The sequence below is a fragment of the Mixophyes fleayi genome, chromosome 4, assembly GCF_038048845.1.
Source record: "Mixophyes fleayi isolate aMixFle1 chromosome 4, aMixFle1.hap1, whole genome shotgun sequence".
In the NCBI taxonomy this organism is placed as follows: Eukaryota; Metazoa; Chordata; class Amphibia; order Anura; family Limnodynastidae; genus Mixophyes; species Mixophyes fleayi.
Window position 1 is genome coordinate 32,585,605 of NC_134405.1, and position 72,089 is coordinate 32,657,693.

The following is a 72,089-nucleotide window of genomic DNA, read 5'->3' on the forward strand; positions in this document are numbered from 1 at the left end:
ATGGAAGGAATAGGAATTTTCTCACTCATAAAACCAAGCCACTCTATAATTGTGACTCAGTAGATAAGTACACAACTTGTTTGAATAAAGTGATTGTGTGGAAGTTCCGTTTACATTAGGCATAGTAAGCAAAATGTATTTGTTTGGCCAGCACATTAGTTACCTTCTGCATCAATGTTCTTATTGATGGTCCTGTCATAAATGTCCGGTTCCCACCCATCCTCATGCCATTGGTCTTCTGGCTCCATCAAACTGTGTGAGGAAGAGATAGCGATATTGTAAAATATAGATAATTGGATATATTTATTTATGTAGATAAATACATTTTGTATGTTATAGGAAAAACACACATATTTATAATCTGAAATATATGGAATTTAAGCATACCTCTTAACCTATTAAAGCTCATTGGTGGTTCAGATAGTGGTCTGTGCACTGAAAGGGGCATGACTATATGGCATGGATTTGTGGTCACATGATATGGGGCAGAAGAGTCAAGTGTCACTGGGGCATGGTCAGGTGTCATAGGAGTCATGGGGCACCCCTAGCTTCCTTCCCCTCATTTAAAGACAGCCCTTTAAAGCTGTGCACAAATGCCACTGGCTACTCAAGTCATAGCTGTCCCTCAAAAATCGGCACAGTTGGAAGGCAGGATTTAAGTGACCATAATTTCATGCCCCAGGAGTTGCAGGGGTGCTATATCATAGATGTTATATCACTTCTGTCAGATATAATTATACATGACTAGCAGCACTGTAGAAAATGTTAATTGAATTACATCAGTCCCTGTCCCAGTGGAGCTTACAATCTAATTTCCCTAGCATAGGACACAACCATGCACACACATGAAGGTCAATTTACAGAAAGCACAGGGAGAACATACAAACACCATGCAAAGAGCATCCATGTATGCAAACAAGCCAATACTATTCAGGAGAATAGACTTTATAGAAATGTAATTTCTGTATTTTATTTTTACTTTTACATTTTGTTAAATTCGTGTTAACCGCGTATATATTTGTTATATGTGCATTAGCTGGGTATGTAGATATGTGTATGAGTTGTGGCTTTTGTTTTCTACACCCTAATTCAAATAAAGTTGTTGTAGCAATGGATCTTAAAATGTACAACTCTTACACTGAGTGGGGGGATGAATTATTTTATACTATGTTCAATTCAAAGGATTTGCGCTTAAATGTAAGTGAATTTGGAGAGCCATTTATAAAGTAAGTATGACAGCAATTTTTCTGTTAATAATTAATAACATAAGAATAAAGCTAAAGAACTAAAATCTTGCCTTACTGATAAACAAGTAAATTTTCACAAAACCTTGCTGTAAATCAAGGCAGCTACAATTGCTTCATTCTGGGTGAGCCCCATACTCTCAAAGCACAAAAAATATTTTTAAGATCGAGAAATGGTCAAAGAGGCATTTTTAGTGACCATTAAAAAATAGTTTCAAGATTTTAAAACTGATATAATATCTGCTGTTATTGTTTCCGGATATTCAGCTATCTACACACACTTTGATTTGATGGTGTGAAGTCATAGCTGAAGATTTACAACTGAAATGTGACCAAGTCTGTCAATTCCATGAGTCAACAGCCTTGACTGACACATCACAGCTTTGCATTATGCGATAGAATATATATCTGCTGAAGTGAAAATGGTACAAAATCCTACCACTAAGGGGGTTCACTAGAGGGGAGACATTCGATAGGCGTTCAAACACTACATGAACAAAAGAAAGTCACCACTTTACAAAATTGCATACATAAACCCTCATGGAGCACTTGCTATATCTGGCAGATCCAGTCAGGTTACAGCCGGATTCAACAAGCACTTCCAAGACTTTATAGTACTCAAACCTGTAATAAAATTTTTCTTCTTCCCCTGTGGTGTAGACTATGATATTGATGATATTTCATTATTGGACACACCTTACGACACAAATTATGCTTTTGAAAAATGACATCTATATTAAAGTCTGGGCCTCTGGGGGAAACTATTGAAACCTACTGGTTGAGGACAAATATTAAAATATAAGAAATGGTGCTATATACTTGACCTTGTGAGTCATCATTCTCCTAAATGAATATAATGAAATCAAAATACTGGCCATCTTTTACTAGTAACCACCTAGATTCCGGCTTATGGTTAAGAAACAGCACCTATTTGCATGATTATACAATGATTAAACCATGCAGGGCAAGTCCTCAAATTAATAAACTTACTGTCAAGTGTCTTGGACACATATTATCACTAATAAAAGTACTAAGAGTATTATATGTATATTAACATCAAAGGATGATAAAAGTTATTCTTTGAAGTTTTATGTTAATGAAAATGTCATAATGTTTTCTTAATAAGCTGTGGCTAGTTTAGCAAGAGTCTGTGTACTTTTTGGATTATTGTGGTTCCAAGCGGCTCACGGAGCACTGAAGTAAGAGGGTGATGGATCAACGTACAGTGAGCGAACCACTAGTAGATTCCAATGTTAGTATAAGTACAAGAATGAGTGACACATGAGGAATCAGGCTTCTGTTGACTTTGCCACTGTGCTCTTAAACAAGCTGCATCTTATCTGCTTTACTCAATCTGAGCATTGTGCAAAGTACCTAACAAAGGTGTTTTTTCTGCTCAGTGTCTGACAATGGGGAGGTCTCTGCAAAGTGTGTGCGACTAAGAGGCCAACTGCAGTATGTCTGCTAATGGGGGCAGGGGGGATGTGCAATGTGTCTTATTATCAAGATCCTGTGAATGGCAAATAAAAGAAGTTTGACATTTGTCGAAGTCAGCAAATTGGACAAAGTAATTTCAATTAATATTGAGCAAACTTGGTTGTCTTTGTCTGAAAATATGCGTAGAGAACACTACGGCGTGGCAATAACAATTTTTACACTTTTGTATACATTCGCACAAACACACACATTTGTAAATAGTACACATTAATAGTAGTTGCAACACATAGTTATTTATGTCGAAATATAGTAGCGTTTATGTGTAATATTATAAGTTATATGCATATTAGTAATACACATGGTACAGGTTAAAGAAAATGTGTCATGTCTGGAATCATATTAATCCCCTTTACATCAGCAGCTGTCCGGTTCATTAGGCGAAGAGATTGCACATTGCATACTCTAGTTATTAATGTTAGGGAATAAACCTTTAGTTTGATGTTGAATATAAAATGCTAATGGAATAGTTGAAACTGGAGTCTTGGCGGGAAAAACAGAGCACATCCCCTGGAGAGATGACCCCTACCTTTGCATTCTTTAGTTTGAACTAGCCTATGATCTGCAACCCCCTGGACCTTCCTGAAGCCTGGACCAATAGAAGCAAGCCACACCATCTGCATTGTTTTACTGTATTTCTGATAGCATATAGGCAGGAGCTTTTCATCTAGTGTTCAGTCATCTTGACCACAGACTTCAGACCTGAATGACTGTTCACTGGATCCAGAGCGCCTGCGATAAATAACGGCTGTACTTATTATTATTTTGCTTGAATTATTCTGCTACCTTTTGAGAATAAATATTTGTGCGTTGGAAACACAAATCGAGATTCGACAATCGTTATTGGATAGCGACAAAACGTGCATAACACATTTCAACTAGATATTTAGTTGTAAGTGCTAAAATATACATATCTAAGAATTCTTAGCTCACTTAGCATTAGTGTCACTCACCGGACTGTGAGTGCTACTTCTCGTGTGTTCAGGAACCGTGGCCGTCCGCCATCCTGAGGGTCTGCGCATGTGCAGCCCTTTCAAACCTTCAGTACATGTTCCTTTTAGTTAATTGGTTGATCAGGCAACACTCCCTATTTAAAGCACCTGTGGTCAATACCTCATTGTCTGATCTTGGAGTCTCATTCCCCATGAGCCTCTGAAGGTGTTCCTGTGTTTCCTCGTGTATTCAGCTCCTGCTGATTCCTGTTGTTCGTTTGTGGTTTCCAGACCACTTCAACTCTCCTGTGTTTCATCGTGACTGCACCAGCTGATTCCTATCCGCTGCCTCCGTGCTTCTACAGTTTCCAGACCACTTCAACTCTCCTGTGTTTCATCATGACTGCACCAGCTGATTCCTATCCGCTGCCTCCGTGCTTCTACGGTTTCCAAACCACTTCAACTCTCCTGTGTTTCATCGTGACTGCACCAGCTGATTCCTATCCGCTGCCTCCGTGCTTCTATAGTATCTTGCTCACCTCAACTCTCCTGTGTTTCATCGTGACTACACCAGCTGATTCCTATCCACTGCCTCCGTGCTTCTACAGTTTCCAGACCACTTCAACTCTCCTGTTTCATCGTGACTGCACCAGCTGATTCCTATCCGCTGCCTCCGTGCTTCTACGGTTTCCAAACCACTTCAACTCTCCTGTGTTTCATCGTGACTGCACCAGCTGATTCCTATCCGCTGCCTCCGTGCTTCTATAGTATCTTGCTCACCTCAACTCTCCTGTGTTTCATCGTGACTACACCAGCTGATTCCTATCCACTGCCTCCGTGCTTCTACAGTTTCCAGACCACTTCAACTCTCCTGTTTCATCGTGACTTCACCAGCTGATTCCTATCCGCTGCCTCCGTGCTTCTACGGTTTCCAAACCACTTCAACTCTCCTGTGTTTCATCGTGACTACACCAGCTGATTCCTATCCGCTGCCTCCGTGTATCTGCAGTGTCCTGCTCATCGCAACCCTCCAGTACTCATCGTGTCTGCAGCCAGCCGATCCGCTGTCTCCGTGCTTCTACAGTGTTCCTGCTTGTGTCTACTCGCCTGTCTGCATCGGATTAACGCTCCGCTGCTTTCATCTCAGCTAGACCGCCTCAACTCTCCCGTGTTCTCCAGGTGTCCAGTTCTATATACTACTGCTTCCTGAGTATTGTTTTCATCCTTGCTGGTCTACCTACCGTGCGCTGCACCTACTTGGTTACCGCTTTCACCCTCCTGGGACTTCGCATCCTGCCGGTCTCCAGCCGTTCAGGTATCCATGCACCTCTCTCTGACAGCCTGCTCTCCTGAACCACGGTATGCATACTTCTCATTGACTGTGCTGGTGTATTGCATATCTAGCTGGACTGAGTTGTTCTCCTCTGGAGTTTCCTATCCACTGAGACTATGGCTATCATTTGACTGTGTTACCTTTTAGCCTGGATAGTTCTTATGACTTTGTATATTTGTGCAGTGCTGCTCAGTTATTATTATTTTGTGCATATCATCGTGGGATCAAGTTCAGTGTGCCCGTGTATACTCTGCATTGCATTTATCTCCCCGTGCTCCTCCTCACTTATATATTTCAGTGGTACAACTTGCTAGAGGCAGACCACTGTTCCCTGTTTCCTGAGTCACCAGTTTCCAGTATCCTTTCACATAGCAGTGGTACAACTTGCTAACGCAGACCACTGACTCCCCGGATACCTTCACCTGGATTCCATTCCTTCACCCAGACAGCGGTACAACTTGCTATACACAGACCGCTGACTCTCATCACCTCCTCGTTACTCCTGGACATTCCTCCTCACTATAGCAGTGGTACAACTTGATATACGCAGACCACTGACTACCCTCACGTTTCCTTGTCCATCCAGTTCCTCGTGTACAGTTATCTACCTATTACCAGTGCTGCTAGTCATAGACTTTCCTCGAGCATTCTCTTACCATCTGCTGTCTCCTGTTCTGTGATCACCCCGCTACCAGAGTACCATATTACCAACTATACTGCTCTGGTAAGTCCATCATCTGGTGATACCTGGGTAAAGACTCCTAGTGCCCGTAAGAATTAGTCAGTAAAACATGGATACTTACTTGATTTTGTCTGAGTGATTTCGACGTCTACAGAAGCAAAAAGCCAAAGTCAATAGTATAATGAGAAGGACGGCCAGGCCTACAGTCACTCCGGCAATGACTCCGGCTTTACTGATAGCCGACTGGCACCGATCTCCCGTGTACCAGTACTGGTCTGAAATCTTACAGCTGATGAGATAAAAGATGGAAAGTTTAAGGTGAATGAATAAACAATATAAATATAGTAATATGTGAGCATTGAGGACTATTATGCCTTATCGTGGAACCTATCCAACCCATTTTTAAATCGTCCAAGGTCCAACTGCTGTTAAAAGATGTAAGAGAAGTTGAAAAACTTTTAAATTCATGTTAAGTATGAAGAAGTTGCTGTAAATGTAGTAGATACAAGACAATCTATGAAGGTGTGAAAAGAAGACATGTAAGACTGAGTAAATTAAATATTACATGGAGAATGAAAAGTACATGTTGGAGGCTGTGAGTGTTGAGCAGGAGGATGAGAAGAGGATAGAAGGCAAGAAGATGTAGGTGTTAAGGAGAGATGATGTTGGAGATTGGACTAGAGGACACATGAGAATACCTAATTATGGCCTTCTTTGACCTACTTGTTTGAACCTTGCTTATGTTGCTATGTTTAGAAGATCTTGCATGCACTGAATATATTTGTGAGACTGAATTAAGGCAACATATGAGCCAAAGAAAATGAGCTTTGAAACACTTTGGAGAAAGGCTATGAGGGATGGAAGAAGGATGTCAGGAACATGCTGTAGGTAGGTGAACATGTGGGATGATGAAAATATATGAAGTGATGGGCACAAAGAGGAGAAGATAATGTGACAATGGTGTCTGAGACTGTATGATACAGGAAGCTGTGAAGAGTTGATAAGGAGGGCACTTACTAGCATTGGGGTCCCTTATTTGTGACTGAACATTGTCCATTGTTACAATCTATGGTATAATTGTTCTCCGAACTGCAATTTGTCACACATTTGACACCGGCAGTTTTATTAACAAAATAATAATATTGACCAATATCTGGAAGCAAGCCATAGGAATCTGAACACAAATCTAGTAAAGAAAAAAACAAGATAGCAAAAAATATTCAGTTACTTTTCTACGGAGCCAATAAAAGGTAAGACTATAGTATAATTGGTTAAGAGACACACTTGATGGAGGGACACCTGCAGAAGGCAGCAATAGGGCTTTCCACCCAGTGATAAATTATAGTCATATATCTTCCATGTGCAGAAATGGAGTTCCCAGTATTCAGTTAGCCTTTAATGAAGGAGTTGTTTATTTTTGCATTGTTACTATGGAGTAGATGAAGAGGTTCCCTAGCCCATATATACATACTGTATACTGCTTTATTTATATATATATATATATATATATATATATATATATATAAATATATATATATATATATATATATTTATTTATTTTTTATATATTTTTTTTAAATGAGCTCTTAAGAAAAGAGTAGACAGAACTGTTGAATAATATTATGTGTAAGTTAAAATCCCATTAGCATTCAAAATATGTCTATCCTTATTATGCTCATAGATTGTTAGTTTGCGAGCAGGACCCTCTCTGTCTATATGTATTACCCCGTATTGTTTTATTACTGTTTGTTCCCAATTTAAAAGCACTATAGAATCTGCTGGCGCTATATAAAAAAAATGTTGATGATAATGATGATGATGCTTTGTTCTTTAGATGTATGATTTAACCATAAAATGTTGCTAGACTTTTTTACTCAGATATGATGATTATTATTTCATTATGTTTCAAAATACACATAATGGTGATTGAGATATAATTACCTGGTGACATGATATCTATGGGAACAGCTCTGGCTGAGTTTGGTTCAAAGCACAATGCATCTGCAAACAGAAAACAGACCAACATTATACTAGATAGTTACATGCAGACAGATTCTCACTGACACCGTGTGGCAGAATACAATTTAGGGTCATGTCTAGAGAGAGGAAAAGATTACAGAAAAATCTTGAACATTTTGGGATCTCGAATCAACTTTTCAAACAAACGGAAGGAGCTTTAGACATATAGGAATATTATCTTTGAGCAAAGGTACAAATTAATAACAAATTAAGCAGCTTTAAATTATAAACAAACGTTCTTCCTCTCCAAAAAAAAATTTTTTTATTTTTTTTTTAAGCAAGTATCAATTCTAATTTATAATATCAAACTACCAGCACAAGATGTTTGAACCATCTATTGGATTAAAAGCCAATGGCCATATGAAGCTTAGCATTGGTGATTCAAAACTCTGCAGTTATGGGTTTGCTTCCTCCCTTGGCCCTGTATGTGTGGAGTTTACTAACACAATAAAACAAACATACTGGTAGGTTAATTGGCTGCTGACTAAAATGGACGTGTGTGTGTGTGTGTGTATGCTTTTGTGTTAATGACTTTGACCTGTAAGCTCCAATGGCGCAGGGATTTATGTGACTGACAAATATTCTCTGTAATAAACTGCGTAATAAGGTGCTATATGACCACTACAGAAGACTTATACTTGCTATTTCTTCAATTCAGCGCATTAATATTTTATATCAAATAAATAGAATAGTACATACATGCGGCGCTCCCTTAGCACAATGCCCCTTAGCTTCAGATGTTATATGGCTTTTTCTTCAATAAATGGTATATGAGGAAAGACACCTTGAATAAATACAAAACATGCCTAACATAGTGAAATACTGCGGATATGAGAAAATGAGGATTAAAGTCTCTTAAATTCCCGTGCAGTTTCAAGAATGTATTCCACCAAACCACTCATGTGTCCATTCCCCCACCACACCCCTCAGGATGTATGCGTACAAGATCGATGAATATAACACGCCCCAAACATGGAGATGGTCTCCGAAATTCCTTTACGTTCACTTATGACTCCTTTTAATAATTTCTCCCAAAAATAAGCAGAAAATAGAAAGAATCTAGTGCATTAACATTTAATGGCACAAAGTACAGAATAAAAAACATTGGACCCGTACCGGGGAATGAGTAATAAACACTTTCTGACACGTAGTGTGTTCTAAAGATGTAATACAGCTCACCACTACTCTGTCAGATGCTCGCCCTCGGTCTGTCCTTAATCAAATAAAATAAATGATAAAACCAATGTGTTTCAACCCTATAAGGGGTCTTTATCAAGGTGTTTAACATAGTAAAACAAAAACCACCCGGCAGGATCGAATTTCTTCAATCAATATCCAAAACGAGGCTTGGTTGTGATTTGAAACCCGAAAGTGTTGTCTTCTCATCTTGAGGCTTGAATATGCTGGCTGAGTTCTCATAGACTCAATATTAAGTAACACACAATCTAACTAATACATATGTCGAAGTCAGCATATTGGATAAAGTCATTTCAATTAAAATCGAGCAAACTTGGTTGTCTTTGTTTGAAAAGATGCGTACGGTACGCTATGGCGTGAAAGGGCACGCTACGGCGTGGAAGGGCGTACGCAGCTGCAACACATGGCAACAACAGTATTTAGTCTTTTACATACATTCGCACAAACACGCACACTTGTAAAATAGTACACATTAATGATAGTTGCAACACATAGTCATTTATGTAGAAATATAGTAGTATTTATATGTAATATTATTAGTTATATGCATATCAGTAAAACATATGGTACACATTGAAGGAATCTAGTCATGTGTGGTATCATACTAATCCTCTTCGCATTTACAACTGTCCGGTTCACTTTGCGAAGGAATCGCAAAGTGCATACGCAAGTTATTGATGTTAATGAATTATGGACTATTATGATGAGTAATCTTGGCGGGAAGATCAGAGCTCATCCACTAGAGAGATGACCCCCTCCTTTGGATTCCTGAGCTTAAACTAGCCTATGATCTGCAACCCCCTGGACCCTCCTGATGCCTGGACCAATAGAAGCAAGCCACACCTTTGCATTGTTTTACTGTATCTCTGTTTGCATATAAGCAGCAGCTCCTCATCCAGAGTTCAGTCACCTAGACCACAGACTTCAGGACTGAATGACTGTTCACTGGATCCAGAGCGCCTGCGATAAGTAACGGCTGTACTTACTATTATTTCGCTAAGATATATATACTGCTACTTTTTGAGAATAAATCTTTGTGCATTGGAAACACAAATCGAGATTCGACAATCGTTATTGGATAGTGACAAAACGCTCATAACACATATTACGTGACTTAGCTACATATGCAAGTAGATGTTGATCTCCTCATTCATATGGTATTCCTCCGACGTAAAGATATAAACAAAAATACACAGTTAAAATCCGGATTCAATATACAAATAATTCTGACATGAAGTCACATGTATATACATAACAACTCAGTCATATTCATAACTAACACATATATTGTATATTTGTGATGATGACAGTCCGTTCTAAACAGGACTGATCTAGCAAGGATTGAACCATAAGTATCTGCTTACAGGGAAGACTCAATATAAAATTAAAGCATTTGATAATTATAAAGTGGATCATGGCAGCCTAATGATATATCTCCTAAATGATCCTATGATGGAATTAAGACTAACACTTGTAGTTATATTTCCAATATGTCATCTTATGGTCTTATGGCTTCCACTAACAGAACCTCACTTTCTCATAGAAACCACTTGAGTTCAAACTCTGCGTTAAGACCCTTGGAAGTGTATCAACATTATAAATCCACTTCATTTCAAGTTGGGACAGAGAAGTTAAAATATCTCTGTTTTTCCATCCTTCTTCTATTTTTTGCAAACCCCAGAAACCTTTAATTTGCTCTCCTGAGCAGGAATGTGTGGTTTTGAAGTGATGTGAAAGAGTATGAGCTTCAAATCCCCTTTTAATGTTATATAAGTGTTCCCGTAATCTTATTTTTAGTGGTCTCGTGGTACGCCCTATGTATACCTTTCCACAATCGCATGCAATAGCATACACTACATTCTTTGTATGGCATGTAATGAACTGATTGAGCTTGTACTCATGCCCATTAAGTTCTACAGAAGTATATTTACTTTGTCCGGTTCTACATACTTTGCATGCCATGCAAAGTCCACATTTTTGAAAGCCCTTTGTTCTGTTGGATCATTTTATTTCTTCCGGAAGGTGGCTCCTCACCAACTTATCCTTTAAGTTGGGGGCCTTCATATAAATGAAGGTGGGTTTATTTGGGATGATATCACTTATTATGGTATCACCCTTCAAAATTCCCCAATGTTTGTGAAACACTTTCTCTATCAGTTTATGGTTCTTGCTATAATTGAAATAAAGGCCCATTCATATTTTTTGTTTTTATCAGGTTTCTTTCTGGGGGTTAAAAGATCCTCTCTTTTTATCTCCTCTAATTTCACCTCAGCCTTATTTAGAAGTTCCTCATCATAACCCTTAGTAATGAAGGCAGATCTCATCTCCTTTACTTGTTCCTTCAACACATAGCCCTCCGTACAATTTCTCTTAACCCTTTTCATCTGGCCTAGGGGTATGTTCGTAAGCCAGTTTATATGGTGGTTGCTGTTGAATTCTATAGAGTTGATAGTATCAGTAGGTTTTTGAAAAGTTTTGGTCTGAATCCCCTCATCATTAACGTATACTGTAATGTCTAAAAATTTAACTTTCGATCTGCTCCATTCGAAAGACAGGTCAATATTATACTCATTGGAATTGAGATGATTTCAAAACAATTGCAAATCCTGTTCAGACCCCTCCACACAAAAAAAACAAAACATTGTCTATGTAGCGATGCCAAGACACCAGGCTCTCCCCAAATTCATGGCCTGACCAAACCTTCTCGGCCTCCCAGTGGGCCATGAAAATGTTTGCATAACTTGGGGCGAACCTGGTGCCCATAGCTGCTCCAACACATTGTAGGAAATACTCTCCTTGAAACCTAAAATAGTTGTGGAGTAGGAAAAATTCAATTCCATCTAATATAAAAGTTTTTAGTTCCTCCGTATATGATGTAGAAAGAAGGCTAGATTTGACGGCTTCTATGCCCAGATCATGTTCAATTATAGAATACAATGATCAGACATCAGCCGTTACTAAAATCCAATTCGAATCCCATGTTATATTAGACAAATTTCTTAAAAAATCTGCTGTATCTTTTATATATGATTGCGACTGTTTGGCTATAGGTTGTAGATATTGATCTAAGATTTCGGAAAGATTGATGGTAACGGAGCCTGTCCCGGACACATTGGGCCTGCCTGGGGGATTAGTACTATTTTTATAGATTTTTGGCAGTATGCATATTACCGGAATCCTGGGATGGTCTATGTGTATATACTTAGCTGTTTTCTCATCAATAGCTCCCTTATCTTTGTGTTTTTCCACTAATGTTTCAAGGTCTTTCCTTATCTTTTTTGTGGGATCCTTTTTGAGCTTTTTATACGTTCCCTCTGAGCTAAATTGAGACTTAATCTCATTTACATATTTATCTACATCCGACAGGACCACTCCGCCACCCTTATCCGGGGGTTTAATTACTATATCTTTGTTATCCATTAATATTTTAATGGCCCTTCTCTCTTTCAAAGTTAAATTTGAATACGGTTTCTTCTTAGATTTTTCTTTTTTGGCCACCTTTTTAATGTCCTCTGATACCATTTTAATAAATGTATCTATAAAATTCCCCTGTACGTGTGTTGGGAAAAAAATGGACTTGTTTCTAATCTTCAAGATGTTTTTCTCAGATTCATCTTCATTATTCTTTTCATCATTGTTTCCCTTCATTTGAAAGAATTTTCTCACAAACTTTTGCACATCCACAAATGTCTCAAACAGATTGATGTTATTGGTCGGTGCAAACTTAAGTCCCTTCTTTAAAAGTGATTCCTCCCCTTTCGTTAACATATGTGTACTCAAATTGAAAATACTCGTTTTGTTCTCTACATTTTCATTAATTTCGTTAGATTCTGGGGATTTATCAGTTGTTATATTCTTTCTTTTGCGTCTCGACTTTTTATGTCCCCCTTTTTTGCCCCTTTTAGTTTGTTTGGTTTTGTGGATGTTATACTTTCTGATTATCTTTCTCTTCTTCTTTCTCTGCGCCAATCAAAAAAAGAAGAGGAAGAGGCCTGTGGAGAATGGTTCCCATCGACCGATCTTTCTCTTAGGGTGTGATATCTATTCTATAAAGGTACTGTCTGTTTCGGTGTTCTCCACTGGGGTATGTTCTGTTGTCTCCCTTTTATCTGTTTATCCCAAGGTTTATGCCTGACGTGATTCCAACCCTCCCTGTTATCCATATTATCCTCTATCCTTCTCATTCTTTCATTCCTTTTGGGGGTATTTGAATGTTCTAATAGAGTTTTTCTCTCATGTGATCTTTTGTTGACCTCCCCTTTCCTAAATGAAAATTGATGTTTGAATGAATTTTGATTCCTATGCAGAGTGGAATTTTGATGAGGAATTTTCCTTTCTAATTGATCTTTTTCCTTGGACTTCAAATCAGATGTTAATATATTAATATCTCTCTTATATTTACGTTTTTTTTCCTATTGATTGTCTCTCTATTATCTTTTTCTAATCTCCTCTTAATAATATCTTTAACTCTAGTCTAATCTAGTTTATCCTTAAAAGGATGAATCATAGTATTCAGATTATCAATCTCTTCTTCTAATATGGATAATTCCCTTCTCCCATCTTTCAAGATTAAATTCATTAAGGAAAAAGAACACGTTCTAAGAATGGTGTTCCATTCATCCCTGAAGGAGGTTGTGGCTGTATCAAATGATGGCTGTTTGTCTATCACCAAGCCTTTGGGAATCATTTGTTGGGCCACATATTTTTCCAGGCTCACCACCTCCCACTAAATCCTATTCTCTTTCATTAACACTTTTTCCATTTTGCACATAACGTTGATGTAGTTGTCATCACTCACATTTTTGCTGGACAACTCAGTATCAAAAGTGTCGGCAATCAGACTGGGACGAAGGTCCCTATGTGCAAACATGATGCTGCCAAGTCAATGCAGATATAGTGGAAAAAACAATAATATAAAACAGTTTTTTATATCAATGTTTTTTCCAGAAATTTGTCTAATATAACATGGGATTCAAATTGGATTTTAGTAACGGCTGATGTCCGATCATTGTATACTATAATTGAGCATGATCTGGGCATAGAAGCCGTCAAATCCAGCCTTCTTTCTACATCATATATATGGAGGAACTAAAAACTTTTATATTAGATGGAATTTGTCCTACTCCACACCTATTCTGGGTTTCAAGGAGAGTATTTCCTACAATGTGTTGGAACAGCTATGGGCACCAGGTTCGCCCCAAGTTATGCAAACATTTTCATGGCCCACTGGGAAGCCGAGAAGGTTTGGTCAGGCCATGAATTTGGGGCGAGCCTGGTGTCTTGGCATCGCTACATAGACAATGTTTTGTTTTTTTTGTGTGGAGGGGATCTGAACAGGATTTGCAATTGTTTTGCAATCATCTCAATTACAATGAGTATAATATTGACCTGTCTTTCGAATGGAGCAGATCGAAAGTTAAATTTTTAGACATTACAGTATACGTTAATGATGAGGAGATTCAGACCAAAACTTTTCAAAAACCTACTGATACTATCAGCTATACAGAGTTCAACAGCAACCACCATATAAACTGGCTTACGAACATACCCCTAGGCCAGATGAAAAGGGTTAAGAGAAATTGTACGGAGGGCTATGTGTTGAAGGAACAAGTAAAGGAGATGAGATCTGCCTTCATTACTAAGGGTTATGATAAGGAACTTCTAAATAAGGCTGAGGTGAAATTAGATGAGATAAAAAGAGAGGATCTTTTAACCCCCAGAAAGAAACCTGATAAAAACAAAAAATATGAATGGGCCTTTATTTCCAATTATAGCAAGAACCATAAACTGATAGAGAAAGTGTTTCACAAACATTGGGGAATTTTGAAGGGTGATACCATAATAAGTGATATCATCCCAAATAAACCCACCTTCATTTATATGAAGGCCCCCAACTTAAAGGATAAGTTGGTGAGGAGCCACCTTCCGGAAGAAATAAAATGATCCAACAGAACAAAGGGCTTTCAAAAATGTGGACTTTGCATGGCATGCAAAGTATGTAGAACCGGACAAAGCAAATATACTTGTGTAGAACTTAATGGACAGGGGTACAAGCTCAATCAGTTCATTACATGCCTCACAAAGAATGTAATGTACGCTATTGCATGCGATTGTGGAAAGGTATACATAGGGCGTACCACGAGACCACTAAAAATAAGATTACGGGAACACTTATATAACATTAAAAGGGGATTTGAAGCTCATACTCTTTCACATCACTTCAAAACCACACATTCCTGCTCAGGAGAGCAAATTAAAGGTTTCTGGGGTTTGCAAAAAATAGAAGAAGGATGGAAAAACAGAGATATTTTAACTTCTCTGTCCCAACTTGAAATGAAGTGGATTTATAATGTTGATACACTTCCAAGGGTCTTAACGCAGAGTTTGAACTCAAGTGGTTTCTATGAGAAAGTGAGGTTCTGTTAGTGGAAGCCATAAGATGACATATTGGAAATATAACTACAAGTGTTAGTCTTAATTCCATCATAGGATCATTTAGGAGATATATCATTAGGTTCCCATGATCCACTTTATAATTATCAAATGCTTTAATTTTATATTGAGTCTTCCCTGTAAGCAAATACTTACGGTTCTATCCTTGCTAGATCAGTCCTGGTTAGAACGGACTGTCATCATCACAAAGATACAATATATGTATTAGTTATGAATATGACTGAGTTGTTATGTATATATATGTGACTTCATGTCAGAATTATTTGTATATTGAATCCGGATTTTAACTGTGTATTTTTGTTTATATCTTTACGTCGGAGGAATACCATATGAATGAGGAGATCAACATCTACTTGCATATGTAGCTAGGTCACGTAATATGTATTAGTTAGATTGTGTGTTACTTAATAATGAGTCTATGAGAACTCAGCCAGCATATTCAAGTCTCAAGATGAGAAGACAACACTTCCGGCTTTCAAATCACAACCAAGCCTCGTTTTGGATATTGATTGAAGAAATTTGATCCTGCCGGGTGGAACTGCTATAAATAGCGTTTTTGTTTTACTATGTTAAACACCTTGATAAAGACCCCTTATAGGGTTGAAACACATTGGTTTTATCATTTATTTTATTTGATTAAGGACAGACCGAGGGCGAGCATCTGACAGAGTAGTGGTGAGCTGTATTACATCTTTAGAACACACTACGTGTCAGAAAGTGTTTATTACTCATTCCCCGGTACGGGTCCAATGTTTTTTATTCTGTACTTTGTGCCATTAAATGTTAATGCACTAGATTCTTTCTATTTTCTGCTTATTTTTGGGAGAAATTATTACAAGGAGTCATAAGTGAACGTAAAGGAATTTCGGAGACCATCTCCATGTTTGGGGCGTGTTATATTCATCGATCTTGTACGCATACATCCTGAGGGGTGTGGTGGGGGAGTGGACACATGAGTGGTTTGGTGGAATACATTCTTGAAACTGCACGGGAATTTAAGAGACTTTAATCCTCATTTTCTCATATCCACAGTATTTCACTATGTTAGGCATGTTTTGTATTTATTCAAGGTATCCTTCCTCATATACCATTTATTGAAGAAAAAGCCATATAACATCTGAAGCTAAGGGGCATTGTGCTAAGGGAGCGCCGCATGTATGTACTATTCTATTTGTTTGATATATGATTTAAGGTTGTGGTGGAACCTGGGTACATAGTGGGCAGCATACCTAGTGAAGCGCCAGAGGCACACAGGAATACATTGTTTTATAGCATTAATATTTTATAGAATTGTTTTACTTACTACAAATTACACAAATTCTACATACTGTACTTACCAGTCTCTTCTGATGTGCAATCTTTATTATTTAAAGCCTCTACAATGATCATTGCAGCTCCTTGCTGTTGTTCTGCGGCGTTGTGAACATCAATCTCTAATAGCACATCATGGTCTACAATAATACTGCCAGGGCTAGAGATAGAAGGTACAAGTTACTACAGAGATAGGTAACTGGATCATTTACCAAGGACTAAATGTTATTGTGAAGAACAATATGTGTCCCTATGTGTTCAAGAGAAACTGCATCCATTCATGTACAAGTATTATTATCCATCTGAAGCTCATATGTCTATGATGACATAGCTACGGCCTCTACCACTGGCAGCCTAAGATAGTGATGGCCCCTGTCTTCTGCACCGTTGTATTGGAGCAGTGTAAAGCTCACACACTACTTACCTATGTCCTATTTATTTACCCCTTCATCAGATGAAACTAACCTTAATTCCCTCATATGAAAGTCACACTGCTGTCTCACTAAGTCTTATTCCTGGTAAGTTGTTATGTTTCATTCATGTGTCAGATACACATAAACTAACAATTAATGTTTGTCTGTTCCTTACATCTATGTGTGACATCTCCCATATCCATTTACATATGATCAATCCTTCACCTGGGCACTGCAGTTTTACCCTATTACTTCATTTTTAGTTCTTTTAAATAAAATGTAAAAGAAGTATCATAAAACCTAGTGATATATCCAAAGCAGCCATGGAGGATTCTCATTCCACGTATGACCACCATTGTGGGCATTTTCATTTCTTAAGTGAACACAAACAGATATTATTACATCAGTCATGGCCAATCACAGCATTTATACATGTGTCAGACATTTCAATTCCTTTACGTCAACCATATCCTTGAGAAAATACTGAGGAACATCCAGTAATAAGTATACTTAGGATGATCTGTTGTCTTGTCATCCATTGTTATGTCAGCTTCCTGTACCTAACCCATGGTGATGGCCTCTATGTCATCAGGAAGATACAGCACTTATAGCTGTACATACAAACATGTGTGTCTGGTTCTTACCTAAGGAAGTTGATCTTGACTCCCTTGCAGTTAATTATTATAGCTTTATAAAGCTTTACCATCTGCAACAGAAAAAAGAGACCTGTTATATGACATGTGAATGTGATAATTTATCTTCTTAGAAATCTATCTTATAAACGTAACTGTGAAAATGAGCACAAAGATCTATTCCAAAACTAGAGATGCTCAGGCTCGGTTCTCCGAAAACCGAACACACCCAAACTTAGCAGACCCGAGTACTGAGCCGAGCAGGACCAGTACTTTTGCATGCCCTAGGAAGTGAAACCGAGGCACAACGTCAATGTTATGTCATCGGATCTCATGAGTTTTGGATTCTATAAGTAACGACCTCCACGGCGAACCAGCACCATTTCACAGAAGGACACAGAAGGGTTTGCATGGTTCTTGGCAGTCTCTAGTGCAGTTGGGCAGTGTCATAAATAGAAAAGAAATAGGAGGGGTAGCAGTGTTCCTCAAAGTCTCCAGTGACATTCAGGAGAGCTCCATTGCTCCAATGCTATTGTCATTGCTGAAATACAAATAATAGGGCTGACATTCTTGGTCTTCTAAATCTGCAGTCACACTGTACTGTGTTATATATGTAACACACAAAGAGGAGTGAATCCATTGCTAATTGTCATTGCTGAAATAGAAATAATAGAGCTGGCAGTCTTGGTCTAAATCTGCAGTCAAATTGTACAGTGAAAAAAATAAAATTGCCAACATTCCATTCTACACACGCAGTGGCAAGGAAAGAATGAGGCCTTTGCCTTTCTCTATGAGTGCTAGTTCGGCAACTGTCACTGAGGCATCTTCTTGTAAGATTAATCATGACCAAGCAAGACCTTGCCATTCTGATTCATAGAGTGGTGTCCAAATACTTTTACGTGTAAAAGTCGAGCTGAAAGAAAACAGTAAGGCATTATAGGAAAATGATTCAGATTCAGAAATGACACAAATCCCTGAGGAGAGTCTATCCACAAGTGCTATGTGTAAGTCTGACCTTTCTGATAGTGTACCCATAAAGATGGCCCCTTCCAGCATTTCTGCAGATGGGTGCATGAACAGCCCAAGTGTAGCCGGTGATACACAAATTGAGAATACCAATTTGGAATTGCTACAGGATGAGGGGGTTATTTGTGTAGCTGACGAGGGCGCTAATGCGGATGTTGATGAGGATGATGTTGTTTGTGTAACTCTTGCACCAGTGGAAGCAGTTCTTGCATGTTAGAAGAGGAAGGCCATTGTCATTCCTGGGCATAAGACCAAAAATCCACCTCTTATGTGTGGAATTATTTTTACCCAAATCCTGACAACAGTTGTCTAGCCATTTGTAGCGTTTGTAAAGCCATAATCAGTAGAGGTAAGGACTTTAACCATTTAGGGACCTTAACCATCCATGTTACACCATTTGAAGCGAGTTCATTGCAAGCTGTTGGGAAAATTGAAAACCAATGCTAAAAAAAATAACAACAAGCATTCCAGTATCAGCTAGATCCCTTCTCTCAGCTAGATCCTGACACTTGCAATCAACACCCACAACACCGTCCTCATCAATATCCTTAGTAGCATTTGGAGTTAGTCCTGCGTCCAACTTGCTAAGGCTAGATGACTCCTCCACTATCCTGGATTCCTCAGAAGAATTCTTGAGCGTTAGTCCCATTGCTGCTGCTGGGGATGAATCTTCATCCCAGAAGCAGACCAAATAGAAGACTACTAGTAGTTTACAACAATTGACTGTTAAAAAATCCTTTGCAAGAGGAAGCAAGTATGAAAGCTGTCACCCAGTCGCAAAGCGAATCACAGACGCCATGGCAACTATGCTAGTATTAGATCTGTGTCCAATATTCACTACTAATGCAGCTGGATTTAGACAGTTACCTGAGGTCTTGTGTCTCCGCTACAAAAATTCCATCATAGCTTCCATTTTACTAGAAAAGCTATTCCTCACCTCTACCAGAAGGTTCATAAAAATATAATTATTGGGCTACAAAATGCCATTCTACCCACTGTTAACTTAACCACATATATGTGGACAAGCAGAACTGGGCAAACTAAAGATTATATGACTGTGACAGCCCACTGGGTTGGTGATTCGCCTTCACCAGCAGGAACAGCAACAGCATGTACCCAAGTACATCACATTTTTCAGAGGCAGGCTACTCTGTATCAGCGGCTTCACTAAGAGGCATACAGCTGACAATCTGTTACAAAAACAAAGGGATGTCATCAGGGCCGGACTGGCCATCTGGCACTTCTGGCAAATGCGAGAAGGGCTGATGGCTGGATGGGCCGGGCCGACTCCTCCCGTCTTCTTGGTGGCTGGTTCCTTCCTAGGAATCAGCCACCTCTGCTGCGCGCTTCTCAGTTCCCTCCCCCGTTATGCTGTGCACTGGTGCACTGTTACACTGGTGAGTTTCCTGGTTTTTTTTACTGAAGAGGAAGGGGGTGGGGGGTGCCGCGATTTTCGGGGGGGGGGGGGGGGGGTCACGGGGGTGCCGCGATTTTCGGGGGGGGTCGCGATTTTCGGGGGGGTCGCGGGGGTGCCGCGATTTTCGGGGGGGTCGCGGGGGTGCCCTCATTCTCGCAGGGGGGGTCAAGAGTGTGAAAGAGCCATGAGGTGCTGGGAAAGGGGGTGAGATAGCCAGGGGGTGCTGGGAGAGGGGGGTGAGAGCAATGGGGTGCTGGGAGAGGGGGTGAGAGCAATGGGGTGCTGGGAAAGGGGGTGAGAGCCAGGGGGTGCTAGGAAAGGGGGTGAGAGCAATGGTGTGCTGGGAGAGGGGGTGAGAGCCATGGAGTGCTGGGAAAGGGGGTGAGATAGCCAGGGGGTGCTGGGAGAGGGGGGTGAGAGCAATGGGGTGCTGGGAGAGGGGGTGAGAGCCATGGAGTGCTGGGAAAGGGGGTGAGAGCCAGGGGGTGCTGGGAGAGGGGGTGAGAGCAATGGTGTGCTGGGAGAGGGGGTGAGAGCCATGGGGTGCTAGGAAAGGGGGTGAGAGCCATTGGGTGTTGGGAAAGGGGGTGCTGGGAGAGGGGGTGAAAGCCATGTGGTGCTGGGAGAGGGGGTGAGAGAGCCAAAGGGGAAGGGGGCGCTGGGAGAGGGGGTGAGAGAGCCAAAGGGGAAGGGGGCGCTGGGAGAGGGGGTGAGAGAGCCAAAGGGGAAGGGGGCACTGGGAGAAGGGGTGAGAGAGCCAAAGGGGAAGGGGGCGCTGGGAGAGGGGGTGAGAGAGCCAAAGGGGAAGGGGGCGCTGGGAGAGGGGGTGAGAGAGCCAAAGGGGAAGGGGGCGCTGGGAGAGGGGGTGAGAGAGCCAAAGGGGAAGGGTGTGCTGGGAGAGGGGGTGAGAGAGCCAAAGGGGAAGGGTGTGCTGGGAGAGGGGGTGAGAGAGCCAAAGGGGAAGGGGGCGCTGGGAGAGGGGGTGAGAGAGCCAAAGGGGAAGGGGGCGCTGGGAGAGGGGGTGAGAGAGCCAAAGGGGAAGGGGGTTCTGGGAGAGGGGGTGAGAGAGCCAGGGGGAAGGGGGCGGTGGGAGAGGGGGTGAGAGAGCCAGGGTGGTAGGGGGTGCAGGAAGACGTGTGAGAGAGCCAGGGGAGTAGGTGGTGCAGAAAGATGTGTGAGAGCCAGCGGAGAAAGGAGAAGATGGTGCAGGGGCATAGGTAAAAAAAAGTGTAAAGGGAGAGACATCTTAAGAATTCGAATGTCAGGGATGCAGCTATCATAAAACACAAGTAGTAATGAAGAATGGAAATGCACAGAGGGGACAAGTGTTAAAAAAAAAAAATCAAAAAAAAAATCAAGCCTTCATACTCCATTCACTTATATTTTCTATACCCCCACTCCTAAATTTCTGCTTCGACCACTGCCCTCTGTTCCTGCTCCCGACTGCCTGTGTGAGCTGACAGCTGCTGATCCCTCCTCGCCCAGCGCCCAGTAGGAGAACAGAAAACAGGATGCCATGATCAGGTAAGTTCATATATTTTCTCATGTGCAATGTGTTTTTAACCATCCTTTCTTTAACTGGGGACACTACAGCGTATCCAATAATGTTTAACACTATGTATTGCACATTATTGCGCTGTAATGTTTTTTGCATATTTATCTGTACAGAGATTTTTAATTAAGAGGAAAAAACATTGCTTGTCATAAATTTTATCTGTAATTGTGTCAATATATCTATTTTTGTTTGCATTGTAAATGATGTATTAAGCTGCTCTTGGGACTCACACTCAGTATTTGATATGCTGTACCAATTTTTATTTGTGAATGAGTTTTTATCTGGGCTTTACTAATGATTTGGGGGCACTATTATGGCATAATGTTATTTGGGGTCACTATTGTGGCATAATATGGTTTGGAGGCACTGTTGTGACATAATATGATTTGTGGGCACTAATGTATGGTATATGTTTTGGGGGCACTACTATGCCATAATATGATTTGTGGGCACTTCTGCATGACCAAATATGAATTGAGGGTAATACTATGTGGCATAATATGACCTTGGGGCACTACGATGTGGCATAATATGAACTGGGCACACTACGGTGTGGCATCATATGAATTTCTGCCAAAGGCAAGTCTTTCATTGTTGAATATGATGGGAGCCCAAAGAAGTTGCTGTATCAGGGCCCAAAATTCCTCTTGTCAGCCCTGCCTGTGAGTCAAGGGGGTAGACGTCTCCAGGTAAATAATCTCCAATTATTTCTCACCCACCTCCTCTATCCCCCTTAATTTATATACTGTGTTATTTAAAATGAATAGAAAAGACGCATATCCAATTAATGTAGTAAAACAAAAATATTTTTCTCTGACATTTTGCTGTAGATGGAAATACTTTTAATACGGCCGTGTGGGTTCAACTGATCATTCAATAGTTATGTTTTTTTTAGATATATGTTAGTTTTATTTCATGTGGAATGATTCATGAAAATTCTGCCGTTACTATTTAATTGAGGGAAAAGGGTACCTGTTACCTGTTAGGAACTCTTCCAGCCGGCACAACACAACCCGGAGTCTACTCTGTCAGTCAGGTGTTCACTGGAGCCCCTGATGGTGGGGACAGACTGGGCTGCAGACTGACAGAGGGTCGTGAAGTGTGTACCGGCTGGGGAGAACCCAGGCAAGAAGAGTTAGGTCCACGCAGAGGTCAAAAGGCCGGCAGCAGGTATCAGTATTGATGAACAAGCTGAGGTCAGAGGTCACAGGGAAGAAGCGGAACGGGTAAACGAGCCAAGGATCAGGGTCACAGGAAACACAAGCGAAGTCCAATACAAGCCAAGGGTCAAACACGGGTAGTCAAAAACGTAGGTAACAGGATACAGGAACTGGAACAAGCAGGTCAGCAGACTGGAGCACAGAAGCTATAACCGGCAATGAGGCAGCAGACCTCATTGCCTTAAATACCCAGCTGAACCAATCACAGGTTGAACACACTCCTGCAGGTTAATAGAGCAGTCACTAATAGAGCCAATCAGGGCTTGCCCCTGGCCTGCACAGTTGCAGGCTAATGCCTGTAATTGCCTCCTATAATCTGCCCATATTAATTAGCCCACAGGCTGTAGAACTCTGCGCCCGGCTTCCTCCTATTACCGGGAAGCAGCTCTGAAGCGTCTGCTGGTTGCCCCGGCAACGGCCGGGTTATGGCCGGAAATGACGTCCCGGTCGCCATGGCGACAGCCGGGACGCGGGTGAGTGAGTCGCGGCGGCTGGGCACCGCCGCGGCTCGTAACATTACCTATATGTGTGTAAGTACTCTGTTTGTTGTTGCTATTTTGTGGAAGATTTGAAAAAAGCAAAAAATTGTTTCCTACAGTGGCGTCTGTATAATTGGTGGTATTGCTGTAGTATGGGGTGGCGTGGTGGTGGCAATGTTCTAGTGTGTTTGGGGCTTAGTATTACTAATAAATATGATAGGGTATTGCTGTAATGTGGGGGGTGATGCTGGTTGCTGTAATGTGGGAGGTGATGCTGGACGCTGTAATGTGGGGGGTGATGCCGGTTGCTGTAATGTGGGGGTGATTGATGTAGTATGAGTGTGTGTGTGGGGGGTTATTTATTGCTGTAATTTGGGTACTAATAATGTATTGTCATGGTATTTATTGATGTAATTGGGGTGCTAACAATGTAATGTTGAGGGTCATTAGGAGAAATAAATACCCCCCCCACACACACACTCATACTACATCATGTTGTACTGCGCCAGCATCAGTGTGCAACAATAGAGTGCATGGGGCCCACAACACGTGGGCCTGTGTGCTTTAAATGCCAGGGCTGATTTTTAGTCCCAGTCCGGCCCTGGATGTCATTATAACATGGCTTATCCCGCTTGGACTCTATTCAGAATATATCATTCCGGATAACTCCACCAATATTGTGAGAGCACTACAGCTGGGTGAATTCCATCACATTCCCTGTTTTGCTCAGACAATAAACTTGGTGGTGCAGAGCTTTTTAAAAAATGATAGGGACGTGCAGGAGATGCTGTCTGTGGACCGTAAAATATCAGCAGCTACAAGAGCAATCTAATTTGCCCTGCCATTTACTGAAGCAAGAGGTGGTGACAAGGTGGAATTCCACCCTGTACAGGCTTCTGTGAAAAGCCATCCACCATTACTTCTCAAGCCATGATATTGGGAAAGGAGGGGGGATGTATTTTACTCAAGCGTAGTGGAGATCATTTTCCGTCTTGTGCAAGGTGCTGAAACCATTTGAAGTATTCACCTGTGAAGTGAGTTCAGGCACTGCTAGCTTGAGTTAAGTGATTGCCTTAATTAGACTTTTGGAAAAGCAGCTTGAGAAACTGAAGGAGGAGATGAAACAAAGCAATTACATTAAGTATGTCGGACTTGTAGATAAAGTACTTTATTCGCTTCGCCAGGATCCAAGAGTTATCAAAATCTTGAAAATCAGATCACTACATTTTGGCGACTGTGCTTGATCCTAGGTTTAAGAGCTATGTCTTCTCTTTGTTTCCAACTGACCCAGATCTGAAAAGATGCAAGGAGCTCCTGGTGAGCAAGATGACAGCTCAAGTGTTACGTGACAGGACCGCGTCTCCGCCTTCAGTTTCTCCGTCAACTGGTGCTAGGGAAAAACTTAGCTTTCCCAAGAGACTCGGGGATGATGCAGATGACTCAGCACAACATTTTGACATCTGGGGGTAAATGTATGAACCTCCGGATTCTTCAACTCCGGCGAGTTCAGCGTCTTCAGCGCTTAAATTTAAAGCGGCGCTGCATTGTAAAGGGAGACTTCCCTTTACAAGGCAGAACTCGCTGAACTCGCCGGAGTTGAAGAATCCGGAGGTTCATACATTTACCCTGTGGTCTGGTCTAAAAGAATTGACCAAAAAATGTGACACCTCTGCCGTAACTCCACCTGATCCTACTACCAGCATCCAAAGGTTGGTGGAGTATTATTTTCACGACAGCATAGAAATAGACACATCAGACAGTTCCTTTACATACTGGGAGGAAAAAAAGGGAATTTGGAGACCCATGCACCAACCCGCTTTGCACTGCCTAAACTGCCCACCCTCCAGTGTGTACTCTGAAAGTGTTTTCAGCACAGCCAGGAACCTTGTCAGCGATCGGCATAGGAGGCTACTTCCTCAAAATGTGGAAAAGATGATGTTTATAAAAATGAACTTCAATTTCCACAGCAATGTCGGGACCAAGCAGGTTAACTGTTTAAGCAGTTAAACTGCGTGATCCCGACATTGCCGCTTTAAATATTAATTCATTCAGGTCGCACTGACTTCAGACAGTGGTGCCGGAGAGCTGGCCAGTTAGAAGGAGATCCTGTTATCCTTCTGCCTCCATCGGATATCTGCAGAGTCGTTTTGGAGGTAAGACAATATTGATGTAGTTTTTTCATTAAATCGTTCTTTTCTTGCAGGTCTTCTCATTGTCGGATTTTTTGTCGTCGCGAAAGCAATTACCACCGTTTTCTGGCACCCTGGATTTGTCTGGGTCTGATAAAAGCACACATCCCGGGGGGGGGGTCAGTGCTCGTCACCATGTATTAGCTGTAGAATTAGCACAGTTATCCAAGGAACGGGTGGAGCGATCAAATGGGCCATAACTGATTTCATGATCCAAGGACAATTCCATCTTGCACCACTTTTCTTTTCTGCCACTGCTGTGTGGCAATGTTTCCTAGATGTGCTATGAACTGCCGTGTGTTTGTGTCATTGCTCTGTTGCTAGTATCCAGCCAGGTCGCTGCAGTCTTTGTTTGAAAGTGTATGAAAATAATATTGTGACCTGTGAGGTGGTCAAAATTTACTGCAAATGACTTGAAATTAGTGTTATTGAGGTTAATAATAATGTAGGGAAAAAAAGGCAAATTATGTGATTTCAGCAAAAAAATTGGGATTTTAGAAAAAAAATACGGATCCAAAACCAAAACCAGAACATGAGGGTCAGTGAACATCTCTATCCAAAACCAGTCTTAGGGCTAGATTTACTAAGCTGCGGGTTTGAAAAAGTGGGGATGTTGCCTATAGCAACCAATCAGATTCTAGCTGTCATTTTGTAGAAGGTACTAAATAAATGAAAGCTAGAATCTGATTGGTTGCTATAGGCAACATCCCCACTTTTTCAAACCCGCAGCTTAGTAAATCTAGCCCTTACACTTCATTTGCAGGGCTAGACATTTATTACAGAAGGTTAACAGCAGGTTATTATTATTATTATTATTATTATTATAGATTATTGTGTGCAGTACATGAGGGAAAAAAGGACATAAATAAAACAGGGATATACAAGGCAGACAAAATAAATGCAAACATTAAAACAAAGGGTATGGAGGGCCATGCTCATTAGAGAGCTTGATTTAGTTACAGTCATTTTACTTCTCATTAAGGGGAATATTTATGAAGCCCTAAACTATGCGGACACTGTTTTTTAAGTAAAATGCTAATTTAATAAATGCCTAATGCAGGAGATATCTTCTGCATTAGGCAAATTACTGCATTAAACCGCAGTCTCCATAATACTCAATGGAGACTGTGGTCTGGGCAATTTTATCAAGCTCCAATAAACTTAGCTTTTTGGAAATTAAGAAAAGTTGGTTCACAGGGTTCTGCTGTGGCACATCAATCAAGGAACATCCTTTTAAAAGGAACAACATTTTTACCACGTGGTCTAATGCTTTCCCATAAAGTGGGTGTAACCAAATAATATAGACACAAGATTTAACAAACATTTTTGCTGTGTGCGCACATTTTTAAAACTTCGTAAAAATGAGAGTTATTAACAATATTTTAATTATTCAAAATAAAATTAATTGCTGTTAAATACCGCTAAGAAACATACATGCTAAAGAGAAACCCAAGACATGAATCAGCCACATCTGCAGTGACACGCCCTCAGCACGCCCCTACTGTACATTGCCCATGTTCATCCACCCCTTCCCTCCCCCGTTCTGCCCGTCAGGTCGTAGGCAGCCGAGAGTGTTGTTTGTGATCAGACATGAATTACATATAATTATGTGCATTGGTGTAAGGTCCATGTCTGAGCATGTGCAGAGCTATTTCCGACAAGATACGGCAACAAATGGACCTACATCCAAAGATGAATCATGCTCACTTTCTTTATTTCTTAAGACATTGCAAATGGAAATTTACCAGTATCTCAAATTTCAGTTCAAATTTCTTATACTCCAGTGAGTTTTTATTATGAAGAGCTTCATTGAAGTCATCAATAATAGTAACGCTGACTTGCACTCTGACGATGATCGTAGCTGTAATGAGACAATGGCAGTAAGAGATGCCGGTAACATGTACAACACATACACTGTGACTGCTAAATATAATGCTGACCAGTACATTAATAGCAAGGATTTAGTGTTCTGTGTATTTCTTTGATCTGATTTACTTTAATAGCAGTTGTTTCCCCAAAAACAATACATACAGCATATGAATCAAGTTCATTATACAAATATTGAGTTGACTTTAGTCTATTTCTTTTTCTACTATAATATCGATATGGAACAAATATGGGCTTAGTTTTTTTTTAAGAACATCTTATGTTTCTGCATGTTAGAGAATGTTTCACTGCTTCCTCAGTGACTCTAGTAAATAACCTTTCAACAAGGTATCTCTCAAGCATGTGAGTAACCTGGGTTCCTTTACAAGAGTTTAGTAATATATTCCACGTCAGCAGTGTTTTGGATACCATTTATAGAATTAAAATGTTGAATTAATATAGAATCCTCTTTGCTTCTTCCTTGATGCGTATATTCTAAATTGGCAATTTTTTTTTAAAAAACTGAAAATCTCAGCAATAGACTCATCCACTCACAATGAATGACCATCAATAAATGACTATGACAGGAGGTAACCAGGACCTTAACCACCAACCAATCACAAGTGTTTTAAAAAAAAAAAGGTTTTCTATTTAATAACCTACTAAACAGGGGTTTGGTGTATTTTGTTCAATTGAAGTTCAATTTAAAATCTTGTGTGTTAAATGTATTAATTGTACTCTTTCAGCTTAATAAGCATGGATCTTTATTGACCTATATCTGCTATAGTGGGAACACCTGGATGGCAAAGCTGCCACTCCACAGGGTCCAATCTTGTTAATTACCGGTTCCCCTGCAACTTGTCTGACCAAATTGGCACAGTATGGACTCAGTTAGAGTTGGACATACATCTGTTTTCTTTAATAAAATATACATTGTCATACTGGGCAAGTGCACAGAAAAGAATGGAAATGTCCATGTCAAGATTTTTACTTATATTTAAATTATGACTTCTTATGCCTGGAGAGGAAGATTAAGGGCGGGGGCTGCAAACATAGTACGAGTACAGTGAGGAAGTGTTCATATAGTTGTTAGACTCAGACGCACCTGTCAGGAGGATCATCTATTGTGGTCAGTGGCAGGCTGGGCTGGGGGGCAGGGGGCATCTATAGCGTACTACTTTGGGCTGGGTCACAAGGCCACCTGCATAAAATTGGCTGCTGAAATGTGTCTTTCCCTCGGGCTTAAATTTGCCAGCCGTCCCCTGCTTGTGGTGCTGTAAATACCCCAAATATTTTCCTCTAGAGCAAGGCTGTGATATTTTGTTAATGTATATTTTGAAGTGCTTATAATGAGAAATATTTTTGTTATATAAATCTTATGGATGAAAATGAAGATAATTTCAAACCTACTTCTTATATATAATTCAGGTAAAACAAATTCACAATTGACTCCATAAAAGATATCTTTGCACACACACTTTATACCATCATAATAACCACCGTTTTCACAGCTGCCGCCTAAAAAAGTAGAAAGACAAACACATCAAAGGATTCATCAATAATTGAACATAACATATGGATTCATATTCAGAAATGATATATAAAAACACATTAGGCATGATTCAGTAAAGAAAGTAAAGCAAAAAAATGAGTAAATTTTAACCTTGGCAAAACCATGTTGTATTGGAGGTGAGCTAAATTTACAGTGTGGGGACAGATTGATAGTTGGGATAGGGCATGTCCTAGATCAACTTTTAATGTCAGTGTAAAAATAAAGCTATCAAGTTATTGTGTGCTACATGAAAAAGCAGCCAGTGTTTTCCTTATGTGCAAAATAATAAACTCATTTGTATCCCTTGCATTGTAACATGGTTCAAAGTTACAAATTTTTTTGCTTTTTTTTCCTTAATGAATCAGACCCAGAGATCTTAAATATTTATGTGCTACATCTTCAATTACAAAACAATACCATAAACAGAAACATTTAATTATTTCCATGGATGTACTTTGCACTCGTATTCTTTGGTGTTACACACAGTACCATGGTACTAAAATATGGCAGCCGCAAAGGGTTATTCACGATAATTCAACACAATAAAAATACAAGTTTGTGAAAACTTGTGTCTATTTAGAAGTGAACGTACTAATTTTTAAGGTGAAAGATACAGATCTATCAGCCAAGATGGTGGTGTCTACATATCTCCTTAGCGGTTAATTCTGCTTTATGCCTTAAATTAATCATGAAAGTGAGGGAATATCGAGACTGTCTTAATGCATGTGACATTTTTATGTATGTAAATTTGTTTTTACACTGCTCAAGATTTACCTAGAAATGTGCTTTCATCGGTAAGGTTAAAAAACACATAAAAGTGACACATGTAATAGGTACAGTGCCTTATTCTCATCATTAATTTGACAATAATAATGATAAACCAAGCAGAATTTTAGAATAAAAGCAGAAAAGAACAAGTGAATGAAGAGAGTGCCTCTACAGTTGTAGAAGGGGGAATCTTTGACGTGACATTTTTACTCATTCCGCTATGCTCATTTGCTGCCAGACCCACATAGCCATAGAACTGGACATTCTTAAAGACAAAGTCCCAAAATCCATAATGAATGTTACTTGTTATGGGGGAGGTGAACAACACAATTGAGCAAATAAAAATCTATTGTACTGTTGCATAATTTGCATCTAGCTAATGAACGTTACTGACTGTATCGAGGTCACGAATGGTACAAATGAATGGAAGAGATGTCAGAGAAAATGTGTATAAAACTGCAATGTAAATTTAGAAATGAAAATACAGTTGTGTCTGTTCTATTCCTCTCTAAGGAAGCAAAATACAATTATACAGGCATCTACATATGGCTTCATCTTATTTTCTCTTCTAGACTGTGGGCCTGACATTTATTGTTATTATCCTAGAATTAATTAGTGAAAGAGAATAAAGAGTAATATAATGCATGACTTACCTGGCACAGCAGTGGTGGTAGAAGTGACAGTTGTTGCAGATTCAGTCTTTGTAGTAGACCCTGTGGTTATTGCAGTGGTGGATGCAGTGTCTGTAGATGGAGTCACAGTTGTTGATTCAGGGGATGAGGTGGTAGAAGTATCAGTTGTTGTAGATTCAGTCTTTGTAGTAGACTCTGTGGTTATTACTGTGGTGGATGCAGTGTCTGTAGATGGAGTCACAGTTGTTGATTCAGGGGATGAGGTGGTAGAAGTATCAGTTGTTGTAGATTCAGTCTTTGGAGTACACTCTGTGGTTATTGCAGTGGTGGATGCAGTGTCTGTAGATGGAGTTACAGTTGTTTATTCAGTAAAGATAATGGTAAAATTGACAGTTGTTGGGAAGTCAGTAATTATTGTAGACTATTGTTTTTGCAGTGGTGGATTCGGTACGAATGCTTTATAAGACTGGCAAATATTATTTAAGCACACAGGTATTTTACATAGAATTGTCTGGTTCATAAATGATCTAAAGCCTTTCAGCTATATATTCCAATTCTGTCTGATAGCAAAATGAACAAAATAATATCTGTATCTTAAACGTAAGGATGTCCAAACACTAAAAGTGCACATTTCAAGATGAGTTGTGTATTGTTAAAGATACAACTATGTAACAAATACTTTACAATCTTTTATATAAGATACACAACATATATTGTACTTTTGTACTACAATCTGAGTTCATTCCTATAATCAGTCATATAACCCACACCTGCCCACACATACATACACATATACATTATACATACACATACATTATACAGTATAATGGTATCTGTCAATTTTTTTGCTTTTTTTGTGCTCACATATGTCCTTATCTACATGTTTTCTACACACACAAGGCTTCCTTTTTGGTACAAATTAGAACAAATAGATTTTCATATTTCCCCTTTAATGCTGCTCCTAACCAGGGTGTGATCAACCAATAGGCTGATCAGACTTCAGCCTGGGGTGCTGGGTCCAGGGGATCGTGTTGCTGCCGGCATTTAATATTTTTTACCTTTTTAAAATTTGCGCACTCCCGGGGCTGTCTGGCATTACAGTCACTATGCAGACAGAAAATCCATAGCTGCTGTCGGTGCAGCCGCGGTTCTCTTAGTCTGGTCTTGCGAGAATATTGTCCACACCTGCTCTGACAGACAGCCAACAGCATCGGATTTGCTGCCGGACTGCCTGTCGTGTAGAAGGCTGCTGTGATTGAGGTAAGTAAGTCTGGGGGTGGGGGGGTGGCTGCATGGGGAGAGTTAATGAAAATAGTTGCAAGGGGGAGGTAATGAAAATGGCTGTACGGGGAGGTAATGAAAATGGCTGCTTGGGGGGAGGTAATGATAATGGCTAGGGGGGCGGAAGTTATAAAAATGACTGCAGGGAGGGAGGCGGTAGTGAAAATGGCGGCATGGGGTGTAGGCAGGGCCGGATTAAACCGAGATCTAACTGGGCTACAGCCCAGGGGCCCTTGACAGTGCTCAGCGGCATGATTGATCAGGGCAAGGGCGGGGGCACCCCCGGCCCGATCAGTGCTGCTGAGCGCTGTCAATGTAGTCATTCCGCGGCATGCTGTAAGCTACTTACTGAGGAGATATCTCATGAGATCTCCTCAGTAAGGAACTTACAGCACACCACAGAAGGACTACAGTGACAGGAGAAAAAGAAAGGTAAGCGCTTGGAGGGGAGCCTCGTGGGGGGGGGGGGCAGGTGGATCATAGAGGGGGAGGCTCACAGGGGGTTGGTGGCTCACGGGGGGGGGGGGGGCTCACAGGGAAATGGAGGCCCCCTTAGCCCAGAGACTTCCATTCGTTTAATCCAGCCCTTGGGGTAGGTAATTAAAATGGCTTCTTGGGGGATAAGGAAATTGCCAGAGTGGGTAATGAAATGAGAAGGTACTAAAAAAATTAAGGAGCTTTGGGGATGGGGGGAATGAGCTCTGTATTATGTGGTCTCTGCATTCTTTAGAAAGCTAATTTCTAGTCAGATGGGGCTGATATTTGTTTAATAGATGGAAGATGTAGGTGTTAAGCAGAGATGATGTTGGAGATTGGACTAGAGGACACATGAGCACACCTAATTATTGCCTTCTTTGACCTACTTGTTTGAACCTTGCTTATGTTGCAATGTTTAGAAGATATTGCATGAAGTGAATATATTTGTGAGACTGAATCAAGGAAACATATGAGCTTATGAAAAGGAGACTTGGAACACTTTGGAGAAAGGCTATGAGGGAAGGTAGAAGAATGTCAGGAACATGCTGTAGGTAGGTGAACATGTGGGATGATGAAAAGATATGAATGTCATGATTTCCAAGGTAAGGCCACGGGGAGACGATAATTGAATTAAGTGGTTTATTAAGAAACAAAGATAACACTTGTTCAATATGTACAGGTGGCAAGAAAATGGTAAACTACAGTTCATAACAATGAGAAAGTAGTTGATTCATTGAGAAGAGCAGTCCAATGGAAACAGTATCGATGAACCAGTAGGTCTGTTCAGATGGTAATCCAGAGCAACAGCAGATGAGTTACTGATACAGCGGCAGTTCAATAGAGTCAAATGTGATGAAGAACAAGCTGATCCTTTTAGATGGTAACCCAGAGCAACCGCAGATGAGTTACTGGTACAGCAGCAGTTCAATAGACACAAATATGTTGAAGAACTAGTTGATCCCTTTAAATGGTAACTCAGGACTACGGTAGAAGAATAGCTGGTATGGCAACGGTTCAGTAGAAACGGAAATAATAACAGAGTTAGCTGATCCGTTTAAATGATAATTCAAACAACCACAGTTGGATTGGAGCAATAGTTCAGTAGAAACAGCAATAATGAAAGGCTTGGTTGATCCATTTAAGTGGTAACACAGGTGATAGCAATTGAGTACTAATACAGCCACAGTTCAGTGAAACAGCAATAATGAAGACTTAGCTAATCCGTTTAGAGAGTAATTTAGGTAACAGTAGTTGATATACTGATACAGCCACAGTTCAGTGAAACAGCAATAATGAAGACTTAGCTAATCCGTTTAGAAAGTAACTTAGGTAACAGTAGTTGATATACTGATAAGACACAGTTCAGTAGAAACAGCAATAATGAAGACTTAACTGATCCTTTTAGCTGGTAGTTCAATGCAGCAGGTGAAGGAGGTTCCTAGTGAAGTTAGGAGTTGCGATAGTAAAACGGAGAAGTCCAGTGACTGAAGCTGTAGATGAGACATTGAATGCAGCAGTGGAGACCTGACGAGGCTGGGAGTTCCAATGAAGGCACCACACATTAAACACAGCAGATCTTGTAGCAATGATGCACAATCCTGACAAGAGTAAGTAACTTGAAGAACAGGATCAGAGCACTTGGTAATGCTGGGCCTGATTCATTAAGGATCTTAACTTGAGAAACTTCTTATTTCAGTCTCCTGGACAAAACCACGTTACAATACATGGGGTGCAAATTAGTATTCTGTTTTGCACATAAGTTAAATACTGACTGTTTTTTCATGTAGCACACAAATACTTGATAGTTTTTTTGTAAACAGAAATTTAAAGTTGATATTTGGGTGCTACATGAAAAAAGTCAGTATTTAAATTATGTGCAAAACAGAATACTATTTTGCACCCCTTGCATTGTAACATGGTTTTATCCAGTAGACTGATATAAGAAGTTTCTGAAGTTAAGATCCTTAATAAATCAGGCCCACTGACAGGAACAAGGATAGTTGCTGCTCAACTAGAGTGACATGATAATCTGGCAAAGGCTGTTGGGAGCAGGCAGGTTTAAATAGGTCAGATGCAGGTGAAACAATTCCCAGTGATAATGAGTCAGGGAAAAATAGTCCAAGTAGCACAGTGGTGGGCAATGGTACTACAGTTAGTCACTGCAGACAGGAGCTGCAGAATGCAGGTCGTGACAATGAGGTGATGGGCACATAGAGGAGATGATAATGTGACAATGGCATCTGAGAATGTATGATAGGAAGCTGTGAAGAGTTGATAAGAAGGGCACTTACTAGCATTGGGGACCCTTATTTGTGACATTCCATTGACCATTGTTACAATCTATGGCAGGGTTTCCCAAACCCAGTCCTCAGGGCTCCCCAACAGTGCAGGTTTTCTGGATCACATGTGACATAATTAGGACCACCTGTGGATCTGTTACAATGTGTCAGTCAGTAATGAATACACCTGTGCTCCAGCAAGGAGATATCGAAAACATGCACTGTTGGGGAGCCCTGAGGACTGGGTTTGGGAAACCCTGATCTATGGTATATGATTTCTCTGAACTACAATTTGTCACACATTTGACACCAGCAGTTGCATTAATAGCATAATAATATTGACCAATATCTTCAAGCAAGCCATAGGAATAATAATAATAGGAATCTGAACAGAAATCTAGTAACTCAATATATGTATATAAAAGAAGAAGTTTGTTTGTTTATCTGTTTGATTGTTTTGTTTGTAGGCAAATATCTTCAACATCCGTGCACCGATTCGGATGAAACCAGCATGAGGTGGTCCAGTTGGATCCCGGTCAGATATTAAAGTGTTTATGGACCCGGTCGGACCTTCCTTTGGTGTACGCTAAGCAGAAATTTGACCCGGGCAGTCTGTTCTGATCCTTCCACTGGGTGGATTTAGACAAAAACTTCACAGACTTGTACCATTCGATCCCAGTAGACATATTAAGGGGTTAAGGTCCTGGTCAGACCTCCCGCTGGTGTGCGCCCGGCAGAACTTTGACCCTGGGAGCCTGTTCTGGGCCTTCCACTGGATTGATTTGGATAACATTTAATATGAAAACAAAAATGACACTGGGCAGCCACCTCATGGGTGTGTTGGATGAGCTTCTAAGATGCTAATTATTTTTAAAATTTTGACAGTTACATCTAACTCATTGATAACTTAATAACTTGAAGATTTAAACGCCGGCAACACAGAGTACTTCAGCTAGTAAAAAAATATCCAAAGTAACTTTTCTACAGAGCCAATAAAAGGTAAGTCTATAGTATATTTGGTCAAAAGAAACAATTGATGGAGGGACACCTGAAGAATGCAGCAATAGGGCTTTCCACCCATTGATAAATCATCGTCAAATATCGCCCATGTGCATAAATGGAGTTCCCAGTATTCAGCTAGCATTCAATGAAGGAGTTGATTATTTTCATATTGCTACTATGGAGTGTCACCCGCCGGGGTATCGGGCAGCTCACCCGACCCCCGGCAAACTTACCTGGCTTCGGCGGTCCGCTCTGTCCCGGGCGCCACCATCTGCAGACCCGCAACTTATGAAAACTCTGACTGTCTTCCTATTGGCCGAATACAAAAAGGCACTTCCTCCAAACCTTCAGTGCCTGTTCCTCAGTTGCCTTTGGGTATCTAAGAAGTGGCTACTATTCTACTCCTCTCGTCTGCAAAGCTGACACTCTATTCCAGTATCTGATACTCTACTCGTCTGCAAAGCTGACACTCTATTCGAGTACCGGCTACTCTACTCATTTGCAAAGCTGACACTCCATTCAAGTACCTACTACTCTACTCGTCTGCAAAGCTGACACTCTACTCAGGTACCAACTATTCTATTATACTCGTCTGCAAAGCTGACACTCTATTCAAGTACCTGCTACTCTACTCAAAAAATATATTGGAATCATGTTGTAATTGGCCGGATATTGTCATGTGACCCAACAACCGGCTTTAAATAGCATGTGGATTATTTAACAGCATTACTCCTCTGATGAAACCGTGGTTTATATGGAGAAACGTGTCAGGATACCTATACTGATTTTATTTAACGCACTACCTGTGGACACCTATTTCCTGTACCCTGGGGTATTCAACTGGATATCAAGTAAGTGGATCAAGTCGGTCCTCCAACTTGCTGCCTCCGTGCCTCTTCTACCGCCCGTTAAGCGTGAGGAATATTGTGTCATAGACCTTTACATTACGGTTGCTGCAGCTTCCTATGCATGCTAATACTAATCCGTTTGGCCGGTATATCTGTGGAAACCACGAGAGTGCATTACTTGTTTGTCTAACCGTTTGTCCTCTGTCCACACTATAGGACTTTAATTGTTTCTATCTGCTACAGCGGCTGTCTGTATGCTAAGTGTGTGAAACACTGTGTCATAGAATGTCACATTACTATTGTTGGAGCTTCTGTGCATGCTAATACTAACCCGTTTGGCCGATGAACATTTGTGGAAGCCAGGAGAGCTCATTACTTTTTTGCAAGTAAAACAGCTTGCCCTCTATTTACATTATAGGACTTTAATTGTTTCAGTCTGCTGCAGCGGTTGTCTGCATGCTACAAAGTCCATAAGAACCAGACAAAATATCATCTAATCATATGGTTCTTCCTGTTAATTAAGAAGGACAAGTGAGTGTGCAATTTCTCTTTCCCCATTTAGGTGGATTAATTGGTCTTGAGTTCTTCTATGCATTCATTCTAATTGCATGCTATTTGCGCACTCTACCAGTTGGTTTTGATATCTGGAAGTTAGAAGTGTGCTAATGTGAATTCCTCTAACGATATATCTGTCTAATTTGGTGTCCATAGCATTGTGTTTATGCGGCAGTCATCTATACTGTATTTATATTGCGATTTTAATTGTTTATTAGAATTTTATTAAATATCATTTACTGGATACAGCGCCCCTTTTCTATGTGTTTACTTTTTGCTACTCTACTCGTCTGCAAAGCTGACACTCTACTCAGGTACCAACTATTCTATTCTACTCGTCTGCAAAGCTGACACTCTACTCAGGTACCAACTATTTTATTCTACTCGTCTGCAAGCTGACACTCTATTCAAGTACCTGCTACTCTACTCGTCTGCAAAGCTGACACTACACTCAGGTACCGACTACTCTATTGAACTCGTCTGCAAGCTGACACTCTATTCAAGTACCTGCTACTCTACTCGTCTGCAAAGCTGACACTACACTCAGGTACCGACTACTCTATTCTACTCGTCTGCAAGCTGACACTCTATTCAAGTACCTGCTACTCTACTCGTCTGCAAGACTGAAACTCCTATCAAGTTTCTTCTACTCTCCTGCCTTTCCAAGAGGGTCTCACTCAGTACTCTGGCAGGGGCCGCCACCTGCGAGCAGACGCAGCTAAGACCATACTGCTTTGCGGCAGTTCCTGGTGAACACCATCTGCTCGTTAGACTCCGCGCCCTGTTAGAGTAAACGCTAAACTGTGCAGATCCTAGGATTCGGATCGTAAAGACCTGGAATCAATTGAGACCGTGACATGGAGTAGATTAAGAGATTGACTAACCCATATAGAGATACTGTATACTGCTTTATGTTTTTGTTTGTTTTCTTAAATGAGCTCTTAAGAAAAAGAGTAGACATAACTGTTGAATAATATTATAGGTAAGTTAAATTCCCATTAGCATTCAAAACATGTCTATTCCTTTTATGCTCAGTGCTTTGTACTTTAGATGTATGATTTAACCATAAGCTGTTTTAAGACTTTTTTAATCAGATATGATGATAATTATTTTATTATGTTTCAAAATACACATCTCAGTGATGGAGATATAATTACCTGGTGACATGATCTCTATGGGAACAGCTCTGGCTGAGTTTGGTACAAAGCACAATGCATCTGCAAACAGAAAACAGACCAACATTATACTAGATAGTTACATGCAGACAGATTCTCACTGACACCATGTGGCAGAATACAATTTTGGGTCTCTTTCAATAACCATATATTTTGTTTGCTTGGGTCATGTCTAGAGATGAGCAAAAGATTACAGAATAATTTTGGATTTGATCTTGAATCAATTTATTAACCAAAAGGAAGGAACTTTACACATATAGGAATATTATTTTTGAGCGAAAGAACAAAATAATAGCAAAATATACAGCTTTAAATTATAAACAAATGTTCTTCCTCTCAAAATGTATTTTTAAATTACTCTTTTTCTTTTTATGTAAGTAACAATTCTAATTTCTAATTTCAAACTACCGGCTCAAAATTGTGAATCCTACTTGAATGAAACCAGAGGAGTTTTGCTCATAACAAGTGATGACAGGAGATGAGCTGTCATTATAGGATATCAGAGAACGACCATATAGAAAATGATAAGGAAGTAACAGTATATAAAGACGCAGACACATTACATGATAGTATATGGGGCACACAGAGCGGGATAGAGAGATATTGTAGGCTGCTACAGCCTATAGATCACATAGATGTACAAAATGAAATTTGAAAAATGTAACAATGTTTTTATACCTGGTTTTGGGGTCAGCATCCTTTTGCTTTTATGTGATCATGAATCTCTTTGGGGGTTTATAATATCTTTTATATGTTAAATTGAGGTATGTTATTCCTTATACCATGACTGTCTTGTGTGAGGTGCTCCCAATAGGCAGTTTTGTTTTACATTCATTTACCTAGAGAACATCACGGCTTTCCAAATATAACTTATATTGTACAGGAGTGACATCATTATTCTCCAATTATAAGTTATAATTTACCGGAGGGACATCAGTTCTATGTGATGAGTAATTTACAGTAGAGGGTACATTATTCCAATTTTCTCTTTCATCCATCTGGGGGACACTGCTTACAATGGGGTTGTGTGAGGGGAGGAGGAGTTTGGCACTTAATTGGTTAACTTTGTGAGCTGCCGACAGAACCCCCCCTGCCAGCCCCTGAGGTCTCAGTTTAATTATAAAGCTCCAAAGAAGATAGGCCAATCAACCAAGAACATACAGAAGAAAAGCAGATTGGAGGGATCGCAGTGCTCCACAGATAGAATAAGAGAAAACGATTTATTGTAAGTATAAATCCTCTAATAGCCCTAACTAATTATAATAAAAACTATTCCCCTAACTGAATATAGGATGGGGCCAAGATTTAACTGTAAAAAGTTTTCCGCCACTTTCAGTTCATTGCACAAACTCTGCAATTACTGTTACATGTAGAATTCCTACTTTCTAAAGAAAGTAACAGCCAGTTCGAGATTACACCTCTTCCCTATTTAATGTACATATATTGTACAATATGAATTGAGTTTTGATCCATACTGTTAATGTGGTTGGACCATCTATTGGATTAAAAGCCAATGGCCATAAGAAGCCTAGTATTGGTGATTCAAAACTCTGCAGTTATGGGTTTGCTTCTTCCCATGGCCCTGTATGTGTGGTGTTTACTAACGCTCAAAAACATGCAGGTTAGAACATACAGGAAGGTTAATTGCCTGCTGACTAAAAAGTATGCGTGTGTGTGTGTGTGTACTATGTGTGTCTGTATATGTGTGTATGTGTACGTGTGTATGTGTACGTGTGTGTGTGTACGTGTGTGTGTGTACGTGTGTGTGTGTACGTGTGTGTGTGTGTGTGTGTACGTGTGTGTGTGTGTACGTGTGTGTGTGTGTGCTATACAGGGGTCCACGGCGCCCTAGGCATTTTTAAAAAAGCGGCGCCCCCCCCCCCCCCCGCAAAAACCGCCGCCCCCCCCCCCCGCAAAAATCGCCGCCCTCCTCCCTCCTCCCTCCTCTCCTTACCTTGTCTCACCACCGCCGCCTCTCTGCTCCGTCTCCTCCCCTCCACTCACTGACACTAGTAAGTGGAGGGGAGGAGACGGAGCAGAGAGGCGGCGGTGGTGACAAAATAGCCTCTTCCCCCCTCCCCCGTGCATCTGATGCTGTGCGGCGGCCGTGACAGGTATGATCAGCGGTCGCCGCACAATTTTAAAGTATTTTAATATTCTGTAGCGCCCTCCAGAGCCCGGCGCCCTAGGCAAGTGCCTAACCTTGCCTAATGGGAGCGCCGGGCCTGGTGCTATGTGTGTTTCTGTGTGTGTGTCTGTATGTGTGTGTATGTGTACGTGTGTGTACGTGTGTGTACGTGTGTGTCTACGTGTGTGTATGTATGTGTGCGTGTGTCTGTGTACATGCGTACGTGTGTGTGTATTGTGTGTGTGTACTGTGTGTGTGTGCGTGTGTGCTTTTGTGTTAAGGAATTTGACCTGTAACTCCAATGAGGCAGGGATTTATGTGAATGCCAAATCTTCTCTGCATAAAACTGCGTAATAAGGTGCTATATGAACAGTACAGAAGACTTATACTTGCTGTTTATTTAATGAACTACGTTAATATTTTATACAATTGTTTTACTTACTACAAAATACCCAAATTCTACATACTGTACTTACCAGTGTCTTCTGATGTGCAATTTGCATTATTTAAAGTCTCTTCAATGATTATTGCAGCTTCTTGCTGTTGTGCTGCGGCGTTGTGAACATCAATCTTTAATAGTACAATATGGACTACAGTAATAGCACCAGGGCTAAAGAGATAGAATGTACAAGTTACTAGAGAGATAGGTAACTGGATCATTTACCAAGGACTAAATGTTATTGTGAAGAACAATATGTGTCTCTGTGTGTTCAAGAGAAACTGCATCCATACAAGTACACACATTATTATCCATCTGTAGCTCATATGTCTATGATGACAGAGCTACGGCCTCTACCACTGGCAGCCTAAGATAGTGATGGCCCCTGTCTTCTGCACCGTTGTATTGGAGCAGTGTAAAGCTCACACACTACTTACCTATGTCCCATTTATTTACCCCTTATTTAGATGAAACCAACCTTAATATCATCACATGAAAGTCACGCTGCTGTCTCACTAAGTCTTATTCCTGGTAAGTTGTTATGTTTCATTCATGTGTCAGATACACATAAACTAACAATGAATGTTTGACTGTTCCTTACGTCTCTGTGTGACATCTCCCATATCCATTTACATATGATCAATCCTTCACCTGGGCACTGCAGTTTTACCCTATTACTTCACTTTTAGTTCACTTAAATAACATTTAAAAAAAAGTATCATAAAACCTAGTGATATATCCAAAGCAGCCATGGAGGATTCTCATTCCACGTATGACCACCATTGTGGGCATTTTCATTTCTTAAGTGAACACAAACAGATATTATTACATCAGTCATGGCCAATCACAGCATTTATACATGTGTCAGACATTTCAGTTCCTTTACATCAACCATATCCTTTAGAAAATACTGAGGAACATCCAGTAATAATTATACTTAGGATGATCTGTTGTCTTGTCATCCATTGTTATGTCAGCTTCCTGTACCTAACCCATGGTGATGGCCTCTATATCATCAGGAAGATACAGCACTTATAGCTGTACATACAAACATGTGTGTCTGGTTCTTACCTAACAGAGATGATCTTGACTTCCTTGACCTTAATTATTATTATAGCTTTATAAAACTTTCCCATCTGCAACAGAAAAGAGAGACCTGTTATATGACAGGTGAATGTGATATCCTATCTAGTTATAATTACATCTTATACACGTAACTGTAAAAATGAGCACAAAGAGCTATTCCAAATCCAGTCTTACACCTCCTCTGCAGGGATAGACATATGTTACAGCAGTCATTTTATTTCACATTAAGGGGCCTATTTATGAAGCCCTAAACATGCGGAAACTGCTTTTAAAGTAAAATGTCAGTTTAATAAATCCCTAATACAGGAGATATCTTCTGCATTAGGCAGATTGCTGCACAATGGAGACTGAGGTCTGGGCAATTTATCAGGCTCTGCAGATGGCGATAGCCATTCACTCCTCTGGGGAGAGCATCACAGAAGAGGGGTCATTGGATCCCTCTCTGGCAGCATTGCTGCTCTCCCTTGCATTGTTTTACACAAATGGCATCTGTACATGCGGGACCCTAGGCTGTGCATACACAGTAAAGACTCCGGTCATTAGAGAAATGTAATCACCCGGACAGCCTGCTATCGGAGGCGCTGTCCTGACATGACTTCAGTAGGGAATTGACCCGAAAAAGTCATCTGTCATTGTTGAAATGACAGATGATACTTTACGGGCAAAAAGCCGGTAATTTTTAAATAAGCCCCTAAGACCCCTATTTATTAATTTATGTTGATAGAAAATCTATTATTGCTGCAATTTACCATTAATAGCAGCAGCTGCAGGATACATAACAACACTGACTGGCAGCGGTAAGATAACACTAACCACTACACCAGTCAGTCTTAGGCTGAGGTCCCATTGCCGACACTTCTGAGGATGTGAAAAGTTGGTTGACAGAGGTAACAGGGCTCTGCTCTGGCCCACCAATCAGGAAACACCCTCTAAATGTGCAGCGTCCACTAATTGACGCTTATGTAAATATCTCAGCTCACAAAACAACTTTTATTGTTTGGATTTGGGTGAAACACAAGCTGTATGTCTGCACCAAGTCTACTCCCATTAGCAAATCTACCCAGATATTCCTATTAAAAAGAACAATATTATTATCCCATGGTTTGATCTTTCCCATATATCTGGGTGTAACCACATAGTATTAACACAAGATTTACCAAACATTTGTGCTGTATGCCCACATTTATAAAACTTTGGAAAACGATATTTTAATTATTTTTTAAAAAATTAATTGCTGTTAAATAAACTATAATAGTCTATCAACAACACACAATGGTGTATCAGAAATTGGTCATACTGGGCTTGACTCATATTTGGAAGCAACCTGCACTCAACTTGCATTTAAAAAATGAGCATGGAACTTGACCGTATACAAGTGGAACACAAGATTCATTTTCATTGTAATCTGCGTATTAGTACACTCTGGCTAAACTGTATTCACCGTATGCATATGTGCTATGTAACGGCACATTAGGACACATCCACAAAAAAATTATTTTAGAAAATAAATTAGCAATTCTTAATACTATAATCTTTAATACAAAATATATGTAAAAAATGTATCCTATTTTTTTATTTTAATATTTTAATATTAATCACATGCATTAGGATGCTCTTAATGTGTACTGTGCATACAATGCATTTTTATAGTCTATCTTGCTTGCACACACATGTTCTTTGCTAGCTAGTGGCACTCATACATGTAGACTTTAATACAAAGACTATGTCGTACCAGTTATCACTATCAGTTGGTACTTACACCTCCCCTGTGGCTGGTGCAAATGATACTGCTAATAAACATACATACTAAAGAGAAACCCAGGACATGAATCAGCCACATCTGCAGTGACACGCCCTCAGCACGCCCCTACTGTACATTGCCCATGTTCATCCACCCCTTCCCTCCCCCGTTCTGCCCGTCAGGTCGTAGACAGCCAAGAGTGTTGTTTGTGATCAGACATGAATAGCATGTAATTATGTTCATTGGTGTAAGGTCCATGTCTGAGCATGTGCAGTGCTATTTCACGCAAGATACGGCACCAAATGGACCTACATCCAAAGATGAATCATATCCACTATCTTTATTTCTTAACACATTGCAAATGCAAACTTACCTGTATCACAAATCTCTGTTCAAATTCCTGATACTGCAGTGAGCATTTGTTATTAAAATCTTCAATGAAAATTCCAATGATAGTAACGCTGACTCTCACTATGACGATGATCTTATCTGTAATGAGACAGACACAGTAAGAGATGCCGGTAACATGTACAACACATACACTGTGACTACTATATACAATACTGATCTGTACATTAATAACACTGATTTAGTGTTCTGTGTATTCCTTTGATTTGCTTGACTTTAATAGCAGTCGTTTCCCCCAAGCAGTACATACAGCATATGAAATAAGTTCATTATATAAATAAGTTGATTTTATTCTAATATTTTTTTTACTATATTGTTGATATGTCACAAATATGGGCTCAGTATTTCTGTAAAAACACCTTATGTTCTGTATGTCAGAGAATCAGAGATGTTGTAATGTCTCCTCAGTGACTCTAGTATGAAATATCTAATAACCTTTTAACAAGGTATCTTATAAACATGTCAGTAACCTGTTTTCCTTCACAAGAGCTCTGCAATATACTCTATGCCGGCACTTTTTTTGGATACACCTCTCCTTCCCATCATCATATGGACAGAGAATACCATTTATAGAAATAAAATGCTGAAATAATGTAGAATCCTCTTTTCTTCTTCATTGATCCATCATATTCCAAAGAGGTGAAACAAAAAAAACAATAAAATCAGAAAACTACCCACAATAGACTCATCCACTCAATAAATTACTATGACATGAAGTAACCAGGACCTTAACCACCAACCAATCACAAGCGTTTTCAAAAGGATGATTTGATTTTCTATTAATTACCATAGTGAACAGCGTTTGATGTATTTTGTTTAATTAAAGTTTATTTTAAAATCCTGTGTATGTTTTATTTATTAATTTGTACATTCAACTTTATAAGCATGGGTCTTTATTGACCTATATCTACTATAGTGGGAACACCTGGATGGCAAAGCTGCCACTCCACAGGGTCCAATCTTGTTAATTACCGGTTCCCCTACAACTTGTCGGACCAAATTGGCACAGTATGGACTCAGTTAGAGTTGGACATACATCTGTTTTCGTGCATAAAATACACATTTTCATACTGGGCAAGTTAGTATTGAAAAGGGACTGCGCTAGTTCACTTTGTGTAGGTTGCAGCCTGTGGGAGAGTTGTGAGGGGTATGTCCAAGTCCCCACTAAGTTAGTAGTCCTCCCGCGGAGGACTTATTGCTTTTATATTGACAAGATATGCAGGACTCTTTAGAGGTAGTTACCTACACAAGTTACTCCGGTCTATCTTTGTAGCAAAGCTCCATGTTTAGCAACAAAACTGTAATATACAAGCATTTATATGTACTTACCAGCAAGGACAAAAGGCTTTTAATTATCATTATAACTAATGTTGTGTTATTGATTATCCAAAACATTTTGGCAATGTGTATTTACAGGTTATAAGGGGACCCTATAATCTTACTGTGCTGTGTTTTATTAATTCCACTCAATATACTGGAATTATGTTGTTTTATTATTAAACGGTCTGTATGATCATTCCGATTGGATTAGTTACATCCTCAAAACAAGGTATACAATTTGACAGTTAACACTCATACCATTGCGCCAGGGAGTACATCTGATTTATACTGAGCAAGTGCACAAAAAAAGTATGGAAATGTCCATGTCAAGATTTTTACTTATATTTAAATTATGACTTCTTATGCTTGGAGAGGAAGTTTAAGGGTGGGGGCTGCAAGCATAGTACGAGTACAGTGAGGAAGTGTTCATATAGTTGTTAGACCCAGACGCACCTGTCAGGAGGAGTATCTCTTGCGGTGCTGGAAATACCCCAAATATTTCCCTCTACCTAATCACATGCCCCTGTAACCTACAATATGTAGGACGCAGAGCGAGACCACTAAACGTACGAAATCTTGAACACATGAACAATATTCCAAAAAAATGAAACAACAAAAAACCTAGTGGAACATTTCCAAACAGCACACACCATCAAAACTGACAACTTCCAATGTATAGGAATAAAAACTATCAAAACACCAGAACAGAAGGGGGACATACAACAGATACTGTCTAGACACAAGACCATATGGATATACAAACTGATGGTCTAACAACTGAAATAGTCCTTTTGGGCTTCCAATAATCCTCACAACCCGGCCAGGATATATTAAGGACACAACAATATACTCATGTAATTATCCATTTCTAGTTTTTAAACTTTATTTTTCAACAATAAATATTTATCAATTTTATTCTAATCCATTATCTTGTGCCTTCAATACCTTCATTTTCATCCCTGCTTTTATTTATAATCAGTGCTCTCATCTATTTTACACTCACTATTATTATTTTGTCTTTATTTTATTTTATTTTTAGCTCTACTGTTATGTTTATATTCTTTCTATTTTTATTTTTAATCTTATTTTTATCTCTATATTTACCTATATTTCTACTCATATTTCAATTCCCTCGCTCCCATTTCTAAAATTATCACCTTTAATCACTCATCATCTAGACCATATTCAATCTTTATTTCAAATTGCATCTATACCCACTTCTACATACCATAGCCTTGCTAAGGAATGTTACTGACTGTATCGAGTTTACACATGGTACAAATGAATGGAAGAGATGTCAGAGAAAATGTGTATAAAACTGCATTGTAAATTTAGAAATGAAAATACAGTTGTGTCTGATCATTTCCTCTCCAAGGAAGCAAAATACAATTATACAGTTATCTACATATGGCTTCATCTTATTTTCTCTTCTAGGCTGTGGGCCTGACATTTATTGCTATTATCCTAGAATTAAGTAGTGAAAGAGAATAAAGAGTAATATAATGCAGGACTTACCTGACACAGCAGTGGGGGTAGAAGTGACAGTTGTTGCAGATTCAGTCTTTGTAGTAGACCCTGTGGTTATTGCAGTGGTGGATACAGTGTCTGTAGATGGAGTCACAGTTGTTGATTCATGAGATGTGGTGGTAGAAGTATCAGTTGTTGCAGATTCAGTCTTTGTAGTAGACTCTGTGGTTATTGCAGTGGTGGATGCAGTGTCTGTAGATGGAGTCACAGTTGTTGATTCAGGGGATGAGGTGGTAGAAGTATCAATTGTTGCAGATTCAGTCTTTGGAGTACACTCTGTGGTTATTGCAGTGCTGGATGCAGTGTCTGTAGATGGAGTCACAGTTGTTTATTCAGTAAAGATAATGGTAAGATTGACAGTTGTTGGTAAGTCAGTAATTATTGTAGATTATTGTGTTTGCAGCGGTGGATTCAGTACAAATGCTTTTATAAGACTGGCAAATATTATTTAAACACACAGGTATTTTACATAGAACTGTCTGGTTCATAAATGATCTAAAGCCTTTCAACTATGTATTCCAATTCTGTCGGATAACAAAATGAATAAAGTAATATCTGTATCTTAAACGTAAGGATGTCCAAACACTAAAAGTGCACATTTCAAGATGAGTTGTGTATTGTTAAAGATACAACTATGTAACAAATACTTTACAATCTTTTATATAAGATACACAACATATATTGTACTTTTGTACTACAATCTGAGTTCATTCCTATAATGAGTCATATAACCCACAACTCTGCAGTGCATTATCTCTCTTGAGTGAGTGCAAATTTTTTGTTTTTTTATTGTATTTATTATTTGGGACAGCAGATTCCCTAGCTTTGGCATCTAACCACTCAGTCCATATTAGTACCGGAAATACTTGTTGTGTTTATTAGTTTTTTTATATATCTGCATTTCGGTTGCTAATATGACATCTCTTTCCTGTTTTGAATATAGGAATAAGAGGAGACAATCCTATCTAAAGAATGAAAAATGTTCCTCAAATGTTTCACCTAAAGATCAGACTCTTTCAAATGACTTTAATAAACTAGAAAGTCACTAGTGGGATGGTATCAGTCTATAGAAATATGTAGACAAAAAGATGGTTCCAAGGGGTTTGAGATTGTTTAAAACCTTTCCTTTTCAGAATAATGCTAAAATGCTTTCCCAGTGGAATCAGACATTGGATGAATGTTCCATTTCACTGATGCAGCTATTGATCAAATACAGGGAAGAAAAAGTGAAATATTTTACAAAGGAAATTGAAAGTATTAAAAATAAAATAGAGGCTTATGATGATATAGAAACTCTTGTTGAAAAAGATAGAAAAATCAATGATAGAGTAGTAGAATATGAACACCAAATTATCAATACCAAGAAATCCAAGTATGATAGGGATCTATAAGACTACCAACAGGATAGAGTCAGAATATTTAATAGGTTTAGTAGGGGTGATAAATCAGAAAGGAGTACAAGTGGGAGAAGGTTCCCTGGTGGTAGATTTACCACAGGACATACTTAGACTAAACGTAATCCCCCCACACAGAAATCTGCAAGATCCCCATATAGAGGGACAAGCATAGAAAGTCCCAGAGAGACATTTATTGGTCCGGTCCCCAAATACCTGAGTATACTAGTGTTACTAGATCAAAGATTCTAGACAAAAAATTGGTAATAGACTAAGACATAGACATCGTATCTGATCTGATGAGGAAGATTCCAATTGGGCTTTACCCCCTAATAATAATAATCAAGAATCAGTTTCTTTTTTAGGGACTTGCCAGTCCCAAAAAGAAAAGGGAAGGGATTGGACACATCAGAATCGATACCAGCTACTTTCTACAAGTCAAAAGAAAGAGAGATCAAGACACCTGTCAGAGGACAGAGAAGAAAATTCAGATCCAGACATAAGAGTCTGGAATTAATTTTTGTCTCCAACAGTCTCATATTACTGATATGGATGTATCATCTATGGAAATATCTAATACATGTCAGACTGCAAGTCAGGATCTACAGAGGAAATTTAAAAGTAAGAATAAATATATGAAGGCAAATGAAAATGAGAGGATTATTAGATCTGCTAACGATAAAAGTAAAAATAACATCAGAACTACAGATACAGATAGAAATACTAAAAACAATAATAAAAATAAGCATAAGAGGAAATATCTGAATAAATCAAGGAACAGTAACAGTAAGATTAAAAATAGGCAAAAAAATAATATAAATAAAAATGTAAATAAAAATAAGAATAAAAACAAGGATAAATCTATTAGTCATAATAAGCAAGGAGCTACTGATAGGAGAGGAATATTTAACTTATCAAAGAAAGCATTAACCGAAGCTCAGATTGAATTGTTGAGCAAAAGACTTAACTTTGCTCCTTCATCAGATCCTAATTTATTTGAACTATTCACCGAATTAAATAGATTTAGGAGGTTACTCTGTCGCCCAAAAATATTTTGCGCACAAAAGACTGAAGAAGATTGGGTTAGATACTTCTTCTCAACCCATCATTTTAGATACTGAGCAAGAGATTCAGGCCCTATGTAATCTGGAGGAATTAAGGTCACTTTCCTATCCACCTGAGGATTCATTAACTATGATATTTGACATCAATCAACTTAGCACTTCCATTGGTTCAAAATTTAAATTAAAATCCGAATTCTTTCCGTTGCACATGAAATGTCCACAGATGGACTGTTTTTGTAAAGTCACTATGGAACAGTTTAGAGATTTATGTTATAAAATGAATAAAAATAAAAGGAGATGTACTAATTTGTTTTTTCAAGAACAAGAGGCACTTAAAATGTTACAACAAGACCCCTCAATTATTTTTAAGAACGCAGATAAGGGGGGGGTGGGGTTGTCATACAAGATTTGGTTGACTATCAGAAAGAAGGCTACAGAAAATTAAATAATGGTGTGTTTTATAAGAAGCTATCATCTAACCCTAGTGAATTATATAAATATCAATTAAAGGATCATCTTGATTCAGCCTTTCCTGAAAATGTTATCTTAAAAAATCAATTTGATTTTCTATTTGTCACTTATCCCATTACACCAGTGTATTACCATTTGCCAAAAATTCACACAAACAGTTATCATCCCCCCCCAGGACGTCCCATTATTTCTGGAATGGGATCTCTCACAGTGAATTTATCTAGTTATGTTGATTTTTATGTACAGCCTTTAGTGACTCGTTTAAAATCTCACATTCGTGATTCTACACATCTGTTAAGTCTTCTCCAAAATATTCCTTGGAATGAGGAATTTGTTTTTTTGACCATGGATGTGGAATCCTTATACACAAATATACCTCACACTAAGGGAGTTGAAGTGATTAAGGGAATATTTAATCAGGATGATACTCTTCCTGTTAATCACCAGAATTTTCTTTTAGATTCTATATAATTTATTTTGTCACATAATTTTTATTTGTTTGAAGGTAATTATTATCTACAAATTATGGGGACGGCCATGGGGATGAGCTTCGCCCCAAGCTACGCCAACCTGTACGTGGGAGCATTTGAGGACTCCCGCGTGTGGGCTGGCGAGTTCGGGGCGGACCTTGTCCTCTATGGCCATTATATAGACAACTTATTTTTTATTTGGAAGGGAGACGAAAAACGTGCCAATGCTATTGTAGATTATTTGAATTCTAATGAGTATCATCTCAAATTTACTTAGAAATATCATAAAACTAGTATAGATTTTCTTGATTTGTCCCTTACGGTTATAGATGGTTTTATTTCTACATCTACTTACTTTAAGCAAGTTGATTGTAATAATTATTTACACTTTTCTAGTGCTCATTATTATAAGTGGAAAAAGAACATTCCTAAGGGGCAATTTATGTGCCTACGTCGCAATTGCTCTATTGATGATGCCTTTATTCGACAAGCTGATATCATGAGAAAAAACTTTTTAGATCGGGGGTATCCTCTGTCTTTGGTACATCAAGCTTTTAAAGAGATACTAAGTATTGATAGGGAAAATTTATTGATCCTAATAAAGATAAGTTGTGTGCTATAAATGGGATTTATACAACAAATAGTAATGATATATAAAAAAGTGGAAAAACTAATACTCAGAATAAAAATAAAAATAAAAATTATAATAATCATTTAGAATGGGCATTCATCTCGAAATTTAATAAAGCATCCACGGCTATACAGAAGATTGTTGGTTCCAATTATTCTATTCTAAAACAATATCCCATACTAAAATCACTCTTACCGAAAAACCCAATTGTTGTTTTCAAGAAAGCTAGTAATTTAAAGAATATGTTAGCACCCAGTTTTTTAAAATCTTCGACCTCAGGTAGAAAATTACAGGATGGATTTGGAATCCTTATTTACAAATATACCTCACACTAAGGGAGTTGAAGTGATTAAGGGAATATTTAATCAGGATGATACTCTTCCTGTTAATCACCAGAATTTTCTTTTAGATTCTATATAATTTATTTTGTCACATAATTTTTATTTGTTTGAAGGTAATTATTATCTACAAATTATAGTAGATTATTTGAACTCTAATGAGTATCATCTCAAATTTACCGTATTTCCCCATGTATAAGACGCACCTTTTGCCCAAAAATGTTGGGTCTAAAAAGTGGGTGCGTCTTATACAGTGCCAGCGCTATGTACCTCCCTCCAGAATGAAGAAGAAGAAGACCCCTGTTGGACTACCACCACTTACTACCCCCACCCACAGTGGAATAACGGAACAATGATCCCACCACTCTCCGCCTGCGGTGACATGGATCCGGTACCGAAGAGTACCCAATACAATCTATAACTACTACTTAATCTAACGGTTTCCTCTCCCACGCACCTTTTCGGGTCTCTGAGGTGTGTCAATCACGGCACCTGAGCGCTGATCGCGGAGTGAGGATAAGAGACAGGAGTCGCCGCCCCGCCACTGCCACCTCACAGGAAGCAAAGGGATTAACATGGCCTTGGTCCTACATGGTGGTGTCCGCTCTACTGCCTGCAATTCGTCCAAGACAAGTATGAGCGTTCACTCACCCCGGTACTTGTACCCGCAGAATCGATCAGCTCACTCTGTGAACAAACTCCTATTTTGTTTCCTAGTTTCAGTATTCTAAAAGAACAAAGGTCCGTCAGGCGCCTACCGCTCGGTGTGTTCAGCGAGGGAGAGCTTTGCACTGCCTACACAAGATGCGAATGAGCTTGGTAAGGTGAGCTTACAAAACACAGCAACTCTCGGGAATAACTTTGTGTAATACATCTTTTTTCAAATTTCGGGCCCCAAAATTAAGGTGCGTCTTATACATGGGTGCGTCTTATACTTGGGGAAATACGGTACTTATAAATATCATAAAACTAGTATAGATTTTCTTGATTTGTCCCTTACGGTTATAGATGGTTTTATTTCTACATCTACTTACTTTAAGCAAGTTGATTGTAATAATTATTTACACTTTTTATATTTTTATCTTTTTCCAGCTGTTGGTTTTTTATATGCACAATTAGGTCATATGTAGGTGCACCTACTGTACCAATTTTATGTGGTTTATATAGTGGTTTATTCCATTTCTAGCACATATATTTGTGCATGTGATAACTGTGTTAATTATCAATAAATATATATTTTTCAACCCTCTGCAGTGCATTATCTCTCTTGAGTGAGTGTGATGACCATTGTAATTTTTTGGATTTATTACTGTATTTATTGTTGGGGAAAGCAGATTCCCTAGCTTTGGCATCTCACCACTCAGTCCATAATAGGACCGGAAATATTTGTTGTGTTTATATATAACACACACCTGCCTACACATACATACACATATACAGTATAATGGTATCTGTCAATTTTTTTGCTTTTTTGTGCACACATATGTCCTTACATACATGTTTTGTACACACACAAGGCTTTCTTTTTGTACAAATTAGAACAAATAGATTTTTATATTTTCCTTTAATTGCTGCCCCTAACCAGGCCGTGATCAACCAATAGGCTGATCAGACTGCAGCCTGGGGTGCTGGGTCAAATGGATCATGTTGCTGCCGGCATTTATTACTTTTTTACTTAATTTTTGAAAAATTTGTGCACTCCCGGAGCTGTCTGGCATTACAGTCACTATGCAGACAGAAAATCCGTAATTGCTGTCGGTGCAGTTGCGATTCTCTTTGTCTGGTCTTTGGAGAGTACTGTCCACACCTGCACTGACAGACAGCTACCAGCATCGGATTTGCTGCCGGACTGCCTTTCGTGTAGAAGACTGCTGTGATTGAGGTAAGTCTGGGGGTGGGGGGGGGGGGTTGCAGGGGGACAGTTAATGAAAATAGCTGCAGGGGGGAGGTAATGAAAATGGCTGTAGGGGTAGGGAGTTAAATAAAATGGCTGAGTCTCATGAGATCTCCTCAGTAAGGAGCTTACAACGTGCCGCGGAAGAACTACAGTGACAGGAGAAAAAGGTAAGCGCTTGGGGGGGAGCCTCATGGGGGGGCGTGGCGGATCACAGGGGGGGCCTCACAGGGGAATGGAGGGCCCCCTTAGCCCAGGAGCCTCCATTCCTTTAATCCATTTATAGGGGAAGGTAATTAAAATGGCTTCATGAGGGGTAAGGAAATGGTAATAGATGCTGGGAGGTAGGAAATAATGATAATGGCTGCAGAGGAGAGGCAATGATAATGCCTGCAGGGGAGGGGGGGGGGTAAGGAAATGGCCAAAGTTTGCAATGAAATGATTGAGGAGGTACTAAAAAAAATAAAGGAGCTTTAGGGATGGGGGGAATGATCTCTGTATTATGTGGTCCCTGCGTTCTTTAGAAAACTAATTTCTAGTCAGATGAGGATGATAGTTGTTTGATAGATGAAAGATGTAAGTGTTAAGGAGAGATGATGTTGGAGATTGGACTAGAGGACACATGAGCACACCTAATTATGGCCTTCTTGGACCTACTTGTTTGAACCTTGCTTATGTTGCAATGTTTAGAAGATCTTGCATGAACTGAATATATTGGTGAGACTGAATTAAGGAAACATATGAGCCAATGAAAAGAAGATTTGGAATGCTTTGGAGGAAGGCTATGAGGGAAGGAAGAAGGATGTCAGGAACATGTTGTAGGTAGGTGGACATGTGGGATAATGAAAATATATGACGTGATGGCACAAAGAATAGATGATAATGTGACAATGGCGTTTGAGACTATGCTACAGGATGCTGTGAAGAGTTGATAAGGAGGGCACTTACTACCATTGGGGACCCTTATTTGTGACAGTCCATTGACCATTGTTACAATCTATGGTATAATTGTTCTCTGAACTACAATTTGTCACACCTTTAACACCAGCAGTTGCATTAACAGCATAATAATATTGACCAATACCTTGAAGCAAGCCATAGGAATCTGAACACACATCTAGTAACTCAATCTATCGTTATAAAAGAAGAGGTTTGTTTGTTTATCTGTTTGATTGTTTGTTTGTAGTCGAATATCTTCCACACCCGTGCACCGATTCGGATGAAACCAATATGAGGTGGTCCAGTTAGATCCCGAGCAGATATTAAAGTGTTTATGGACCCGATCGGACTTTCATTTGGTGTACGCTAAGTAGAACTTTGACCCCCCAGAACTTTGACCCAGGTAGTCTGTTCTGATCCTTCCACTGGATACATTTGGACAAAATCTTCACAGACTTGTAACATTGAAGACATATTATGGGTTAAGGTACCAGTCAGACCTCCCATTTGTTATGTGGGCCAGAACTTTGACCCAGGGAACTTGTTCTGGGCCTTCTACTGGATGGATTTGGTTTGTTTATTTGTCCGTTTATACATTCCGACACTCGTGCATCAAGTGGGATGAAACCAATGCCAGGTTGTCCAGTTGGATCCTGGGCATTTTTAAAGGGGGTTAAGGTCCCTGTTTGACATCCCGTTGGTGTACGCTGGGCAGGACTTTGACCCTGGGAGACTGTTCTGTGCCCTCCACTGGATGGATTTGGTTTGTTTGTCATTTTGGTTATGCATTTGGACACCCCAGCACAGATTGTGATGAAACCAAAGCAAGGTAGTCCAGTTGGAGCCTGGCCAGGTTTTAGGGAAGGTTAGGGTCCCGGTTAGACTTCCTGTTAATGAACGCTGGGCAGAAATTGAACCTGGGGAGCCTGTTCTGGGCCTTCCACTGAATGGATTTGGATAACATTTAATATGAAAACAAAAATGATACTGAGCAGTCGCCTCATGGGTGTGTTGGATGAGCTTCTAAGATGTTAATTATTTTTAGAATGTTGACAGTTACATCTAACTCATTGATAACTTAATAACTTGAAGATGTAAACGCCGACAACACCGAGTACTTCAGCTAGTAAAAAAATAACATAGCAAAAAGTATCCAGAGTAACTTTTCTACATAGCCATTAAAAGGTAAGTCTATAGTATATATGGTCAAAAGAACAATTGATGGAGGGACACCTGAAGAAGGCGGCAATAGTGCTTTCCGCCCATTAATAAATCATCGCCAAATATCTTCCATGAGCATAAATGGAGTTTCCAGTATTCAGCTAGCCTTCAAAGAAGAAGTTGATTATTTTCACATTGTTACTATGCAGTAGATTAAGAGATTCCCTAACCTATATAGACATACTGCTTTATGGTTTTGTTTGTTTTCTTTAATGAGCTCTTAAGAAAAGAGTAGATGGAACTTTTGAATAATATTATAGGTAAGTTAAATTCCCATTAGCATTCAAGACATGTCTATTCCTTTTATGCTCAGTGCTTTGTACTTTAGATGTATGATTTAACCATAAAATATTTTCAGACTTTTTTACTCAGATATAATGATTATTATTTCATTATGTTTCAAAAAACACATCTCAGTGATGGAGATATAGTTACCTGGTGACATGATATCTATAGGAACAGCTCTGGCTGAGTTTGGTACAAAGCACAATGCATCTGCAAACAGAAAACAGACCAAAATTATACTAGATAGTTACATGCAGACAGATTCTCACAGACACCGTGTGGCAGAATACAAGTTAGGATCTCTGTCAATAACCATATATTTTGTTTGCATGGGTCATGTCTAGAGATGCGCAAAAGATTACAGAATAATTTTGGATTTGATCTCAAATCAATTTATCAACCAAAAGGAAGGAACTTTACACATATAGAAATATTATTTTTGAGCGAAAGAACAAAATAACAAAATATACAGCTTTAAATTATAAACAATTGTTCTTCCTCTCAAAATTTATTTTTTAATTACATTTTTTCTTTTTAAGAAAGTAACAATTCTAATTTCTAATATCACACTACCGGCTCAAAATTGTGATTCCTACTTGAATGAAACCAGAGGAGTTTTGCTCATAACAAGTCATGACGGGAGATGAGCTGTTATTATAGGATATCAGAGAACGGCTGTATAGAAAATTAAAAGGAAGTAACAGTATATGATGGAATCAGAAAAAACGAGTTATCTTAAGTATAAATCCTCTTTTAGTCCTAATTAACTATAATAAAAACTAATCCCCTAACTGAATATAGATTGGGGCCAAGATTTAACTGTAAAAAGTTTTCCACCCCTTTCAGTTCATTGCACAAACTCTGCAAAGTAACAGCCAGTTCGAGATTACTCCTCTCCCCTATTTAATGTACATTTAATGTACAATATGAATTGAGTTTTGATCCATATTGTTAATGTGATTGGACCATCTATTGGATTAAAAGCCAATGCCCATAAGAAGCCTAGTATTGGTGATTCAAAACTCTGCAGTTATGGGTTTGCTTCTTCCCATGGCCCTGTATGTGTGGAGTTTACTAACGCTCAAAAACATACAGATTAGTACATACAGGAAGGTTAATTGCCTGCTGACTAAATAGAACGCGTGTGTGCTTGTGTGCGTATGTGTATGTGTGTGTGTGTACGTGTGTGTTTCTCTGTGTGTGTGTTTCTCTGTGTGTGTGTCTGTATCTGCGTGTGTGTCTGTATCTGCGTGTGTGTCTGTATCTGCGTGTGTGTCTGTGTGCTTTTGTGTTAAGGAATTTGACCTATAAGCTCCAATGAGGCAGGGAGTTATGTGAATGCCAAATCTTCTCTGCATATAACTGTGTAATAAGGTGCTATATGAACAGTACAGAAGACTTATACTTGCTGTTTATTTAATGAACTGCGTTAATATTTTATAGAATTGTTTTAATTACTACAAATTACCCAAATTCTACATACTGTACTTACCAGTGTCTTCTGATGTGCAATTTGCATTATTTAAAGTCTCTTCAATGATTATTGCGGCTTCTTGCTGTTGTTCTGCGGCGTTGTGAACATCAATCTCTAATAGTACAATATGGACTACAGTAATAGCACCAGGGCTAAAGATAGAAGGTACAAGTTACTAGAGAGATAGGTAACTGGATCATTTACCAAGGACTAAATGTTATTGTGAAGAACAATATGTGTCTCTGTGTGTTCAAGAGAAACTGCATCCATTCATGTACACGTATTATTATCCATCTGAAGCTCATATGTCTATGATGACATAGCTATGGCCTCTACCACTGGCAGCCTAAGATAGAGATGGTCCCTGTCTTCTGCACCGTTGTATTGGAGCAGTGTAAAGCTCACACACTACTTACCTATGTCCCATTTATTTACCCCTTCATCAGATAAAACTAAGCTTAATTCCCTCATATGAAAGTCACATTGCTGTCTCACTAAGTCTTATTCCTGGTAAGTTGTTATACTTCATTCATGTGTCAGATACACATAAACTAACAATTAAAATTTGTCTGTTCCTTACATCTATGTGTGATATCTCCCATATCCATTTACATATGATCAATCCTTCACCTGGGCACTGCAGTTTTATCCTATTACTTCATTTTTAGTTCTTTTAAATATAATGTAAAAGAAGTATCATAAAGCCTAGTGATATATCCAAAGCAGCCATGGAGGATTCTCATTCCACGTATGACCACCATTGTGGGCATTTTCATTTCTTGAGTGAACACAAACAGATATTATTACATCAGTCATGGCCAATCACAGCATTTATACATGTGTCAGACATTTCAGTTCCTTTACATCAACCATATTCTTGATAAAATACTGAGGAACATCCAGTAATAATTATACTTAGGATGATCTGTTGTCTTGTCGTCCATTGTTATGTCAGCTTCCTGTACCTAACCCATGGTGATGGCCTCTATATCATCAGGAAGATACAGCACTTATAGCTGTACATACAAACATGTGTGTCTGGTTCTTACCTAACAGAGATGATCTTGACTTCCTTGACCTTAATTATTATTATAGCTTTATAAAACTTTCCCATCTGCAACAGAAAGGAGAGACCTGTTACATGACCTGTGAATGTGATATCCTATCTAGTTATAATTACATCTTATACACGTAACTGTGAAAATGAGCACAAAGAGCTATTCCAAATCCAGTCTTACACCTCCTCTGCAGGGATAGACATATGTTACAGCAGTCATTTTATTTCACATTAAGGGGCCTATTTATGAAGCCCTAAACATGCGGAAACTGCTTTTAAAGTAAAATGTCAGTTTAATAAATTCCTTATACAGGAGATATCTTCTGCATTAGGCAGATTGCTGCACAATGGAGACTGAGGTCTGGGCAATTTATCAAGCTCTGCAGATGGCGATAGCCATTCAGTCATCTGGGGAGACCATCACAGAAGAGGGGTCATTGGATCCCTCTCTGGCAGCATTGCTGCTCTCCCTTGCATTGTTTTACACAAATGGCATCTGCACATGCGGGACCCTAGGCTGTGCATACACAGTAAAGATTCCGGTCATTAGAGAAATGTAATCACCCGGACAGCCTGCTATCGGAGGCGCTGTCCCAACATGACTTCAGTAGGATATTGACCCGAAAAAGTCATCTGTCATTGTTGAAATGACAGATGATACTTTACGGGCAAAAAGTCGGTAATTATTAAATATGCCCCTAAGACCCCTATTTATTAAATTATGTTGATAGAAAATCTATTATTGCTGCAATTTACCATTAATAGCAGCAGCTGCAGGATACATAACAACACTGACTGGCAGCGGTAAGATAACACTAACCACTACACCAGTCAGTCTTAGGCTGAGGTCCCATTGCCGACACTTCTGAGGATGTGAAAAGTTGGTTGACAGAGGTATCAGGGCTTTGCTCTGGCCCACCAATCAGGGAACACCCTCTTAATGTGCACCGTCCACTAATTGACGCTTATGTAAATATCTCAGCTCACAAAACAACTTTTATTGTTTGGATTTGGGTGAAACACAAGCTGTATGTCTGCACCAAGTCTGCACCCATTAACAAATCTACCCAGATATTCCTATTAAAAAGAACAATATTATTATCCCATGGTTTGATTTTTCCCATATAACTGGGTGTAACCACATAGTATTAACACAAGATTTAACAAACATTTGTGCTGTGTGCCCACATTTATAAAACTTTTGAAAACAATATTTTAATTATTTTTTAAAAAATTAATTGCTGTTAAATAAACTATAATAGTCTATCAACACCACACAATGGTGTATCAGAAATTGGTCATACTGGGCTTGACTCATATTCGGAAGCAACCTGCACTCAACTTGCATTTAAAAAATGAGCATGGAACTTGAGCGTAGTTCCGACCGTATACAAGTGGAACTCAAGATCCATTTCCATTGTAATCTGCGTATTAGTATACTCTGGCTAAACTGTATTCACCGTATGCATATGTGCTATGTAACGGCACATTAGGACACATCCACAAAAAAAATATTTTAGAAAATAAATTAGCAATTCTTAATACTATAATCATTAATACAAAATATATGTAAAAATGTATCCTATTTTTTTATTTTAATATTAATCACATGCATTAGGATGCTCTTAATGTGTACTGTACATACAATGCATTTTTATAGTCTATCTTGCTTGCACACACATGTTCTTTGCTAGCTAGTGGCACTCATACATGTAGACTTTAATACAAAGACTATGTCGTACCAGTTATCACTATCAGTTGGCACTTACACCTCCCCTGTGGCTGGTGCAAATGATACTGCTAATAAACATACATACTAAAGAGAAACCCAGGACATGAATCAGCCACATCTGCAGTGACACGCCCTCAGCACGCCCCTACTGTACATTGCCCATGTTCATCCACCCCTTCCCTCCCCCGTTCTGCCCGTCAGGTCGTAGACAGCCAAGAGTGTTGTTTGTGATCAGACATGAATAGCATGTAATTATGTTCATTGATGTAAGGTCCATGTCTGAGCATGTGCAGAGCTATTTCACACAAGATACGGCACCAAATGGACCTACATCCAAAGATGAATCATATCCACTATCTTTATTTCTTAACACATTGCAAATGCAAACTTACCTGTATCACAAATCTCTGTTCAAATTCCTGATACTGCAGTGAACATTTATTATTAAAATCTTCAATGAAAATTCCAATGATAGTAACGCTGACTCTCACTATTACGATGATCTTATCTGTAATGAGACAGACACAGTAAGAGATGCCTGTAACATGTACAACACATACACTGTGACTACTATATACAATACTGATCTGTACATTAATAACACTGATTTAGTGTTCTGTGTATTCCTTTGATTTGCTTGACTTTATTAGCAGTTGTTTCCCCCAAGCAATACATACAGCATATGAAATAAGTTCATTATATAAATAAGTTGATTTTATTCTAATATTTTTTTTACTATATTGTTGATATGGCACAAATATGGGCTCAGTATTTCTGTAAAAACACCTTATGTTCTGTATGTCAGAGAATCAGAGATGTTGTAATGTCTCCTCAGTGACTCTAGTATGAAATATCTAATAACCTTTCAACAAGGTATCTTATAAACATGTCAGTAACCTGTTTTCCTTCACAAGAGCTCTGCAATATACTCTATGCCGGCACTTTTTTTGGATACACCTCTCCTTCCCATCATCATATGGACAGAGAATACCATTTATAGAAAGAAAAGGCTGAAATAATCTAGAATCCTCTTTTCTTCTTCATTGATCCATCATATTCCAAAGAGGTGAAACAAAAAAATATGAAAAAAAAATCAGAAAACTACCCACAATAGACTCATCCACTCACAATAAATGACCATCAATAAATGACTATGACATGAAGTAACCAGGACCTTAACCACCAACCAATCACAAGCGTTTTCAAAATGATGATTTGATTTTCTATTAATTAACATAGTGAACAGCGTTTGATGTATTTTGTTTAATAAAAGTTTATTTTAAAATCCTGGGTATGTTTTATTTCTTAATTTGTACTTTCAGCTTAATAAGCATGGGTCTTTAATGACCTATATCTACTATAGTGGGAACACCTGGATGGCAAAGCTGCCACTCCACAGGGTCCAATTTTGTTAATTACCCGTTCCCCTACAACTTGTCTGACCAAATTGGCACAGTATGGACTCAGTTAGAGTTGGACATAAATCTGTTTTCGTGCATAAAATACACATTTTCATACTGGGCAAGTGCACAAAAAAGTATGGAAATGTCCATGTCAAGATTTTTACTTATATTTAAATTATGACTTCTTCTGCCTGGAGAGGAAGTTTAAGGGCGGGGGCTGCAAACATAGTACGAGTACAGTGAGGAAGTGTTCAAATAGTTGTTAGACCCAGACGCACCTGTCAGGAGGAGTATCTCTTGTGGTGCTGGAAATACCCCAAATATTTCCCTCTACCTAATCACATGCCCCTGTAACCTACAATATGTAGGACGCAGAGCGAGACCACTAAACGTACGAATGCTTGAACACATGAATAATATTTCAAAACCTAGTGGAACATTTCCAAACAGCACACACCATCAAAACTGACAACTTCCAATGTATAGGAATAGACACTATCATAACACCAGAACAGAAGGGGGACATACAACAGATACTGTCTAGACACAAGACCATATGGATATAGAAACTGATGGTCTAACAACTGAAATAGTCCTTTTGAGCTTCCAATAATCCTCACAACCCGGCCTGGATATATTAAGGATACAACAATATACTCATGTAATTATCCATTTCTAGTTTTTAAACTTTATTTTTCAACAATAAATATTTATCAATTTTATTCTAATCCATTATCTTGTGCCTTCAATGCCTCAATTTTCATCCCTGCTTTTATTTATAATCAGTGCTCTCATCTATTTTACACTCACTATTATTATTTTGTCTTTATTTTATTTTATTTTTAGCTCTACTGTTACGTTTATGTTCTTTCTATTTTTATTTTCATTTTTAATCTTATTTTTATTTCTATCTCTATGTTTACCTATATTTCTACTCATATTTCAATTCCCTCGCTCCCATTTCTAAAATTATCACCTTTAATCACTCATCATCTAGACCATATTCAATCTTTATTTCAAATCGCATCTATACCCACTTCTACCTACCATAGCCTTGCTAAGGAACGTTACTGACTGTATCGAGTTTACACATGGTACAAATGAATGGAAGAGTTGTCAGAGAAAATGTGTATAAAACCGCATTGTAAATTTTGAAATGAAAATACAGTTGTGTCTGTTCTTTTCCTCTCTAAGGAAGCAAAATACAATTATACAGGCATCTACATTTGGCTTCATCTTATTTTCTCTTCTAGACTGTGGGCCTGACATTTTGTTTTTATTGTCAAAGATATTTTATTTTGGATGAAGACAATTTATTAATATGAAAATATTTACATTGTTTTATCTTATTTTAGTATATCATTAATATTTGATGTGGCATTGTTATGTCAATTGGAGTTACGTGTGAGCTAAAAAGAAGGATATGAACAGGAATGAAGGAGTTATTTAAAGGACAGATGTTTCTAATAATCAGAGATGTTGGAACAAAGAGTTGCAAGAATTTTTTCAGAGTTTCCATAGCATCCATGGAAGCCAGGGGGATCAGGATACGCCTATATACTTTCTCAGCCAATTGTAATATGATATTTGTAAATTGTAGTACAACCTACTTTTATTGGTACTAAAAGTAACTGTCTGGAATGTGAACAGACAGAATTTTCAGTTTTGAAAATGAGCGCTTGCTTTGTCTTTTGTAAATAAACAATGATATAATTTTATTCTTAAAGTCTCTTTTGCTGAAGGAATTATTTTATTACTTTATTAGTTATTATCCTAGAATTAAGTAGTGAAAGAGAAGAAAGAGTAATATAATGCAGGACTTCAAATCAACAGAGAACCATAGTGTTTAAATGGGGCACTCATAGGATATTGTAACTTTAAAACATATTATAGTTTATTATTATACATTAAAAATAACAACAATATTAAATAGTAGAGCAGTGAAATATTAAAAAGTGTAAATGACTAATTGAACCAGTGTGGTTAATGAACACCTGTTAATACTAGCACTAACTGCTAGTACGCGCCGTTCTGTCTCTCAGTATATTGAATCAGGGGTTTGATTAATCCTAGGATCTATCTGAATGCATAGACCATATAGATTAAGTGTTGGGGCTTGGGTTGGAGACTGAAATAAATACTGCAGTATTATAATATTATCACATTCAGACTCCCCTTTCTCCGTAATTTCAGACCACAAATGATTAAGGACTAAATAAGTGTCAGATATCCCTGTCAGTGTCGGTAATCTTATTTGATCTAGGATACATTATCCAGCTGGATTATAAAGCTACTGTTTCATTAATAAGTGCATTCCTTTAGGAGTAGCTATTCCCAATGTACGTAAGATATACCATAGATCTGTATATACTCTTAACACTAGAACATATTGGTTTAGTACTAGATATCTGTCAGAACTAGAACAGGGTTTATTAAAGTTCCTGCTGCGTGTGTGCCGGACAATCAATTAAGGCACACCCCGCCGTTGTCTCTGCTTGCTAAATCTAAGCCTTATTCTTTGTATGGGTCCGTAGATTAGCTGTCAGACTCTAGTCTATAAGGTATATTGCGTCCTTCCTATTTAACCCCGCTCCCTGTTATTATCTGATATCTAATATAGTATATATCTTAAATGATAGTATGAGAGAGGAAAAGCGCGTGAATCGCCGACGCGCGTTTCACTACGCTGAGCTTTTTCAAGACTAACCCGAACTGTCCCGGCGTTGACTCCTTTATAGTAGGGGAACCTCCCCTATGATGACGTATCGTTAGTTTCCCTAATGACTGGCATTGGGTATCAGTATACTGTTGCGGTAATGCGAGAAACACAGTTAAGTAACAAGTTCTTAAAACTTTATTATGGTTACTTGGATCTGCGCTATTAGAGATCCCTATTGAGAAATTTCAGGGATAAGGACTGAGAGGGTTATAGGGTCCGTGATCATGTAGTAACCTTGGGTACTAACATGTCGTTTTGTCCCGTAACGAGTAACACTGGCAGAGACATTTAACCCCTTATGGCTCTTTATGTTGAGTCTTCAATGAACCCATTATAAATAGATTACATTAGAATGTAGACCTATAGTAGTGATAAATAGTGAGTAACTACTGTGATCTCAATCCTGCTTCCATAACTATTATGAGTGAAGTCATGTTGATTAGTATCCTGATTGTGTAAAAAAATAATAAATGAATAAAATGTTTGTATTATATATAGACTTATAGACACTACTTTATCCTAGTCTAAAAAGTATCATATATGCCTGTAGAATGTGTCTTAATTGTGATGATTATGTGAAAATTAACTTTATCTAGGCGTGAAGAATATAGTGTAGTTTGTAATAAGAGTTCAGCACCCTATTGACAATGTGATAACCCTATTGATGATATGGTGATTATGTCCATATATTGTTCAATTTTTGATTATAGTCGTGCTTAGTGTTAAATTTGTGACTATTAACAAATAAGTATTCAAGATATTCAAAATATCTCCTAATCGTGATGAATTACTATAAAAATAAAGAGAAATTATTGCGGTCATTCAGACCCTTTGGGGTCACACTGTCCATAAGGAAGATTTTTCTAGTCTCCCTCTTAAGAAGTTCCAGGTTGGTGTTACCTCCTCTCAAGCCCATATGGATTTGTTCCATTGCATATGCTTGTAATCCCTGTGGTTTTCCCCCATGGCATTTAAGAAAATGCCTGGCTACCGTGGTGATCTGTTTCATGTTGTGTGTGTCCCTCTCAGCCCTTCTGATGTTCCCTACGTGTTCTAATACCCTTCTTTTCAAGGGCCTGCTAGTCATGCCTATGTATTTGAGGTTACATGGGCATGCTAAGCAGTAAATCACGTTTAATGAATCACAATTGAGGAATTCCTTTATCTTCCATATTTTATGGTATCGATCCTGGTACTCTTTGATGTTCAGCATGTATTGACATGCTAGGCATCTACAACATTTGTGGAACCCTAGGGGTCTGTTAGAGAACCTCTTGATTGAGGATGGATTACTGTGGACCAAGGTGTCCTTGAGATTTTTTGAACGACGCCATGTAACTGATATTCTGTTCCCTAAGATTTTATTCAGGTCTTCATCTGATTTGAGTACATCCCAATGTTTTTGGAAAATTTCAGTGATCCGTCTCCACTTCGAGCAGAAAGAACCAAAGAGGCGGACTTTATTATCCTGTGTTCTAATTTTAGGGAGTGGATAGATGAGGCTATCTCTATCCCTCTTCAAAACCGACCTCTCTGCTTGTCGTATAGTGCGTTTGTTATAGCCTCTCACTTGTAATCTAGTCTTGAGTTCCCTAGTTCTATTTGAAAATACTTGTACGTCAGAACAATTCCGTTTGACCCTAAGTAACTCTCCTTTAGGGATGCCCTTAATGACCGCAGGATGGTGGGAACTTGATGAATGGAGAAGGCTATTCGTTGCCGTTCTCTTTCTAAAGATATCTGTATAGTGAAATGTGCGTCGGCGATTCACGTGCTGTTCCTCTCTCATACTATCATCTAACATATATACTATATTAGATATCAGATAATAACAGGGAGCGGGGTTAAATAGGAAGGACGCAATATACCTTATAGACTAGAGTCTGACAGCTAATCTACGGACCCATACAAACAATAAGGCTTAGATTTAGCAAGCAGAGACAACGGCGGGGTGTGCCTTAATTGATTGTCCGGCACACACGCAGCAGGAACTTTAATAAACCCTGTTCTAGTTCTGACAGATATCTAGTACTAAACCAATATGTTCTAGTGTTAAGAGTATATACAGATCTATGGTATATCTTACGTACATTGGGAATAGCTACTCCTAAAGGAATGCACTTATTAATGAAACAATAGCTTTATAATCCAGCTGGATAATGTATCCTAGATCAAATAAGATTACCGACACTGACAGGGATATCTGACACTTATTTAGTCCTTAATCATTTGTGGTCTGAAATTACGGAGAAAGGGGAGTCTGAATGTGATAATATCATTATAATACTGCAGTATTTATTTCAGTCTCCAACCCAAGCCCCAACACTTAATCTATATGGTCTATGCATTCAAATAGATCATAGGATTAATCAAACCCCTGATTCAATATACTGAGAGACAGAACGGCGCGTACTAGCAGTTAGTGCTAGTCTTAACAGGTGTTCATTAACCCCACTGGTTCAATTGGTCATCTACACTTTTTAATATTTCACTGCTCTACTATTTAATATTGTTGTTATTTTTAATGTATACTAATAAACTATAATATGTTTTAAAGTTACAATATCCTATGAGTGCCCCATTTAAACACTATGGTTCTCTGTTGATTTGTATTCCTTATATTTAGTGTGGGAGCACCACTTCTAGGTTTTTTGGGCATATACATTCATTTAAAATATTAAAACTAAAAAATATGTGGACAGCTACAACCAAATAACCATTACCTAGAAACATATAGGATATTCCTGGTGCGATTTACATGAGTTTTTTGTATAATGCAGGACTTACCTGACACAGCAGTGGGGGTAGAAGTGACAGTTGTTGTAGATTCAGTCTTTGTAGTAGACCCTGTGGTTATTGCAGTGGTGGATGCAGTGTCTGTAGATGGAGTCACAGTTGTTGATTCAGGAGATGTGGTGGTAGAAGTATCAGTTGTTGCAGATTCAGTCTTTGGAGTACACTCTGTGGTTATTGCAGTGGTGGATGCAGTGTCTGTAGATGGAGTCACAGTTGTTTATTCAGTAAAGATAATGGTAAGATTGACAGTTGTTGGGAAGTCAGTAATTATTGTAGATTGTTTTTGCAGTGGTGGATTCGGTACAAATCCTTTATAACACTGGCAAATATTATTTAAGCACACAGGTATTTTACATAGAATTGTCTGGTTCATAAATGATCTAAAGCCTTTCAGCTATATATTCCAATTCTGTCTGATAGCAAAATGAACAAAATAATATCTGTATCTTAAACGTAAGGATGTCCAAACACTAAAAGTGCACATTTCAAGATGAGTTGTGTATTGTTAAAGATACAACTATGTAACAAATACTTTACAATCTTTTATATAAGATACACAACATATATTGTACTTTTGTACTACAATCTGAGTTCATTCCTATAATCAGTCATATAACCCACACCTGCCCACACATACATACACATATACATTATACATACACATACATTATACAGTATAATGGTATCTGTCAATTTTTTTGCTTTTTTTGTGCTCACATATGTCCTTATCTACATGTTTTCTACACACAGAAGGCTTCCTTTTTGGTACAAATTAGAACAAATAGAATTTTATATTTTCCTTTAATGCTGCTTCTAACCAGGGTGTGATCAACCAATAGGCTGATCAGACTTCAGCCTGGGGTGATGGGTCCAGGGGATCGTGTTGCTGCCGGCATTTAATATTTTTTAAAATTTGTGCACTCCCGGGGCTGTCTGGCATCACAATCACGATGCAGACAGAAAATCTGTAGTTGCTTTCGGTGCAGTCGCGGTTCTCTTAGTCTGGTCTTTCGAGAGTACTGTCCACACCTGCTCTGACAGACAGCCAACAGCATCGGATTTGCTGCCGGACTGCCTGTCGTGTAGAAGACTGCTGTGATTGAGGTAAGTAAGTCTGGGGGTGGGGGGTGGCTGCATGGGGAGAGTTAATGAAAATAGTTGCAGGGGGGAGGTAATGAAAATGGCTGTAGGGGGATGTAATGAAAATGGCTGCTTGGGGGGAGTTAATGATAATAGCTAGGGGGGAGGGAGTTAATGAAAATGGCTGCAGGGGGAGGTAATGAAAATGGCTGCTTGGGGGGAGGTAATGATAATAGCGAGGGGGGAGGGAGTTAATGAGAATGGCTGCAGGGGTGGAAGTTATGAAAATGACTGCAGGGAGGGAGGCGGTAGTGAAAATGGCGGCATGGGGGTAGGTAGGGTCGGATTATCCCGAGGTCTAACTGGGCTACAGCCCAGGGGCCCTTGACAGTTCTCAGCAGCATGATTGATCGGGGCAAGGGCGGGGGCACCGATCAGTGCTGCTAAGCACTGTCACTGTAGTCCTTCTGCGGCAGGCTTTAAGCTCCTTACTGAGGAGATCTCGTGAGTCTCACGAGATCTCTTCAGTAAGGAGCTTACAGCATGCTACAGAAGGACTACAGTGACAGGAGAAAAAGGTAAGCACTTGGGGGGGAGTCTCATGCGGGAGGCAGGTGGATCACAGGGGGGGAGGAGGCTCACGGGGGTGTGGTGGCTCACAGGGGGGAGCCGCACAGTGGAATGGAGGCCCCCTTAGTACAGGGTCCTCCATTCCTTTAATCCGGCCCTGGGGGTGGGTAATTAAAAAGGCTTCTTGGGGGGTAAGGAAATTGCCAGAGTGGGTAATGAAATGATTAAGGAGGTACTAAAAAAAAATAAAGGAGCTTTGGTGATGGGGGGAATAAGCTCTGTATTATGTGGTCTCTGCGTTCTTTAGAAAGCTAATTTCTAGTCAGATGGGGCTGATATTTGTTTAATAGATGGAAGATGTAGGTGTTAAGGAGAGATGATGTTGGAGATTGGACTAGAGGACACATGAGCACACCTAATTATTGCCTTCTTTGACCTACTTGTTTGAACCTTGCTTATGTTGCAATGTTTAGAAGATATTGCATGAAGTGAATATATTTGTGAGACTGAATCAAGGAAACATATGAGCTTATGAAAAGGAGACTTGGAACACTTTGGAGAAAGGCTATGAGGGAAGGTAGAAGGATGTCAGGAACATGCTGTAGGTAGGTGAACATGTGGGATGATGAAAAGATATGAATGTCATTAATTTCCAAGGTAAGGCCACGGGGAGACGATAATTGAATTAAGTGGTTTATTAAGAAACAAAGATAACACTTGTTCAATATGTACAGGTGGCAAGAAAATGGTAAACTACAGTTCATAACAATGAGAAAGTAGTTTATTCATTGAGAAGAGCAGTCCAATGGAAACAGTATCGATGAACCAGTAGGTCTGTTCAGATGGTAATCCAGAGCAACAGCAGATGAGTTACTGATACAGCGGCAGTTCAATAGAAGCAAATGTAATGAAGAACAAACTGATCCGTTTAGATGGTAACTCAGAGAAACGGCAGATGAATTACTGGTACAACATCAGTTCAATAGAGTCAAATGTGATGAAGAACAAGCTGATCCTTTTAGATGGTAACCCAGAGCAACCGCAGATGAGTTACTAGTACAGCAGCAGTTCAATAGACACAAATATGTTGAAGAACTAGTTCATCCCTTTAAATGGTAACTCAGGACTATGGTAGAAGAATAGCTGGTATGGCAACGGTTCAGTAGAAACGGAAATAATAACAGAGTTAGCTGATCGGTTTAAATGATAACTCAAACAACCACAGTTGGATTGCAGCAATAGTTCAGTAGAAACAGCAATAATGAAAGGCTTGGTTGATCCATTTAAGTGGTAACACAGGTGACAGCAATTGAGTACTAACACAGCCACAGTTCAGTGAAACAGCAATAATGAAGACTTAGCTAATCCGTTTAGAGAGTAATTTAGGTAACAGTAGTTGATATACTGATACAGCCACAGTTCAGTGAAACAGCAATAATGAAGACTTCGCTAATCCGTTTAGAGAGTAACTTAGGTAACAGTAGTTGATATACTGATAAGACACAGTTCAGTAGAAACAGCAATAATGAAGACTTAACTGATCTTTTAAGCTGGTAGTTCAATGCAGCAGGTGAAGGAGGTTCCTAGTGAAGTTAGGAGTTGCGATAGTAAAACGGAGAAGTCCAGTGACTTAAGCTGTAGATGAGACATTGAATGCAGCAGTGGAGACCTGACGAGGCTGGGAGTTCCAATGAAGGCACCACACATTAAACACAGCAGATCTTGTAGCAATGATGCACAATCCTGACAAGAGTAAGTAACTTGAAGAACAGGATCAGAGCACTTGGTAATGCTGGGCCTGATTCATTAAGGATCTTAACTTGAGAAACTTCTTATTTCAGTCTCCTGGACAAAACCACGTTACAATACATGGGGTGCAAATTAGTATTCTGTTTTGCACATAAGTTAAATACTGACTGTTTTTTCATGTAGCACACAAATACTTGATAGTTTTTTTGTAAACAGAAATTTAAAGTTGATATTCGAGTGCTACATGAAAAAAGTCAGTATTTAAATTATGTGCAAAACAGAATACTATTTTGCACCCCTTGCATTGTAACATGGTTTTATCCAGTAGACTGATATAAGAAGTTTCTGAAGTTAAGATCCTTAATAAATCAGGCCCACTGACAGGAACAAGGATAGTTGCTGCTCAACTAGAGTGACATGATAATCTGGCAAAGGCTGTTGGGAGCAGGCAGGTTTAAATAGGTCAGATGCAGGTGAAACAATTCCCAGTGATAATGAGTCAGGGAAAAATAGTCCAAGTAGCACAGTGGTGGGCAATGGTACTACAGTTAGTCACTGCAGACAGGAGCTGCAGAATGCAGGTCGTGACAATGAAGTGATGGGCACATAGAGGAGATGATAATGTGACAATGGCATCTGAGAATGTATGACAGGAAGCTGTGAAGAGTTGATAAGAAGGGCACTTACTAGCATTGGGGACCCTTATTTGTGACATTCCATTGACCATTGTTACAATCTATGGCAGGGTTTCCCAAACCCAGTCCTCAGGGCTCCCCAACAGTGCAGGTTTTCTGGATCACATGTGACATAATTAGGACCACCTGTGGATCTGTTACAATGTGTCAGTCAGTAATGAATACACCTGTGCTCCAGCAAGGAGATATCGAAAACATGCACTGGGTTTGGGAAACCCTGATCTATGGTATATGATTTCTCTGAACTACAATTTGTCACACATTTGACACCAGCAGTTGCATTAATATCATAATAATATTGACCAATATCTTCAAGCAAGCCATAGGAATAATAATAATAGGAATCTGAACAGAAATCTAGTAACTCAATATATGTATATAAAAGAAGAAGTTTGTTTGTTTATCTGTTTGATTGTTTTGTTTGTAGGCGAATATCTTCAACATCCGTGCACCGATTCGGATGAAACCAGCATGAGGTGGTCCAGTTGGATCCCGGTCAGATATTAAAGTGTTTATGGACCCGGTCGGACCTTCCTTTGGTGTACGCTAAGCAGAAATTTGACCCGTCAGAACTTTGACCCGGGCAGTCTGTTCTGATCCTTCCACTGGATGGATTTAGACAAAAACTTCACAGACTTGTACCATTCGATCCCAGTAGACATATTAAGGGGTTAAGGTCCCGATCAGACCTCCCGTTGGTGTGCGCCCGGCAGAACTTTGACCCTGGGAGCCTGTTCCCGGCCTTCCACTGGATTGATTTGGATAACATTTAATATGAAAACAAAAATGACACTGGGCAGCCACCTCATGGGTGTGTTGGATGAGCTTCTAAGATGCTAATTATTTTTAAAATTTTGACAGTTACATCTAACTCATTGATAACTTAATAACTTGAAGATTTAAACGCCGGCAACACAGAGTACTTCAGCTAGTAAAAAAATATCCAAAGTAACTTTTCTACAGAGCCAATAAAAGGTAAGTCTATAGTATATTTGGTCAAAAGAAACAATTGATGGAGGGACACCTGAAGAATGCAGCAATAGGGCTTTCCACCCATTGATAAATCATCGTCAAATATCTCCCATGTGCATAAATGGAGTTCCCAGTATTCAGCTAGCATTCAATGAAGGAGTTGATTATTTTCATATTGTTACTATGGAGTGTCACCCGCCGGGGTATCGGGCAGCTCACCCGACCCCCGGCAAACTTACCTGGCTCCGGCGGTCCACTTCGTCCCGGGCGCCGCCATCTGCAGACCCGCAACTTATGAAAACTCTGACTGTCTTCCTATTGGCCAGGCAATCCTGGTGCCGAATACAAAAAGGCACTTCCTCCAAACCTTCAGTGCCTGTTCCTCAGTTGCCTTTGGGTACCTAAGAAGTGGCTACTATTCTACTCCTCTCGTCTTCAAAGCTGACACTCTATTC